This window comes from Panthera leo, chromosome A1 (assembly GCF_018350215.1).
Source record: "Panthera leo isolate Ple1 chromosome A1, P.leo_Ple1_pat1.1, whole genome shotgun sequence".
Taxonomy (NCBI): domain Eukaryota; kingdom Metazoa; phylum Chordata; class Mammalia; order Carnivora; family Felidae; genus Panthera; species Panthera leo.
Window position 1 is genome coordinate 237,576,149 of NC_056679.1, and position 71,679 is coordinate 237,647,827.

Here is a 71,679-nt window from a genome sequence, read left to right on the forward strand (position 1 = left end):
CGCTCAGGGCTTCAGAACCGAGGAAGGGTCACTCGCTCACAGAGAAGTGAGAACAAGGTGGTCGGTGGCTTTTGATTACTTGATGTGTCTGGGAAGGAAAATAGAAAGAAACGTGTTGCAGATTCTTTCGTGGCCTCTTCAAGTTCCGAGGTATAGAGAGAACAGCACGAAAACAATCCCTCCCCCACGATGAGCGCGAGAGGAGGTCTCCGACCCGTTGCTGCTGGAGCTGGGTCACCCCCACCCCGCACCACTGGGGGGAGGGACCACCAGAGCCCGTGTTCTCGTTACTAATTCAAACTGTACCGGAGTTACAATTTTTGGAGGCATAGTTTGCATGCGACAAATGTCCCCGATTTTAGGTGTGACACTTGTGCACCCACTACGTGGCAGGGACACAACCCTCCCCCCACCCCGAACTTCCCTTGAGCCCCTCGCAGCCTGCTCCCCTCCCCCAGCCCAAGGAAGCCGCCACCGATCACGGTCCGCACACAACGCTGCATTTTCTGGACTTGCGTACGTGACCTTCTGTGGCCGGCTTCACTCGACGTAACGATTTTGAGATCAATCCACTCCCCTGCCTGTATCACAGTCCATTCCTAGTTATTGCTAAGTAGCATCTCACTGCACGTCTCCACCGCATTGTGTTTATTTCTCTCCCGAACATCGGACTTGTTTCCGGGTTTTGATTATCACAACTAAAGTTTTTAGGAAGATTCATGCATCAGGCTCTGTGAGCACCTGCGTTTTGGTCGCCTTTAGGGACGTCTGTACGATTGAATTACTACACCATCTGGTGAGAGTACGCTTAGCCACGGACGGAGCCACTAATCCATTCTGACAGCAGTTGGATCACCTCTGGCCACACCAGCGACACGTGGACGGTGGCTGTTCTGGGCCCCCACGGCCATGTGTGTTCCAGGGACTTTCACGTTGGACACTTTAGTGGATGTCCGGTGGCATCTCATTACTGCTTCAATTTACATTCCTCAAAGACTGATGGTCTTATCCTGTGTGCACAGTTGGCCATTCACACATCTTTTGTAAAATGCTCTGGCAAATATGTGTCCATTTTCCCGGGTCCTGTTTTCGTCCTCTTCTTGAGTTGTAAGAATCTCTAGTTGACGTCCATCGTGTCAGAGCACACGTTCTGTGCGGCTTAATCCTCCCGCACTTCCTGAGACCCGTTTCGTGGCCCAGCGTGTGGTCTCTCGTGGCGAACGCCCCGCCACAACACATATCCCACGGGGGCCAGGAGGAAGGTCCCGTGTGTCAGGTGGGTGGGGCCTGCTAATACTCCTATTCGGGTGGTCCACGTCCCTATTGATTTCCTGTCCACGTGGTCCACTAATCGCTGAGAAAAGAACGTCAGAATTCCCACGAGTAAATGTGGGCTTGTCTGTTTCTCCCTCAAGGCCGTCATTTTGGAGCTTCTGTATTGCGGACCTCTGTCCTGGAGTGTGCACACGCTTAGGGCTGTCCTGTCCTCTTAGTGGGCCGACCCCTTTATTACTATGTGGCACCCTCTCCTCGTCCTTACCTTGTTCTGGAGTTTAATTTGTTGCGTTACTATCGCCACATGACCTACCTTAAAATTCATATTTCCAGGGGCACCTGGGGGCTCAGTCTTAAGCGTCATGATCTCGCGGTCTGTGAGTTCGAGCCCCGCGTCCCGCTCCGTGCCGACGGCTCGGAGCCTGGAGCGATTCTGTGTCTCCCTCTCTCTGCCCCTCCCTGCTCGTGCTGTGTCTCACTCTCTCTCAAAAATAAACATTTAAAAAAATTAAATGAAACAAACTTTTTTAAGTTAATGCTTTCATGCTTTGTGTATCTTTTTATGGGTGTGTTCGCAACTTATCAGTGCCTTTATATTTAAAACAATGTGCTTCCAGCAGACACAATAGTTAAATCTTGCTTTGTATCTGGGGCAATAATCTTTCCTGGGAAGGGGCACTGGGGGGGGGGGGGGTCCCCTGCTGGGGGACTGAGTTCAGGAGGGAGGAGCCCCTCCCAGGGGCCAGCCCAGGGTCACGGGAGCCTCACTCTGCAGCCCGTGTCCCCACGCCAGGGTATCAACACAGCCGTCACCAAAGGCAAGGTGCAGAAGCCTCTCTTGTGCTTTTATTTTTTCTTTCCCCTGAATTATTCTGTTGTGCTTTTGTAGGAAGAGGGGGGAAAAAGTCAAAGAAAGTTAAGAAATGAGCCCTCTCTGGACAACCTTTAAAACTCGTCTGGAAAGAGCCAACCTGTGTTCGTCTCCAAAGTCTACCGAACCTGGATGTGTGTGAGGTAACTGGGCTGCCAGACCAAAGAGGGAGAACAGACCTGCTCCCAACAGAAGCCTAGTGGACGCCACGGAGAGAACGCGAGGCCGACGTGTGCAGCCACCTGCGTGCAGAGACCTTCCCCCGCTGCCCCGGCAAGGAGTCCCAGCCTTGGCTGAGCCACGTCATCCAGAGCAGGGCCGGCCAGCAAGGGCCACCACTCCCCCTTTGCCCCTGAGCAGGGCCCTGGAATCTCTTACAGACCTGGCAGTCTAGGCGGTCTCTGGGCTTAGCTGGAGACGGGCCGGGAGTCCGACAATCCTTCTCCGGCCGCCTCGGTGAGGACCCCGCGCTGGGCGGCAGGCGTCGGCCCGTCTCCCCCAGCTGCTTGGCATAAGCAGAAAAATTCATTAAACTGCAAATTCCAGACAGCAGATTTTCCTTTTGAAAAAGGAGAACGCGATGATTAAAAATAACCTGTCTGAGTGGAAAAGATTTCCACCTGGATGAAAACAGAAAGTGGTCCTTAAGTCATGACTATGTTCACAGTTGGCTTTCTCTGCCTGCACACGTCCTCTGGTGCTGATGTTGTCAACTTGCCCGTTAAAACCTTGTCCGGACAGGCAAGACACGTGCTCCGCGGCGCACAAAGCAGGGTCCTGCCCCACGTGCTAGAGAAGACAGACCAAAGACACCGGCGCTGAACGCAGCGGTGGCAGCCATTCGGAGGCCACGCAAGGCTCCCCAGAGGCCGGGTCCGTGTGCGTGCCCCTACCCGGAGTGCCCCAGACGGGACTGGGAAGGATGCCCCCGGCCGAGCGGGCGGGAGCTCACGCCTGCCCAGGGGCCACTCACAGTGCCGCTGCTCCGCTTCCGGATGAGGCCGGTGCGGTACCCACGTCGACGGACGGACAACCAGAGCGGACGGACGGACGCCCCGCTGCCGTTTTCAACGCCAACTTGTTACACTTTGCCAGGCACCAAAACAAAGCTGAGCGGGGGGAACGAAGGGCTGTGAGTGGCATCCAGACGAATCCACATGCATCCTTCCAACTGTTCGACTGCTTCATGTTCAGATTAGAGCTTCCGTCCTGTTGTCACAGACTGAATTATAGTCGAGAGAGATGACTGTAAAGACATTATGGTAGAGAGGTTACAACAGAGAGATCACAGTAGAGACACCACGGTAGAGATTTGCTTCCAAGTCTGACTGGCTTTGATTCCTCCTAGAAGTGGGATCATGCGGTATTTGTTTTTCTGTGTCTGGCTCGTTTCGCTCCACATCGTGTCCTCCAAGTTCATCCATGTTGTCACAAATATTATTAATATTACTAACTTTTTCTTCTTTTTGGTGAGGCAGGCGCAATTGGTTGGTTCCATTGACGGCTCTTCCCTCTGCCTTCCCTGCCCCATTAAAGAGAAAACTTCGAAGACCCGACACTTCTTTGCAGCTACACTTTTCCGTGATCCTAGTTCTAGCTCAGCAATGGCGGAGGAATGCCGCTGGGGCTTTCCAGATGCCCCACTGCTTCTTAGAAAAGGGACAGGCCCCCGCTCCCGGGCCCTTCCCTTCCCCCGGCCTTCCCCTTGAGCATGGAGATGAGTCGGGTGGCTTCGGCCACTGTCTACTGGCCATGAGTCCGCCAGCCTAAGAATGAAACCCAAGGAAGTGTTTGTATAACTTGGGAACCAATCACCTTGAACCCCAGGGGGCACATAATTGCTGTCTCATCTAAGACCCCAAATAAGAACCTTCCAATCTAGCCAGTGACCCACAGAATGTGGGACATAATAACAGTTGACATTTTAGGCAACTAAGTTTTAGGGTGATTTGTCACAAAGTAATGCATGAGAGGAGGAAGCCTTGTCATTTGGGGACCATTTCGTACTTTCTGGAAAACAAGGTGCCCTGGGCTTTCCTGGCCTCTGCCTGGGTCAGTCTGTTCTTCAAGCTCCCTGTTTCTTTTCGGGGCAGAAACATGATCGAAAATGGAGACCTGGCACCCGGTGGCAGGAGCGTTCGTGCCACAGATGGGTCACCACCTTCACACCCTCTGAGCAGACCAAGCCAGGAAACAAACAAGGCGGACACAGGAACAGGTACATCAATACATATCTATCTCCATTTCTCCAACCGTAAAAACAAAATCATGAGTCGACTGACGATGCCTCTAATTCCTGTCTGAAAACATAGGAAACGTTCCAGTGTTTTCCTTCTTGTTAATTGTGGCTCCTTTCCCCAACAGAGAAACACTGGCCTCTGTGATCCTCAAGATGGCTGTTCATTTGCTGGGGCCTGGAATTCTCACAAAAAATAGTTTCAGGTATGTGAACCCATAAAAGTGATAAAAGCAAGGCTGTGCCCAGAGTTCAATATTTGCAGGCTTTCTTTGTTTTTACTTACAATTTACATACAGGGAAATGCACAAACCCTAAGTGTATACCCTGATGGAGTCTGACAGCTGCACGCACCCATGAAGCCATAACAGTATCGACCATTCCCGGCATCTCCGAAAATTCCCTTCTGTGCCCCACAGTCACCCCTCCTCCTCCACAAAGCCAACTCCTCTGATCTTTGTGTAATGGACTTGTGTCTGTGCCCTCGGTGTCTGTCAGCTTCGCCCAAGCCGCCGCTAGAGGAACAGCTTGTCCCCTCGCTGACGATTTGTGATTCTGCGGCACGGATGCACACAATCGGGGTCTGTCCCCCGTTCTCCTTGTGAACATCTGGGTTGTTTCCAGCCGGAGGCTGTGATGAATCGAGCTGCTGCGAACTCTGTGTGAGTCCTTTGCCCAAATAAATGTTTCCTTCTTGTGGGCGCATATACCTAGTGGTTGTTGCTGAATCGCAGGTGGTGGTTCGGTGAGTTTTAGTAGAAATGACCCAGCCTCCTCCAGAAGCTGCAAGTTTGATGCCCCCTCATAAACTGTCATGATGAACATCGCTGCGCGGGGCCGTCGGCCAGCAGATGGTCCTCAAGTGTCATTTCGAGTAGTTGATTTTATTAGGTTGTTTGCTTTCTATTGTCATGCTGTGGAACTTGCTTACATGTTAGATACTGGCCTCTTATCAGATGTACATCCTGCAGGAATTTTCTCCAGGTTCTGCCTTACCGATTGATTCTGTTCACGATGTGTTTTGATGAGCTAGGTTTTTTTTTTATTTTGATGTACTGTAACTTTGCATAATTTCTGACTGTTTATCATTTTGGTGTCTTTTCTATTAAATTTTTGTGTACATTCGTGTCATGAAGATAGTCTCTTAAGATTACTTCTGGAAATTATATAGCTTCTAAGTTTAGATCTATGCTCAATCTCAATTAATATTGAGTACGATGAGAAGTAGAATTCAAGTTTCATTTTTTGTCGTTGTTTGCTTTGAGAGAGAGAGAGAGAGCGCATGTGAGTGGGGGAGGGGCAGAGAGAGAGAGGGAGAGAGAGAATCCCAAGCAGGCTCCGTGCTGTCAGTGCAGAGCCCAAAGTGGAGCTCAGACCCATGAACCGTGAGATCATGACCTGAGCCGAAACCAAGAGTCAGACACTCACCCCACTGAGCCTCCCAGGTGCCCCTCAAGTTTCATGTTTACCCAAGCAGATATCCCTTTAGCTCGACGCCACTGACTTCCTTCAGCATCTTTGTCAAGAAATAAGCCGGCTCTGAATGTGTCTCCTCTGGCCTCACTATTCTGTTGACTGCTTCGTTTTTCCAACCTTGTGCTAAGGCCACGCGTGCCGATGGCTGTGTCCTTGCACACTTAGAATCAAGTAGTAAAAGCCGTGCTGGGGGCAGACGCTGCCGCCTCGTTCCAGCTCAAGAGTGGCAATGCGTCTAGAATCACCTTAATTATGATGTGTGATTATGTTCTAGATGCCCCTCGTCAGACCTAGGAAGTTCCTTCTCTTCTTAGCTTGCTGGCTGTTTTTAATTTTTTTTTAATGTTTATTTATTCGCATGAGAGAAAGACAGAGCACAAGCAGGGGAGGGGCATAGAGAGAGGGAGACACAGAATCCGAAGCAGGCTCCAGGCTCTGAGTTGTCAGCACAGAGCCCGACGCAGGGCTCCAACTCGTGAACTGCGAGATCATGACCTGAGCCAAAGTCGGATGCTTAGCCGACTGAGCCCCCCAGGCTCCCTGCTTGCTGGCTGTTTATAATGGAAACAGGTGCTGAACTTCTGCATCCATCGAGAAGATCATATTTTCCATGCCCTTTATTCTGTTAAGAAGGTGAATTATATGAATTGGTTTTCAACTGAAAACCAACCTCGCGTTATTGGGTTAAACCTCACTGGTCGTGTTACATCATGTTTTCCATAAATTGCTCAAGAGAACTGTCTTCGAAAAATTGAACTGAATAAAAACAAAAACGCAAATGACCAAACTCACAGAAAACACTTGCAGCCGAGAGGGCAATCTGCGGCGATAACGCGTCTACCGGGAGAGGAGAAACGTCTCAGATCAGCACGTGAGCTCTCACTTCAACAGTCTGGGGACAGGAGTGTGGAACAAGCCCAAAGGAAAAAGCAGGAAGGAAGTCACGAACAGTAGAAACCAACGAAAGTGAAAAGAGAAGAACAACAGAGAAAACTCAAGAAGCAACGTATTGAAGGTCACACAGCCTTTCCTTCATGAAGACAGCAGGAACAGAAAGCCAACCTCGTGTACAAAACGATGCTGGTCCACTGTCTCCTGAGCCCCTTTTCTGGATCTGAATTCAGTGTTCATTGACCCCATCATTCTCCTGAGGGTCCCGTATTATAGCACCTGCCCCAAAGATGTCCATGTGCCCGGACTTTGGGTGTTATGCTACATGGCACGTGGGACTGAAGTCCGCAGGTGAATTTAGGTTGCTACTCAGCTCACCTTAAAATCGTGCAAATACCCTGTGCCTTCTGGGTCAGCTTCATCTAACCCCGCCACGTGAGTCTCCAAGAGCAGAGGGGCAGTCAGAGAAGGAGGCTGACAGGGAAGGAGGAAGTCCCGGTAGGAAAGCGTCTAAAGTTGCGGACCAGTGTCCTGAGCCACGGAAGGCGGGCGGGCCTCTGGGGGTTGCAACGGTCCCCATTTGATAGCCAGCAAGGACAGGGGGGACCCAGTCCTGCCCCCGCCCCAGGGACTAGATTCTGCCAATACCTCAAATGAGCAGGAACTCAGATGCCCCCAGAGCCCCAGAGAGGAACACAGGTGGCTTCATAAGCCTTGGTGAAACTGAAACGTGAGCAAACATGCACGGCATCAGAGCCTCGACTTTCCCTAAGGGAAGTGGGCTCTCGCAGGGAGGAGACGGGTGTCAGCAGGACGCCCAAGGAGTGGGGAGCACAGGTGAGGAGCAGTGGACTGTGTCCCGAGGGGTTGAGGGGCAGCAGATTCTGCACAGCACGGCCCTTCCCACGGCGGCACACATCAGGGAGGGTTGTGCCCAGACCGGCACGCTGGGTCCTTCCATCTCGGCTTAAAATAAGGGGGAGACAGAGGAGATTGGGAAAGACAGGAGAAAAACCGGGTGCAGAAGAAACCTTCTCTAATTGATCACCCATGAATGATAAGAGGAAAGAAACGCAGCTATTAAAACGCGAATATTCTCTACTAGGAACTTTAATGTTTTTGATGTTTGTTTATTTTTGAGAGAGGGCATGAGCGGGAGAAGGCCAGAAAGAGGGAGACGAGGATCCGAAGCGGGCTCCACGCAGTGAGTGCAGAGCCCAAAATGGGGCTCAAACCCAGGAACCGTGAGATCACGATCTGAGCTGAAATCAAGAGTCGGCCGATTAACAAACTGAGTCACCCAGGCGCCCCTCTGCTGGGTTTATTTAAAGTAGAATTTCACCAGACACATGTTTGGAAGGATAAACCTTTGTCCTGACCCCACCACGCCCTTTGCTCGTTCATTCATCTTAGGCCTCTGGGCCATTGGCACTTAATTCCCGGGGGACGCACATGCACTAGAAAAGACGACCACTCGGGTCACATTTCTGTCCAACCTCTTTCTTCTAACCTCCTACTGGATGGTGAAGTACCTCGTCCTGGACACCAGAAAAGCTGTTCCACCCCTTCTCCTGCCCACCGCCCCCAATCTGCCGGAACGTGTGGCTGATAAAGTCAGGAGCCCACTGACACTCACGTCCTCCCCAGGGGCCGGCAGCCCAGGGCCCACAGAGCCCACCAAGTGCCACCGAGCCCCGCTGGTCTACTGTCTTCTGCGACGCACGTCCTGCTCCCCGGCATGTGCGTCAGCTCTGTCCTTACAGCGTCCCAAGCTGGGGGACAAATTGCACAGCCCGCGCACGTAAACAGGGCGTCTTTCCTTTCCAAAGACGGCCGAGCACGTAGAACACCATTTGACGGACGGGCCAGCAGGGGAGACGGGGAGGGCGACCCGAAAGCCGTCTCCGTGGAGGCAAATTATTTTGACGTGTGAAATGTTTCGTGAAACCTAAAGCGAATTAGAGGAATTCGTGAAAATGTTTTTCAAACTTAAAACAAACTACATGTGGGTAGAAAGGGAGAAGTCGGTGTCCCCACTGCGGTTCCCTACCCGCCCTCGCCACCAGGAACCGCGGTCACCGTCGGGCCGGGGCTTGCGCGCACGTGTCAGACGCGGCAGAGACAGCGAGCAGGCAGCTGCAGGACCGGCCACGTCCTTCCCAGAGCCACCCCCGTGCATTTGTCACCGCGGCCCGGAAGCAAGTCTCGGCCCCTTGTGCAGGGCTGCGCACAGATACGTCGCCACTGGAGGGTGGCTTCTGTGCAGAGAACATGGGTACACTTACGTGGCTTAAAGGAATATTTAATACCTGAACACGCAACCAGGAAAGTTACAACTTAAGTTCCTGAGTTTCCCTGTGGATTCGGGTCCCCTGCGGCCATCGCTACTCCACGTGTGTGTCTCGTGAAGTCAGAGTCGTCCTGTTGTCCTTCCATAAGCTGATGTCCTTCCATAAGTCGGCCATCTGATTTTCTCAGACTCCAGTGTCACTTATAAAAGAGCTAATGAGTTGAAAACAAACAAACAAAGAAACAAAAACCGTTTCAGGTTTTCAGCACGTCTGAAGAGCCAGGGTGTCTGGGGCTCTTCTACACAAGCTCTGAATCTGGGAGGATTCACCTCCCCGACAAGAAAACGTACCTCGATATTTGGGCAGTCTGCGGCAAAAGCCTTTGAAATCACTTGAAGGCATCATGCCTTCGACTTCTCTTGACATAAAGCTGTTCGAACAACCTGAAAATTTGAGCAGTTTCAGATTACCAGCCCATACTTCTCATTTGGGGTCTATGCTTCGGGCTGTGGGTTGGGATCAGTCGGCTCTGTGGGATTGTAACATCCCTTGTCCAGAGTTCACCATGGGGGTGAGGGGGTCTCCGCTGACCCTGCGGGAGCCGCAGCAGGGGGCGCTGGCGAGCACGGCAGGAACAAGTCATAGCAGGGAGGGCGTGGACGGTCAGGGGCAGTGGTCCAGTCTCCGCACGTGGATATCAACACTAACAGCCACCAGAGCCAGACGCAGGACCAAAAAGCATCCAATAACTAGAGTCTTTTTTTTTTTTTTTTAATGTTTGTTTATTTACTTTGAGAGACAGACAGAGTGTGAGCAGAGGAGGCACAGAGAAAGAGACACAGAATCCGAAGCAGGCTCCAGGCTCTGAGCTGTCAGAGCCCGCTCAAAACCGTGAACCGTGAGATCATGACCTGAGCCGAAGTCGGACGCTTAACCGACTGAGCCACCCGGTGCCCCAAGACGTTGTTTTAAGCTGAGAAGCTCTGTGGTGCTCCCTGAAGAAACCATTGTCATACATCTTAGTTAGCTAGATGTTATAGTAAGGAAATTGTTAGAAATACAAGGAGAGATTTAAGTGTCCATCAAGAGTTATCAGAGGTGAACACATCTCTCAGCCTCAGACAGATCAAGTGGAGGAAAACAACAGGGTCTGTGAAATGTAATAAATAAATCGTAAATTATTAGCTATAGAGCAGACTGCTTCTGGAAGACAAACACTTCCCTGTCGCTCAGAGTAATAATCAAACATTTGTAGAAAATAATCCTATGCAAGTTTTCAAAGGAATCATTAAAGATTTTATTGGCTGATGCATTCATACCACAGTTTAAAGACAATAAAAGAAAATTAAAAACAAATAACAGGGGTTTAAAATAAAACCAATTATGCAATTTGAAGAATAAAATCCTAATCATTATTCAAAGAGAAAATAAAGACTCCAATTAAAGACTGATTTAAAAAGTAAAATGAGCCTGACACAAGAAAACAAACAGGATATGGCAAAAGCTGAATTCAGAGAAAACATAAATATTTAAGTGCTTTTATTATTTAAAAAAAAAAAAGAAATAAAGAATTGTTGTCGGGTTTTCCCTGCTGTATTATTTCAAGCTTTTAAGGAACACAGAATTTCCAGGGCGCCTGGGTGGCTCAGTCGGTTAAGCGTCCGACTCTGGCTCAGGTCATGATCTCACGGTTCGTGACTTCAAGCCCCTGCATCGGGCTCTGTGCTGACAGCTCAGAGCCTGGAGCCTGCTTCAGAGTCTGTGTCTCCCTCTGTCTCTGCCCCTCCTCTGCTCACGCTCTGTCTCTCTCTCTCTCTCTCAAAATAAAGAAATAAAAACATTAAAAAAAAAAAAAAGGAACACAGAATTTCCATGCTTGGCCAAATCGGGGAAGAAGGAAATCTCGAATTATTTCATGACACCTCCATCAATGGCGTTGATGCTGAAATCTTACTGAGATCAGAAGAACACAAGCACTTAATATTTCTTAAGAGCATCTTGGTTTCAGTAAGTTGGTGTTTTCTCAATCTTCTATGATAGGCATGTATTCCTTGCATTAAAAAAAGCAAATGATTCTTCTCAACAGTAACACGATGAAAAGAAAGCCTTTTCCGGGACAGGCTGGGAGTCCCAGACAGGGCCAGGAGGGGGTTCCTTTATTTCCTGGCCCGTTTGCATGTCATCTGCACGAGTCAGAGGTGACTTATGACTAGATGCTCCAAGTTCCCTTCCTGCCATCCCAGTGGTTGGGGAGTGCGAGGTGGCGGCTGATGCAGCCTGCCCTGCCCTCGCCGCCATGGTGGGAAGGGACCAAGGACGGGTCCAGCTCTAGTCCTCCCGGACTCAGCTCTGGGACAGCCTGACCCGTCCTCGACTGTGGGGCCTCGTGTGCACATTACCCACTCTTCAGCGAGTCTAGACGCTGGGGTGGTTCTCAACAGGGCACCTAGTGAGACCTTGTCATCCAAGGTGCCGTGTCTGTTCCAGCCCGCCCGTGGCTGTGCTCAGCTTGCCCTGGGGCGGCCGTGGTCCGGGCAAACGTTCGGGCAATAGCATGGCACTCTCACTCCATTTAGGCTTGCACCAAAGTCTCCGATGTTCAACTGCCACTTCTGGAGCTCCTGTGAAGGGCAGGGCCCAGAGAGGTGTCTTCCAGAATCACCTAATGCCACCCTCACAGCTTTGCTGTGAGCTCAGGCTCCTGGGTGACATTCACAGAGGGACACCCACCCGAGCCGAGTGCCCATCAGCGGTGGGTCTGTCTGGCTTCCAGCTCTGTGGATGTCACAACTCCTGTGCTGCCTCTCCAAAAAATGCATTCTCTGACCTTGTAAAGTATCCAACTTTCTATTCCCCATTTTTATACAAAATGCCATATTGCAGAGGGGGAAAAAATCCTTTGTTCCTGGCATTTACAGTGGTTATACAGCTACTCAGCTACTTGGAACAACACTGCTGAAAGCATAAACTGCTTACGTCTGGTCTGAGTCCCTAACAGCACAATCTGTAAACAAATAATAAAGTTCCAAGCAGCTGCAGTGACATGATGCAAGCAACTTCATCTACGGTCATGGGGACGGGTCAGAAGTCCAATGGCCTTAACTCTGTGACCCCTGATGTCTCATTCGGAAACTGGGGTGGGAGACTAGGGGAACCCAAAGTTATTACCAGCACCTATTCTGTGATGTTCCAAATCAGTGGTGAAAAATGGTTGTTTCCACCCAATTACCTCGGAGGGTGCGCTAACTCCAGTTACAAAGTTATGCAGGTGCTAGCGGGCACCGTCCAGCTCCACTCCACAAAATGAAAAAGCACGTGGCTTTTCTCAATTACCTTTTCTAGTCTCTACTTTTGGATCGATTCATGCCTGTGCCTTTTATTTGCCTATTTCTGCAGTGTGGGAAAAGTGCCTCATTCGTAAAAGCCAAATATAGCACAGGACCTCCTTGTTACAACAGGATCCCAGGAACCGAGTGGCTTAGAAGTTATCAGGAGATGGGCTATAATGAGGCTAATTCTGGTCAGGTTTAATTATGTAAAGTTGGGCTGCGGAAAGGCACGGTCCACACGGCAGGCAGGCTCCAGGATGGGGGGCTTTCAGTGACAGCAGATGGGGCAGGACTTGTCACCAACCACTCCATGAGCCACGTACTCCCCTTTCAGATGCCTTCTTGTCATTGAAAAGCAGGTGTCAGAGGGGAAATGTCATTGTGAAAGAGTTCTGTATTGGGAATTAGTTATCCCGTCATGATGCTGTGCCATTCACTTGTACAGCAGTTATTTTAAGCTCCCTGTCCCTTTACAGAGCCAGTTCTCAATTATCCATCACAAGAGAAGGTCAGTGGCAGGAGGGAACCCGATTGACAGGCAATTAAAAACAATGTACATTTACCTTTAAAATGAGCTGCATAGTGAAAACAGGAAAAAGATACCTTGTAGGTTATTAAATTACCAAATTCTGTGAATTATTATAAAAACAACATTAAAATATGTTGACTTTTAAATCAAATTGTAAAGCAGCAACACATCTCCCTCTGCACAGCTCAACCACGCATCCCCTAAAAAGGTCACTTCTAATTATTTCTATTATTAGTTCCTCTGTCTATTTTTACCTCCATATATCTTAATAACATGTTTATAGCATATTTGTTGCAATATCCATTTTTGGTATTATTTATTGACTTCCCACTCTGGGAGATAGAATTTTAGCTCCTCACCCTGCCTCTCCCTCTCTGCCTCTGACTATATTCAGCTCCCGTGTTAATTACTTTTGTCACATGAGATCACATCATTAGAATTCTACTTCTTGTTCCATTAAATATGGAGAAAATATTTCCTTACCTCGAATACAAGATTGTAACAGCTTCACGTTTCCATGTATCCATCATCCCTCCTTCCCACCTCCAAAATCCTCTTTATATTTTACTTTTATATGGTCAACCTTGATGCCATTGGCATTTTATTCCATAATATCATAATTAAATATTTTCTGATTTCTGTTTGATTGATTCCAAAGCCTGGGAGGTCACTGAACCATGTTTACATTATGGACTTTGTACATTATTAACTGCAAAGTGGAATCATATGTTTTAATTGTATTCCCTTCCTTTTATAGCTTTTTGGTTTCTCTGGAGTTTCTAATTGCCTTGTTTTTCTGAATCAATTGATTTTGCTTTGTCCTTAAAAAATAATTATTTTAAGGGCATATGAAATCAATGAACTCTCCCACCATCATGATTTTTTTTTCTCCCCCAGGGACTTCCCTCCTAGAGACCTCTGTTCTCTGGGGCTTATTTTTTTTTTGGCCTGTCATCCCGGGACTTAAATTTCTCAGTGTCCTGAGTGGTACCCACTGTTCTCCCCAGTCCATGTCTTTTTGATTGTCTTTTTGATTTCCACATTCTTGTTTTGGAGTACCTCCTCGAGTAATATCCTTACAAAAGATTGGTGCGTGGGACATAAGCAATGAATGCTTACACATTTACACTTTATTTATACTATTCTCATAGTTAGTTTGATTTATATCTAAGATTTGGGAGCCTGAGACAAGGCATTAGATGCAAGCACTTTTTGGGGGAAGTACTCCCAGGAAGTTCTGGTAGGAAGGTAGGAAAGTGAGGAAAAGAAGAAAAAACAAACCAGCATCCTCTGCCTTCATGTGTAGGTTACCACTATGAGCAAGTGAGCACCTCTGGGAGACTGTTTGATAGGTATGTCCTCCAAGCTATCTCAATCAGAGTAATTAACAACAACAACAACCATCAGGCACTATAAGAGGGCTTCTCCCAAGAGTGTTAACTGCCTAGAACTTCCAACCTGAAGGTTGGCTTCTTCAACCAGAGAAAGCCCTTTGGCAAAGATTTGCAAGTGTCATACCAGGAAGCATCAATCTGCTCAGGGAAGTTCATGGCAAAGGGGTATATGAGGGCACAAGGGTGTCTGCCTCTGCAGGTATATAATTCTAGATGGAAAACAACATTCTCTTAGAAGTAAGTTCATGCTCACTGTATTCTAGCATAAGTTCCTTGCTTCTTGATTATTTTAAAAATGCAATATCTCCTATCATTTCCTCTGAGACTATTAGAGCTATTGTCAATGTGTTCTTGTGTTCCCTAAGTTGTTCCTCTTCCCCAGAGCCAGGCTGTCCTACTTCCTGGATTATGATGCACACAGGTGGGGCTCACCAACCAACAGACTTCACATTAGGCTGAGTTAGTTGTGAACCAGTCATTACATTAGGAAAGTCCAAAGTGCCAGAGTTAAGATAGCTATTCTACGAGGCACCAACTCCCACACGTTTGAGTTCTGGCTCTAATTATCTTCCTGATACTTGTCTTAATTATTTTTGAAAGAGTGGTTTTGGGGAAGAAATCTACTGAGAGCTGGTCATGTTCCTTGAGATGTTTATAAGAACTCCAAGCAAGAGAAAAAAACAAACAAACAAACAAACCTCCAAGCAAGGGTGCCAAATAGGCAGTTCGTTTGAAACAAGTCTTGTTTCAGAGTGAGGTCCGACCTGGAGGCATGACTGTCTGGGTTGTTGGTCTCTAGATGTTGTTTAAGCCACAAGACCAAATGAGATCTTTGAGAGAGGAAGAATACAGACAAAGAGAAGAGGTCCAGGAATTGAGCCTAGAGGACTGAAGAAGAACCAGTGAAAGCGGGCAGCTGAAAAGGACAGAAATGTATTCCCTCCCAGTCCTGGAGCAGAAGTCTTATGTGGGAACATCTGCAGGGATGGGTCCTTCTGAGGCCATGAGGGAGAGTCCGTTCCAGGTCTCTCCCAGCCTCTGGTTGTCTGCTGACAATCTGTGGCATGTCTGGTGTCCCAGGTGCACCTGGCCCCTCCAACTTTCCACCCTCACAAGGCATTCTACCTGTGTCTCTTCACATTGTCTCTTCTGTGTGTGTGTGTGTGTGTGTGTGTGTGTGTGTGTGTGTCTCCATGTCGAAATGTCCCCTTCTTATAAGAACATCACTCGTATTGGATTATGGCTCACCCTAGTGACTTCATCTTAACTTGAGTACCTCTGTGAAGACCCTATTTTCAAAGAAGGTCACATTCTGAGTCACTAGGGATTAAAACTTCAACATACATTTGGGGAAAACACAATTCAGCCATAATGCCCTCTTGGCTCATTTCCTCATCCCCGGATCTCAGATCCAGCCACACTTCCTCTGCAACCCCACGCAGGACTGTGTCTCAGTTGAAACGCTGTTTGTCATGTACATGTCTGTGTCTGCCACCACGTTCCTTGGACACTTTCCAAAAGGTATATTTAGTTTTTCTAAAATTTGTTCATGCCAATCCTATTTCTATCATAAATATGTAAAGTAATTAACTGCTATGCAATCTGGTGAATGTGAAAAACAATTTAAAATTTTTTTTAATGTTTATTTATTTTTGACAGAGACAGAGAGAGAGAGAGAGACAGAGCATGAGCAGGGGAGGGGCAGAGAGAGAAGGAGACATAGAATCCAAAGAAGGCTCCAGGCTCCAAGCGGTCAGCACAGAGCCCGACGCGGGGCTCGAACTCACAGACCGCGAGATCATGACCTGAGCCGAAGTCGGACGCTCAACCGACTGAGCCACCCAGGCGCCCCTGTGAAAGCCAATTTAAACGCAGGGCAATATTTGCTAGCAAGAAGAGTGACTTCCAACAATTACTATGAAATTAATATTGGATAAAGTAGCCCTAAAAGATTGGAACAATGGCTTAGGAATCCAGAAGGATACTTCACTCAAGTTGTTGTGCAAGTGTCTTTATGTTCTTGACCCAATTGGAGGAAACCCAGCCTCTAAACTGAAATCGTATACTATGCAGATGTATAAAAGAGGGGAGAAAAATCTGCTCCACTCCAGTCAGTAAAGTTGTGCTCAGAGAAAAAGCCTGAACTGCACACTGGAACATTGGCAGGTCAGTGCCAAACATTGGTTTAAAATGGAAATGAAATGTTTAAGGTGTTTGTTATTATAATTCTGCCCCTCAGCTGCATTCCGTTAACTCCAGATACCAGCCCACATGTCTCAGAAGGACGTTCCTACCTTAACATCATGTTTCCCGGTTGAGGCTCAGAGCCATTAAATACCGCATGTCCCTACGTAGCTGAAGCAGGCCTGAGCCTGGGCGGTGCAGTCTCGTTTATTATTTGTTTTAATTTTGATTATTTTTATTTGATTTTTTAATTTTTATTATAATTTTATATTATATTATTATTTTATTTATTTTTACTTTATCATTTTATTTTATTATTATTTTACTTTAATTTTATTTTAATATTTTTTATTTAATTTTTATTTATTTCGAGAGACAGAGAGAGTGCAGAGGAGGGGATGAGAGAAGGAGAGAGAGAGAATCCCAAGCAGGCTCCACACTGCCAGCATGGAACCCGATGCAGGGCTCGAACCCGTGAACCTCGAGATTACGACCAGAGCCAAAGTCAAGAGTCGGACGTTTAACTGACTGAGCTCCCCAGGTGCCCCTGGGCAGTGTCGTTTCAGAGCATGGCTGCTGATCCCTCCGGTGGGAAGCATGTTGACTCATGGAAAGACCCAGAACTGACCCAGGGAAGTCTGATGAGTCACTATCTAGTGAACAAGAGGCATGGTTAAACGTTCACACACACATTTCAATCTTTCTTTCATTGTGTCTCAATTCTCCTTCCAAGCCCCACGCTTGGTTTTCATGTTTCAGTTTCCTGTAGAATCCTGGGGGAAAGCCAGCAGTTGTTGCCCGGGAAGACAGACTCATCCATTCGTGTACTCATATGTGGAGCTTGCAGCAGACAGAAGGGGGTCTCCTCCTGTGCCTGGGATGGTTCCAGACACCTGCAGACTCAGTAAATCCCAGAGCAAGTCAGACAGATCGGACCCCTTCTCTCCCAGGGTCATCGGCAAATGGGAGTCCCTGGTGATAGTCAGACAGGACGTGAACGCTGCCCTCCTGGAGCTTATAGGCCACCAGGGAGACTGGAATGTGAGCCGATGACAACAGACCAGGGCCCAGGGGATGGAGGGAGCGTGGGGTGTGCCCAGGACCTGGAGGAGGGCCCAGGCTCTGGGCTCCATCCTTGTGAACTTTCTCCCGTTCGATCCCCACAGGGCAGCTCAAGGCACAGACGCCATCCCCAAGTCCCAGGTGCAACAGCACAGGCGATGGCGATGTGGATGGGCGTCCGAAAAGACCCAGCTGGGTCAGCCCTCCTGCCGCCACCTTCCCTTCCTTCTCCACAGGCAGAAGCCCCTGAATGGAGACGGACGGATGCGGTCAGGGGTTCCTCAGCCGGGGGGGGGGGGGTGGTGGAAGAAGGACCGTACGTCTCTGGCTGCCGCTTTTCCTTCAGGGCTCAGAAGCCTCTGTGCGCGGTCTGCATTTGCACACCCGTGCAGGAGATCCCCACCAGGCAGACGCACGCCCCCCGACGTGTGTTAAAACAGGGCCGCTCTGGCAAGTCGGCTGAAAACATTCACGCGTCTTCTTCCCTCCAAAGGTGACCCCTCGGCCGACACTTCAACACAGGCGGGCAAGCTGTGGCCGGCCCCCAGCCCCCGCTCCCGCGTCCCCCTCCTGAAGTCGGCACTCTCCGAAATGTTGCAAGGGACGGCGGCTCTCTGATCGATCCGGCCGGTTTCCGGGTGCTCCTGGGCTGGCAGCGGTCCGCTCTGAACCGTGTCAGCTGGCGGGGACCTTCGCGTCACGGCCCGAGTGCGCCCGGGAAAGGTGGCCGTCTGGACAGGAGCCCTTCGGGGGCCGTGGGCGGTGCCGGGAGAGCTGCGTCGGGGAGAAGGGGAAGGCGCGCGCCGCGTAGGACGCTTCATCTGCGGCAAGGACAAACACGCCGTTTGCTACGAACACCGTCGGGGCAGGTGGGCAGTGGGCAGACTGCTCTTCGGTGAGACACGTGGATTATATTTTGTCATCACGAAAGCAAAACGGATCTTGAGCAACTTGGGAACACGTCAAATAATAAACCTCTCTAAACGGACCGTTAAGCCTCCTCACCAAGGTATCCCTACCCCTGCACTTACTGTGTGGTCTTAGTTTCCTCCTCAGCCTTCGAAAACGTGGATAGATGGATTTAACATAGACAAGGAGCACGTAAGTTTACAAAAGCCATATGTAAATGTGGGTTATATGTAAATAAATACACATGTGTGTGTATATATGGTTTTCGTGGATTTTTTCAGTGTCCTGTTCATACAATTTACTATCTTGCTCTTCTCACTTAACATCAAAACAATGGATTATCTCTGCGTCTTTGAACAGCTGCTAAAATGCGGCTTCCGTGCGCCGGGGTGCCCCATCATCTGGCACACTGGCCTGAGCTGATTCAGCATCGCCCGGACCTCACGGGGGTGGGTCTTTTCTAGTATTTCCCCTTGCTTTCTAGGAGGTCCCCTGAGGTTAGACTTACATCAATGTTTTTCTGACTTTCTGGTGTCCTTGGGATTTTTGTTTTTCTTTTTCCATCAGGGGAATCACAAGGTCAAAGCAATGAAACAAAATGGGAGCTCTGGATAAGAGCTCCCAAAAGGCTCTCTGGTGGGGCTCAGCCGACTTCTGCACCCCCCACCCACCCAGCCACGGGACCAGTTTCCCGGCACCGTCACCAACACTGGCCACTAGCACGAAGCTCAGTGTCAACGCAAAGGGTGAAAAATGGTCTTTTTAATTTTTTTTAATTTTATTAATCTGTATGCCTTTTCTCACCATGAGGCTGGACATTTTTCAAAAGTATACTGGGCATTCTGGATTTCTTTTCCCGATTAGACTGTTTCTATCTCTTCCACTTGGTTTTCATGTTTTTCTTACCCACCTCTAGGAAAATAATTGGAATTAATGTTCTGGTCCTTGCATAACATTTTTGAAATGGTCTCAATTGAAGAGGGAAAAGACTGGACTCGGTGCTTTCCCCAGGCCTCGTACGTTGCATTTTCCGGAGACGTTTAAAAGGTCAATGCTACTTCAAAGTCAGACTTCAGCCTGAATGGACCGCCACCAGAAGGCAATACGGTTTTAGATATGTTCCACCGGTTTTGACTTCTTAAAATGTCAAGCTCATAAATTCACCCCCTCAGACAAACCCAGGTGCCAATCACCCCTCACCAGATACTCAGCCATGAGGACATTTGGAGCCTTGAGCCACGGTCCCACAAAAACCACATTCCGTCCTTGTCTGTAAAAAGCCTGGGGTTTAGATGCAGTGATGAAATTCAAATTCCCTGTCTCTACCCTCTTTAAATTCTACTCACTCATTTTTTCTTCTCCAAATCCAGTAATCTGGGATTAAAACATAAAAAACACCTACAGTTTTGGTGCAGACAGAATCAAGGGTAACTTTTTAGTCTCCGAAGGTTTAATAGATGCCCAGAATAGATCTTTCACCCTAAAGTGACGACCTCTGCCTCTGCCTTGGCGTCGGGGGCCGTGAGCCCTGTACTCCCCTCAGAGCGGCCCCCCTCCCGGACCTGGACCCAGACCCCGGTCGGGCTTGGAAGCCAGTGAGATGGGGCGGACGGGGAACCTAGGGTGGCCCTGGGGAGTCACCGCCAGGCGGGTCCACCGGAAATGACGGGAGCTCATTTCTGACTACAGGACGGAACTGAAGCGCCCTGGGTCCCGTGCCCCCAGCATGAGGCTAATGAGGGCTCACCCCTCCCTTCTTCGCCCGGGAGGATATGCGGCCTGCTGATGTGCCCGGGATGTGCCGTGACTGTGCCCACACTGCAGCTCCGCTCAGCTGCAGATAAACCAATGAGTCACTCGCTGGAAGCCTCCATTTCCTCATCAGTGGCGGCAAGAGAAGCATCGATGGTTCCCGCAGGACTGGACGATGCACGTGGCCTGGTAGCTCAGGGCCAGGGCCCGAGGGGACCCTCCGTGAAGGCGGGCTCTGCGTCTCCACCTCCCTCCGGGGGATGACACCTCGGTGGTACCAAGGGACAAATCTGTTCCTGACTGTAAGAGCCAGCAAATGAACCAGGTCTGCATTTAGGTCCTGCTCTGTCACCACGGGACCAGCTACAACCTGCCGGGCGGGGGGTGGGGGGCGTGACTCCGGGGCATCTGAAGGGCCGGAGGACGCCCCTCGCAACGCCAGGCTCTGAGGCCCGGGCAGAGGAGGGGACGCCGAGAACCGCCCTCCGCACAGGACGCGCTGCTAACGGTGATAAAGACGGGGGAGCCGGGCCGACCGCGGGCTGCCTGCTGTGGCGGAAACAAACCTGTCACTCCAGCCGCACGTCTGCCTGGAGGACCCGAGGGAGGCTGTAACCCCTTCACACCTTATTGCCGGGAAGTGACTTTGTGATTTGACACATTAAAAACAGGTTCAAGCGAGGCTCCTCTCCAGTGAGTTGGAACCTCCGAAGTGACAGGCCTGCCTTCCCTCCTGCACACGCTGGCACAGACAGGAGGCTTCCAGAAAGAAGGGCTGGGGAGGGGCAGGTGGGGGCTTTCCTGGAACACTGTGTTCTCGGTGCTCCCTGTACTACCAGCAAGACCGGGCCAGTGGTTGAACTGAGTCCTGGAATAATTAGTAACAAGAACAAGGAGGAGCCTCTAGTTCCGGACCCCTGGTGGGTGGCGGGGCTCCCACGGGGAATTCCTGGGGCACGGCGCCCGCCCAGACCTACAGAGCGACTGTCCAGACCAACACCAGCCGGCGATCGACCCTTCCCACCCGCGGCCTGACCCTGCCCAGCCCCGCACCTGCCCGGCCCCAGCCCCGCTCGGCCCAAGGCAGGGAGCGGCGCCCACGGAGTCCGGCGAGTCCGCGGGTGGCCAGCAGAGGGCGTGCCTCCCGGAGCCGCGCTGGGCCGCCGCGGCCCGCCCCCCCCCCCCCCCGCCCCGTCCCCGGATCCAGCCCCGGACCCCCACCCCGGACTCGGACCCCGACCCGGACCCCTCCAGAGTCAAAGGGAGTGTGCCCGCCCGGCCGGAAGTCCGGGGCGCCGAGGGCCCGGGGTTCCGGACCGGCCGGGCGAGGAGCGGCGCGCGGCGCGAGCCAAATGCGTTTGTGCCACCTGTTGGCGCCGCGCCCGCACTGCACGCGCCGGGCGAGGAGGGGGCTGGCCCGGGGAGCCGGGGGCCGGGTGGGCGCTGGCCCGGGAGGGGGGGCACAAGCTGGCAGGGGCGCAGCTCCAGGGAGGGGGGTGCACCGGGCGGGCGGGGCCGGGGCCGCGCTGCTCTGGGAGCGGAACGCGGGGTACGTCCCCTGTTTTTAATATCGCAACTCTTCTAAACTTAGTCTCTCTGTCATTTAATGTTTCGATTAGATTCGCTGGTGTTCTCTTCACGTTCAGGTTGACCAGCGTGCGTTATCGTCACGGGGAGGAAAGAACTTACAAATGGCGACCCGTGTGTCTCCGTCTTCCCTGTGCACGTGGATTTTCAATCTTTTTAACGAATGTATCTTTTTGCAAACGTGCCAGCTGCGACGTGCTTGTGTAAACTACTCAGGTCGGTCACGGAGACCACGAACTGCTTGGAGTTCGGACTGACAAACAACGGTGTTTGTAACCAATTTTGTCAGCTGTAACCCTTTCTTCGGGTACTGGGTTTGTGTCCCACAAGACACCCGTTTGAAGGCACGGGGCATTTGGTCTCCCCTGTGTCTCCTGGTCTTAGCCTGGCATCCTGAACACCTCGAAGGGTGACGCGAGGCGTGGCTCTGCTCCCAGGTCAGCGCCCCCCACCCCGCCCGTTCCTGTTAAGAGGAGAGGGGGACCCACCCAAAGCTCGGAGCAACGTGGGTGTTTGCCGTCTCCACCTCAGGCCGGGGGCGTGGAGGCAAGGTGGGGTTTCCCAGCGCCCAGTTGTGCCCAGTTCGTATTTTATCATGAAACGTGTGCACCACAAAAGCATGAAAGGAGCCCCCAGTTCCAGCTAGTGACATCCTATCAATAGAAGTAGAAGGTGGACGTTTTAAATGTACACATCGGGAATGCCAAGGTACACCTTTCAGTCTGAGGGCAAATGCTGGGTCCTTCTCACTTCCCCTTGCCCTCGTGTGACACGTGTCTTTCCCTTCCTGTCACTGAATAGAGCAGGGATCTTATCGCTCACCGTGGTCAGCAAATCTTCTCCAGCGGTTCATGTTTATTGGTATATTTTTGGTGTATACAACTTTGTGTGCATGAGCTAAAGACATCTAGCTCTTTAATGTGAAAATGCACCTCATTTATGACTCAAAAATGTATCCGGAGATACCTTGGCTGTATAAATGTGAAGAGTGCAGAAAAGCCGGAGAAATTCCACTGTTGTCAGTATATATATTATATATATAATACTATATTAGTATAATATTAATTATGTTAATATATAATTTCACGTATAATTTTATATATGCTACTTATAGATACATAGGTTAAAAAAACTAGGGATTGTCTCTATTCCAGATTATATATACAATAAGTAGGGCTGTTAGCAGAATATTTATATTCTATATTGTATGTAAATAAAAGCATAATATATAATATACATTATATGTCAACTATTAGGATACAAAATTAGGTTATGAGAAAGCTAGCCTAAGTTCAGGGCTGGAATGCGGTAGGGTAGGGTAGGGAAGAGGGAGCGTTATTTCTTACTAATAGAACCTCCATATGGGGTCCAAGTTCAGTGACTTAACTGGGACCTACAGGTGACAGCAGGTTTTAAGTGTCACCAATAATTAATGTGCATCGTAGCATTCTTAACAGCACCTCCCCCACCCTCCAAACAAGTGAAGGGGACAGCGCTGTCCTGCCCTTCTGACCAAGCAATGGGTCAAAATCTGGCAACGGAAGACGTGGCACAAGTCTCTGTGAAACAGCCCAGCAGCAGGTGACATTGAAATTGCGTGTTTCCTAGGACAGGGTGGGGAGAACGGACACAAATTTCAGTCGATAGCCCAAGGTCTTTAATATGAGGAGTAAAGAAATCTCTACGGGTTAGTGGGAACCTTAGTAAAAGTGACTATGCAAAGATAACATTCTTGTGCCAAGAAAAAGAAGTCACTCCAGCAAGAGAAGTAATCACAATAGAGTCTTTTAAGAGACTGCTAACTGAGATTCAATAATGGGAGTTCAAAGTGGAAATTTTCAAACGCTGGGACCCTCAGTGCAGCAACATGGTGCCGTACCCAGTAAGCAGATACAGAAATGGACACAGACTAGGAGCCCCTGGGTGGCTCAGTCAGTTGAGCGTCCAACTTCGGCTCAGGTCATGATCTCATGGTTTGTGAGTTCAAACCCCACACGGGACTCACTGCTGTTAGAGCAAAGCCCGCTTGGGATCCTCTGTCCCCCCCCTTCTGCCCCTCCCCTATTTGTGCCCTCTCAAAAATAAATAAACATTTTAAAAAACGTAGACAGTAGAACAACAGGTCTACTCCGGACTCTGTCTGTGGACACGTGTGTTAGGCACATGACAGGTGAGTAGGGAGCAGGCTGCACACGAATAGTGGACTCTTTGGACACCGTGACTTGGGGCCTTTGAACCCCCGGAAAAGATGAGTGAAGATTTTAATTTACCCCAAGGCAAAGAGGGAAACCAAGCACAAGTAGTAGGAAGAAAGACCACTGTTTTTTAGAGAATGTTCTACAAATTAAACCGTGTACGGAGGTATAACATTATGCAGCCACTTTTTAAAGTATCTGTCCAGCCAGCGTCTGTTGAAGGTTTTAGGCACAGCGCTGGGCACCAGAAGGGCAGAGATGGCTGAGACGTGGGTCAGCGATCACTCAAAACAGAAAGTGATTACAGAGACAGGGGTCAAGAATAGTGGGACGGAAGGAACGTTTTCAGACTTTTCCTACATATTTCCAAGCATATCTATCCATTCTTCAACAAATGCTTCTTGCATGTCTAACGTTTGCTGAGCACCATGCTGGGAGCTGAGGCCACAAATGTTAGGGGAAAGTGAAGGTTGTGGCCCTCAAGAAGTTGGTCTAGTGGGAACACGGACGGAGTCGTCAATCACACAAATGCATGTAAAGTTAGACCTGTGCTCATCCGTGGCTCAGGAGTGCACAGGGCTCTGGGACATCACGGTAGATTCCACCTTCCCGGGGAGGTCAGACACAGCTTGCCAAGGAAGGGACAGCGGAGCTGAGCCGTGCTAGGACAGATGGATTAAGGATGGCCATAAACTCTGTCAAGAGCCCCGATCTCCTCCTTCTCCTCTCCACGTAGGGCTGGCCCCAGGCTCTCACCACGACAAGGAGTAACTGCAGAGGTAACGGCCACGTGACCCCCAGGGCCAGGTGAGGAGAGGCTGCGGCTGTGGCCGCGGTGTCTAGACTCACTCACTCGTTCCTGCCTCCGCTCTTGGAACTCAGCCGCCGTGCTGAGAGCAGCCCAAGCCACATGCAGCAGCCGTCACCGAGGGCCCCCGGACAGCAGGCGGTATCGCCGGCCACCTTGGAGACCCAGCCCGGCTGAGCTTTCAGACGCCTGCAGCCCAGCCTGCACCTGCCCACAGCACGTGAGCAGCCCGGAGCAAGAATCACCAAGATGAGCCCTTCCAGAACTCCTGGCCCAACCAGACCCTGTGGCCATAACGACCGGTTGTCGCTCTGTATGCACTAAATGTTGGCGTTTTGCTGCACAGTATTAGAGACCCGGGACAGAATGTGGCCCTAGGAGGTGAGATGAGAACAAAACCTGAGAACATGGCATTGGTTTTGAGACGAGGTGCAGACAGAAGTTGAACGGCCCTGATGAGACTGTCGGAAGGCCTCGAGGACAGAGAGGAGGGTGGGGCCAGAAGCCAGAGAAAAGGAGCCCCTGTTATGTGGGGCACAGGCTTGTAGAAAACGTACCTGACAGTCACTAAAGACATCTTGAGGGCCAATACTGGAAGTACCTCCCACCTCCTTGCTGCCTGTGAAGACGGGGCTGGAGGAGAGATGGAGTGGAGACAGTGGACTTAGCTTTTTAGCAGAATGAGCATGAAACGTAAAGGGACCAGGATAGTCTTTGCAGCCAGCAAATGGCTCACAATGCAGAGCTGGCCTCGGGGCAAAGGTCAAAGTGCCAGGAAAATAGAGCCTCAGGGAATTCAAGGCATAGCTCTGAGACCCTTCAAACGTGTATCAGAATGATTCAAGGTAAGATATCACACACCCTCTCCATCAAACAAACAAAAATAGCCCTACGGACAGTAATGCTTCAAAGACCCGGCAGGACATTACTCTGTGCCACCTCACAGGCAGCCAAGGCAGAAGAGGGTTTATCTTGAATAGATTAGTGAATGTGCCTTGGTCTAATGGAATGGATTATAAATTGATACATAAAACCCCATGGAGTTTTTAAATGAATTAACACACTTGACTGACAAGGGCCTGGGCGGGACTGGGAACTCACGGCAGAAGTGACGACAAGTGCCTGGAAGGATTCAGAAAAAGTGTCTCCAGTGGCTCCCTGTACCTCCTTCTCCCCTTTCAGAGCGGGGGGGGGGGGGGGGGGGGGAGGGGTCCATCACGGCATCCCTCACTCAGTATCACTGCTCTGTGCTGGGTGTGTGGCAGGAAATCTGTTTAAATTAGAGGACTTGGGAGCAAGAGAAAGTGCACTTGAAACATAGGGTTTGAGCTGTGGGTTTTGTGGAAAAAGAGGAAACCAATCACAAAATAAATTTTCACAGAGGGATAGAACAAGAGGGACATTCTGGAAAACAAGATTGTAAACATGCTAAGAAGCGCCATTAAAACAAAGTCAGCACCTGGAAGAATTCACTCCCGAGGAAATAGAAATCATAAAACACTCTAAAGAGAACTTTAGCATTAGTATGTTTAACATTTAAAAAAAAAAAAAAAAAAAGAGCAAACAGGAAATGTATAAAGGGCCACCATAAATCAAGGACAACTGAATGTTAAGAACTAATTTAAAATGCTAAAAGTGAAAAACATGTAGCTCGTTGGAGAAGTAAATGTGAAATAAGTACATGGAAGGACGCGCATGCTTATCTTTTAGAAATTGTCTGTGAAAGCGAGGGCGACGGGATAGGAAAACAGTGTGGTCCAAGGAGGGGCCCTCAACACCACCACCATGGGAAAAGCCTGAGCATAATTGCAAAGATACCAAGGATGGTGACAGGAGGCATGTTCGAGAGCCAAAGGGTATAATCCACAGGGCAAGTCTCATGAATTAGAGAGAGTGGGACCTGAAACCAGGTGGAAAGAATACTTCTGTGGGGAAACGTACAGCTTCTCTACAGGAACAAAAACCAAATGGAGGGTGGCACTTGATCTCTGGCGGTCTCTGTTATCTCCAACATCGGGAGATGAGACCAAAGCTGGGCGCTGTTGGGAGGAGGCTCTGAGAACAGGAGGTTGGGAGTAGCAGAGTCGAGGGTGGGGGACAAGCGGTCATGAGCACAGAGGGGGACGCTGGGGATGAGGAGGCCTATTTGCAGCCAGGGCTCCTTGGATGTGTGAGCAGGCCCAGCCATCCTGCCGTGGGACTCTTCCCAAGCACCGGCTTCTGACCTAGATCCCTTTTCTAGGGGGCTTAGCTTAAAGGAGCAGCGCCATGACTAAATGCTCACTGAGCATCTCCAATGTCACTACCAGCCTGGAGAGACACCGGGGTAAGCCTCTGGCACTGGGAGAACACCTCCAGGTACAGTGTTTCTCCTGTTGAACTCTTGAAGTTATTCTAATTATGCCAGTCTCAACTCATTCCATTGCCAATAGAACTCATTATCTCCTATTTCCTATATTACCTCCTTGAATCCTTTTTTTTTTTTCAGAGCACTTTACAATCTGCTTTTTCTCAGTGCGCACCATAACTTTTGGAACCTTCCTCCGGAAGTGCTGATCTCAGCGGGCTGTATGAGAAGGACAGCACTAAGTGGTCAGTGATCAAAGAAATTCCAATTCCAAATTAAAAAAAAAAAAAAAGTAGTAGGGTCTGGCCAGTGCCAGGCTTTGTCAGGGTTGGGATGAAAACGAACCACGTGTGGGAACGTGACACCGGACCAGGACGTTGCTGGCCCCTGGAACATGGAGTCTCAGCCGGATAAGAAACAGGGAAGCGGGTAGGGGAATGGGCGTGTCCACCAAGATCAAGGGCCGTCTTCGAGTCGTGAGACAGTAACTCTCGGATGTACAGTTCGGCGAGGCCAGGCCATGTGGATGCTGACCTGGTCCAGGACAGAGGACGGTGCGGTGGAGGAGAGCCCTGAGCCAGATGCCAATGATGGTCACCCGAGGGAAAGATGTGGCAGAGCCACTGTGGGAGCCCTGAGGGAGGGATGGCTTGCTTTTGGAGCATGTGAGTGAAGACCCCGACATCTACGAGGAGCAGAAGCAACCAACCTGCAGCCAAGGGGGAGGGGAGCACGACGTCCCACACCAAACCCAGTCCAGCTCGCGCTAGTGATGGACTCGGGCAGAACCCTTGCAAAGCCCCCACCGCCCCTGTGCAAAACGGAGATGACAATTCGGGACCGCGGGAGGACTAGACGGTCTGCTGGTCTCCCAGAGTGGGCCTACACGTCTGGCACGGTAAAGACCACGATAATGTGTGCCACTGCAGCTCGCAGCCATAAGAGAACAGCAGGGTCTCACCACGTGCCACACGCTGTGCTGGAAGCTGGGAACAAGAAGCTAACGGAGTCACGAGTGTGCAAGGGAGGCAGGACGGCAGGCCGACGGGAGGGATGACCCTGTGCGGAAAACCGGAAGGTCCCAGGCACGTTGGGAGAAAAGGCCCCCAGGAAACCGCACGTTCATAGGCACGTGTGGCCCGGCCATTGTTTGGGAGACAAACAGTTTCGACAGAGTAAAAGCCATTTCCGATGACGTGATGCAAGCCAAGTGGGAGAGAGACTAAGGAGGGTACCGCACACTTCTGCTGTGTAAGCGCGTGCGTTCTTCCTAGCACTTGCAGGGACTGAAAACCTCCCACGGCCTCCCTAAACATCATTGTTACATCTCCTTTCCCCTCCCAGAGGTAAGAAAGTGAGCCTGGGATTGTCTGTCGAGACACGCAGACAACCCTCAGCCGTCGGCAGATGGGAGGAGAAACAAGCTGTATCTTAGCAACAGGACAAACATTTCCTGCTTATTTTTTATTAACATCTTAGGCTCTGATTCAAGAATCCTGTAGGAGTTAGTTTCTGTCACCACACAACTTCTAAGTAGTATCTTTGGAAAATCCTCATGGCGGATAAAATCCAAGATGTTTGCTAAGGGACAGGGCAAAACTTTTTTTTCCGTTTGAGCGAACAGTGACAACCCAGTTAGATCTTCGGTGGTCACTTAACATCGGCGCCTGGTAACTCCTGAGGACAAATCATAGCACGGCCATTCGCTATTACCTGGACGAACATCGGGGATGAGGTAGAGTCCACAGCCGGTTTGCCAAGAGTCATTCCTAGAGATCGGTAATTCCATTTCCCTTGTTGTCGCGTGGCAAAGAGTGTCGATCCCCAAAGCTAGAGCTGGGGAGGAGACACGACTCCCACGAGGACGGCCGGCCACAGGGAAGCAGCAGAAAACGCACACACGAGTTGTCAACGTGTTTGCTCATTTGGAAAGCTGTAAAATCACCAGCGAACGTGGCCTGTGTCCAAGAGTCTGGGTCCACGTGAGAATGAGGACGGAACGTAGGGCTCAAGGAGCACGGTGCCTGACGGACACCTGCCTCTTCTGGAAAAGGGGATGAGCCTCAGAGAGGCGAGGCGGCTCCCCTGGGGCCACCCGGCAGCCACCTGCCCAGCAAGGCCGCTGTCCCACGCCATGACTCCGGGTCTGCACGTGTCACACACTGCACCCTGTCACACCACTCGCCAGTCCTCCCCAGGCTGTGCAGTGAGAGCTGAACGTCCCCGGCACTCGAGGCCCTGGGCAGGGAGATTCCGAAGCAGCCAGCCTCCGAAGAGAGGCCAGCGGGATGGTCGTACGGCACACAGACCCTGGAAACCAGACGGAGCGTGTGTGCTCAGTCTCCCGTCCGCCTACCCCCGACGTCGTATATAACAACAGTTTTCTGAACATACGTCTATGACCTTTTCCTAAAACTTGCCCTAAGCTTCCGACCTGTTGGCGAAACTTTATTTCATCCTTCATGACACAAGACATGGTCCGTACGTATGCTCTGGGATGCTGGCTGGGTTTCCAGAGCGGCAAAGGGAGGTGATGTAAAAACTAAGGAAATCTGAATGAAATATGGACTGTAGTTAATAATAATGTGTCAGTGTTAGTTCACCACACGCAACAGAATAAACATTCTAATAGAAAACGTTGGTAATAGGAGAAGCTGAGTGCAAGATACATGGGGGCTGTCTGTGCCAACTTCACAATTTTCCCGTGAATCCGAAATGTTTTTGAGAAGTAGAGTTTATTTTAAAGCTAGAGAGTTAACCATAACCACACTGCTACAAACTAACAGATAGCAGATGGGGGGCAGCCTCTCAAGAAGGCAACAGACAACGCCCATCGGAATCATCGATTTTACTGTCTTTCCACCCAGAAGCTCCCCACTTCGGGTGTCGAGTCTCAAACATGTTCAAAAGTCCCAAAAAGTGTTATGGACCAAAGTGTTATTGAGATAGAACAGACAGTAAACGAAACAGACAAGCAAGAGGAGATTGTGATGGAGTCTTAGGAGAGAACATAACGTTGTAAATCAAGTTCCAGACAAATCGGAATGACAGAAGAAATGCTTTGACCGCCACGTCATAGTGCCTTACAGAAAGTCACTGACGCATTCCCAGGAAGTACCTCTGGGAGTGATGCTAGCGTTGATTTTAAGTTTCGTCTTTGCTCATTTATAATTTCAGAATTTTCTATACTGAGGAAATGTTTCTGGAATAAGGAAAACATAAAAATAGAGTAAAAGGATTAAATTGAAATGAAAACATTAGCACTTGTTTTCTATTTCTAAGTATTAAACTATGTATAAACTCTGTAAGTATAAACTATCCATTGCTGAGTATTAATCATGCCAAAGTTGATTTTCCACAATCTTTGAATTCAGACGTAAAATCAGCAAGGGGAATCACACTTTATAAAGCTTCTGTTTTAAAATTTTTTTAATATTGGGGCCCCTGGGTGACTCAGTCGGTTGAGCGTCCGACTTCAGCTCAGGTCATGATCAAAAATGTTTAATGTTTATTTATTTTTTGAGAGAGAGAGAGAGAGAGGGAGAGAGCATGCACATGAGTGGGGGAGGGGCAGAGAGAGAGGGAGACACAGAATCCAAAGCAGGCTCCAGGCTGTGAGCTGTCAACACAGAGCCCCATGCGGGGCTCGAACTCGGGAACAGTGAGATCATGACCCGAGCCAAAGTCAGACACTTAACCGACAGAGCCACCCAGGTGCCCCGACAAAGCTCCTGTTTTAAAATAGCTTTTTCTGGGCGTCTGGATGGCTCAGCCAGTCACACATCTGACTCTTGATTTTGGCTCAGGTCATGATCCCAGGTTCCTAAGATGGACCCCCACATCTTGCCCCTCTCTGAACATGGAACCTGCTTGAGATTCTCTTTCTCTCCCTCTGCCCTCTCCCCTGCTTGCACTCTCTCTCCCTCTCTAAAATGAAATTTAAAAATAAATAAATTAATTAATTAAATTAAATCGCTTTTTCTCACAACTCTCTGTGTCAGTGGACAGAGGGCCAGGGCCTGACTGCTGAGTAAGCTGAGCTGGAAGGTTCTCCTGAGAAATCTAAGGACTTCAGCTCGTACCTTGATGAAATAAACAATCGATTCAGCTCTTTCCACCCTCCACCTGTAGGTCTGAAGAATGCATTTGTACCTAACTTTGAACGTGGCAATGAATTCTGCATCAGCATGCGGATGATTAAATGACACAAGTGTATTACCTGTGGGCAAACGCAGCTGTCACATAACACACGGGAGCAGCTCTTCTAGCTGGGAACAGCCTGGGCAACACTGAGGTCATCCCGATTTGAAATAACGCCGTGGAATTCTTAGCACACGTCTTGAGAATGCTGAAGATAGGTGATAGGAACTTCTGCCTGATGTCTTGTTTCCAGGGCAACACTTCTAATAATGCCACCTTCTGCAAGAAACAACGGTGACACCTGAGGACTTCCGAACTGTGCCTCTTCTACGTCCTGGTACTTTAAAACATGACACTGCATTTCCAGAATTAGTCTTGGATAAAACTGGAATTCTTAGAGAAATAATATCGAGAAGTCATAAGATGGCTCGGAACAAGCAATAATGCAATATTTCTCCCCAGTGCTCTGCTGTGGTGCTGATATCAACCAGGAAATACTAACACATATTTTTTATCTTAAATTTTATCCTAGATGGATAAGGAGTGGAGTGAGACACTACTCAAATCTCCCCCAAAAGCAATGACACAGTGGACAATGTTGTCCAGGGCAATATTCTCTGGGACTCTAGAAATCAAATAAAAGCATACCGGAAATGAGAAACATGTATTCAAGAAACAGTGCTGAACATCAAATGCCACTGGGGTGTATGGTGTTTGTCTAGGGCTTCCTCAACCCCGCATACCCCCAGTTTCCAGGGGCTGGTGGCTCACGGTTTTCCCCACGCTGGGTGGGCCGTGGAAACCAGCACCTCGGCCGTGGAGGAGCTGGCTTCATTTGGAGTGATGTGCAGTGTTGAACAGAAAAGCCATCTCTGCAGCAAAACCAAGCAAGCCACCCAAACAACAACAACAACAACAACAACAGAAGACGAACATTGTAGCAAGTCCTCTAATTGCCCAGCGTTGAAATGCACAACCCAACCCACACACAGATTCACCGGGGAAGGATGGAAACTTCATTAGCTCAAGGTATTTGGGAACAACTTCTTATCAATCCTTGTCTGACTGCGAGGCTACCGCAGCCAGAAGTGACCCCTGTGAAACCGGGCTTAAATACAAAAACAAGAGCTTTTAAAAACGGAACAAAGATATAAGAAGTAACAAACTTCAGGGATAACATAACTTGCAGAATTAGTCTAAGTCACTAAACAAACAGAACCAGCAAAAACAACAAACCCCAGAGAGGGGGAATCATAACCCAGAGTTGCCACAATATGTCACCTAAAATAATCAAGTTTTACTACCCACTACAAGACATGGAAGAAAACTGGAGCATGTGATCCACACATGGGGTGAGAGGGAACTCTCTGAGAGGACCCAAACCTTGAAACTGGCAGACAAAGACCTCGAAGCAGCTATTGTAAATATGCTCAAAGAATTGAGGAAATCATACTGAAAGAATTAAAAACAAATATAATGATAATGAGTCACCAACAAAGAGAGATTCTTGGGGCGCCTGGGTGGCTCAGTCGGTTAAGCGGCCGACTTCGGCTCAGGTCACGATCTCGCGGTCCGTGAGTTCGAGCCCCGCGTCAGGCTCTGTGCTGACCGCTCAGAGCCTGGAGCCTGTTTCGGATTCTGTGTCTCCCTCTCTCTCTGACCCTCCCCTGTTCATGCTCTGTCTCTCTCTGTCTCAAAAATAAATAAACATTTAAAAAAAAATTAAAAAAAAAAAAAAAGAAAGGGAAAATATGAATAAACATATTACAAATAAAGATATTGATTAGGAATTTAATAGTAATTTTCTCTTAAGCCTTAAAATAGTCGGCACAATATTGACGGAGAAAAACAAAGCTGGAGGACGGCACTATCCTTACTGTGAGGACTCACTATAAATCTATAGCAGTCGAGACAATACAGTATTGATGAAAGGAGACAAGCAGATCCCTGGGACAGCACAGAGAGACCCAAACAGACCCACTCAAATAGAGTCGACTGATCCTTGACAAAGAGCAAAGACAATGCAGTGGAGCAAAACTCGTGTTTTCAACACGCGCTGGAAAACCGGGATGTCCACAAGCAAAAAACCGAACGTAGACATTGACATAACTCAACATGGATCATAAACCTTGGAAGTGGAGATGACTCTTTAGATGAAACACCAAAGATACGATCCACGAAAGAAAGAACGGATAAGCTGGACCTCACTGAAATAAAAACCTTCCGCTCTCTGAAAGATAATGGCAGAGAGTAATAGAAGTCAGCCTGGGAGAAAATGTTTGCAAAAGACACATTGGATAAAGGACCGTCATCCAAAACATACAAAGAACTCGTAAAACTCAACAACAAGAAAACAAACAACTTGATTCAGAAATGGGCTGAAGACACTAAGAGACACCTAAGCAAGGAAGATATATACAGGTGGCTAATTAGCATACGAAAAGTCGCTCCACATTTAATATCATCTGGGAAACATGACTTAAAGCAATTAAGATGCCATACACACCCATTAAATGATCAAAATCTGAAACTCTGACAACACCAATGGCGGTGAGGATGTGGAACGACAGAAACTCTTTCACGGCTGGTGGGACTGCAACTCTGAAAGTGTGGCAGTTTCTCACAAAACTAAACATATTCCTACCATAGGATCCAACAACCACATGGACAAACCTTAGATGCATATTACTCAGTGAAAGAAATCAACCCGAAAACATTGCCTACTATATGATTCCAAGTTGAAGAGGCAAAACTCTGGACAGAAAAAAAAAAAAAACCTAGTGGTTGCCAGGGGATGGGAAGTGGATGAATGTGTAGCCCACAGAGGATGTTTAGGGCAGTGAATACGTATGGTGTATGGGAGAGTATGGCACTGTTGTGGTGAAAACATGTCATTATGCATTCATTCAAACATCATCAAGGTTAAGGTACAGCATCACGGTTGAAGGTAAACTATGGACTTGGGATGCCAGCGATGTGTCTACGCAGGCTCATTGACTGTAACAAATCAACCACTCTGGATGGGGACGTGGATAGTGGAGGAGGCTGTGTGTGAGTGGGGTCAGAGGGTACGTGAGACATCTCTAACTTTTTCTTAATTTTGCTATAAACCTAAAACTGCTCTTAAAAGATAATCTTAAAAGTCTTCACATAAAGGAAGTCCCCCACTTAGATGGCTTACTCAGTAATCGTCTCCAACCACTAATGAAGAAATAATACCAATCTTTACAAATCCTTCCAGAGAATAGAAGATGGGGGAAAAACTCTCAGCCCATCCTATGAGACAGGCATCATCCTACAACCAAAGCCAGATAAAGACATTACAAGGAAAGAAAGCTACAGACCAGTATCTCCCAAGAATATAGACTCAGCGATTCCCAATAAAATATTAGCACACTGAACTCATCAATATAGAAAGGATTACACACTAGGAGCAAGTGGAATTTACCCAGAAATACCAAGTGGTTTCATATTCAAAGTAAATTAATTTAACAAACTCTATTAACAGCATGAAGAAGGGGAGAATGTATCATCACCTTAATAGATGCAGAAACACATTTCACAAAATTCAACACCTATTCACGATAAAAGTAATCAACATATTAGACATGAAAGGAAATTCACTCAACCTAAAAAAGGACTCCCGCAAAAAATTTATGGGCCACTAACCTGAATTCGATGGCGAAAGACTGAATACTTTTCTCTGTATGATGGGAAGCAACCCAAGGATGTCCACTCCCACCATTTCCATTCAGTATTGTATCAGACGTCCTAGCCAATGAAATCAGGCAAGAAAAGGAAATAAAGACATTCATACAGGAAAGGAAAAAGAAAACATGCCTTTATTCACAGATGACATAATGCCATTTGTGTGAAATTCTCAGAGGTTCACCGAAAAGTTCTGCTAGAACTAATAAATAGGATCAGAATGGCGGCAGGATCCTCAATCAAGATAGAAAATCAATAGTATTTCCATACGCCCATCATGAACCCACCAACAATAAATGTAAGAAAATAGCTCCTTTCGTGAGCCCGTCAAAAAGAATAAATACTCAGGAGAAATTCAACAAAAGGAGTGGCAGGTTTGCATAGAGAAAATAACAAAATATTGCTGAGAGAATCTGACGAGCTTTAAAACGTGGGGAAGCACTCCATGGCCGTGGATTAGACAACTCAGCCCTGCTAGGAAGGCATTTCTCCCCACACCGACCTGGAGGTCTGCAGTTCCCATAAAACCCCAGCTGACTGTTTACGCAGAAATGGACACGCTGATCCTGAATTTTATATGGAAATGCAAAGGATCCAGAATGGCCAAAGCCAAGTCAGAAGACTTCTATGCCTCAATTTCAAAACTTACTGTAAATCGAAAGTCATCAAAATACTGTGGGACTTGCATAGAGGTGACTGTGCAGATCAGTGGACTAGAAGCAGGAGTCCAGAAGCAAACCCTTACGTTCACGGTTAATTTATTGTCACCGATGGCGCTGAGACAATCAATGGAGTGGAAGCAGTCTTAACAGATGGTTCGAGACTGCGGGTCGTCCACACGCAACAAGACGAACTTAAACCCCTACCTCGTACACATATAAGAATTGACTCCCAACAGGTCATAGACCTACATACAAGACGTGAAACTGTGAAACGTTTGGGAGGAAACATAGGGTATTAGGCGGAGTTCTTAGATCTGACACCAGAATCATGATCCATAAAAGAAAATATCGATAAGCCGGACTCAGGGAAATGAAACCCAGTGAAAGATGCTATCGGGGGAATGAAAAGTCATCCCACGGCTGAGGGGAGCCGTGTGTCCAATGAGGGACTTGGATCAGGGTATACGGAGAACCGTTACGATGGAATAACAAGACAAAAAGTCAATCAAATAGAGATTTCACCAAAGCAAAGATATATGAATGGTTCGTGAAGCTCACAGAGAAGGTGAGCAGCACCACTAGTCACCAGGGAAACGCAAGTCAACACCACGGTGAGACACCACCTCGCACTCCGTAGAACGGCTACAACCAGGAGGGTGGACGGTGACGAGCATCTCCAGCGGCACGGGAAAATGGGACACCCGCACCGCCAGCTTCTTTAAAAGTGGAGGGTCAAATTGACCAGGGGACCCGGCGACTCCACCGCTGGGTATTTACTCAAGGGACGTGAGGACAAATGACCACACGAGGCCGCTGCTCCGAAGGTCTGGAACACCGTTCCCAAAAACCAAAGGGTGGAAACAAGCCACGTGCCCATCACTGGTGAGCGGACCAAGTGAGAGCCTCTGCCTTGAATGCACAGATGTCACGGTTGCCCTTTCCTGTTGCTCAGGTTGGTGCTCAGCATTCTCTTTTAGGGGCACCTGGGGGCTCGGTCGGTTAAGTGTCCGACTTCGGCTCAGGTCACAGGTTCGAGCCCCCGCGTCGGGCTCTGTGCCGACAGCTCGGAGCCTGGAACCGGCCTCGGATTCTGTGTCTCCCTCCCTCTCTGCCCCTCCCCTGCTCACGCTCTGTCTCTCTCTGTCTCTCAAAAATAAATCAAAACATTTAGATTTTTTTTTTAAAAAAAGACTTCTCTTTTGCTCCATTTCAGCTTTGCCTCTGCTAAACCCTTTGTATTTGACCCGCTCTGGGATTTGGTGCATTCAAAGAGGTTCACCATACTTGAAATTCTGCTCCCAACGCTTATTCAATGCTTCTCTTTTTATACAGAATTTTCAGTTTGCTATCATTTTCTGAAGTGATTTGGAAAGTAAAGAGAGTGATTTTATTAACTTAGCGGTGGCGGCGGATTATAGAATGATGGCATCACTTACCCGTATGTAAGTCAAGGTGACAACCACTCTGACAGGAAACTTTCAAACGGCCAGGAATCTGGTATGACAGACGCTTCCTTCCACTCACCTACGGAGCAGTTCGGGGCTGCAGAATGGAGGCCCGGGCCACATACACCCCAGACTGGCAGGGGCTCTGCCAGGGTGCCTGGGCCTCAGCCCCGGGTCCCGGGGAAGGGAGGAGGGGGAGCCACGGGGGCAGCACACGGAGCCTGGAGGTGGCCTGTGGGGCCTGCTCCCGGCTCCCCTGTGTGGAATCTGTCGTGTGGGCCCACGTGAGTGCAGACGGTCCTGCGGCCCCTGACTGGCAGCTTCCATAGGATTTTGCAGGCCATCAAAAGAACTTTGTTCATAAGTGTCCATTCGTTCGACAAATAATTGGCCCAGAGAGAATGCTAGGCGGTTGGGAACATCCAGGCAGAAGTGAGCCTGTCCCCACGGCCCCCTGCAGTTCCTGTGTGGAGCTCAGCAGCGTCTGACGCCCCCGGAGTCCAGGAGTGTGTCCCAGAGAGGCGTCCAACGGCTACGGAAGTGCCGACAGGCACCCGGCCCGCGAGTGTGGTCGCCAGGACTCGATTTCCCCTGGCCCCACCTGACGAGCGCCCTTGCTGGGAAACGAGCCCTCGGCAGCAGGCGCAGGGCGCTTCTGGGAAGGATGCAGAGTCCAGGGCCTGCGTGAGAAGCATCGTTTCCGGGTGAAGGGGAGGGAGGGCAGGCAGGCGCCGCAGGTAGGGACCAGCAGTCTGCAGGCCGGGCAGCAGGACACAGCCCAGGCCGGACGGGGCTCCCGGCCCCGGGCTGCACTGGTAAGGCGTTCTGCCACCTTTCGTGCAGCTTGTGGTCTGTTTGCTCCATTTTCTCTCTATTTACAGGCTGAGTGTCCTCCGTGACCCAGGTCCCAGGACAACGGCCCCCCCTCCCCATTCCCCGGCTTCCTCCTTCCTCCGGCAGGCTGCTGTGGGGTCTCCCTGCGTACCCTCCCCGTCCCTGCTCTCACTGCCCAACCCGATGCCCCCGGGGGAATTCCGGCCCAGTGGTCGGCTTGCAGCCCAATGACCCTGCCTCGCCCCAGATGCAATCCCGCCCGGACGTCCTCTTACGCTGCGGGGGCAGTCGGTCTGACAGGCTCAGGGGCCCCTTCTGCTGTGGGCAGGCAGTTTCTTGCGGAGGTGGGAACACTGGTGGGGGTCCCCACGACCCCGTGTCCCCTCTCAGGGCAAAGCAGGAGCTGCCTGGGCCTGGCCCACCCCGTCCCGGCTCTGTGGGCTCTGCTTGGCGGGCGGGAGCCTGTCCACCCTGCGGCCCGGGAATGGGGGCAGCTCCCCGCCCCCTGGGGAAAGCTCCCCACCCCCCACCAGTTGGCCCTGCGGGGCTCCACACACTTCACGCTCAACATGGGACCACAGGACCCTTGCTGCCCTGGGAGGACGGCCTGCCGAGCGCCCCCGAGCGTTCCCAGGCGCCCTCCCTGCAGAGCAACCGAGCCTCCGAGATGAGCCAGTCCAAATCAGGGACGGGAACAAGGCCTGTTGGGGGAGTGTCATCGGGGACGCTGTGAACACGTGCTTGTTCTCGACATAAAGGAAAACCCCCCAAAGTGCGCGCCTCCAACACTGTTACAGGCTCCGTTTTCCACTCAATCAAACCATCTCTGGGAAAAGGGCTTCTCTGCACTTCTCGCTGCACTTGGCAGAGGCCCGTACGAGGGTTATATGTGTAACAATCTTCTGATTATCCGCAAGCTGAAGGCGACCATCTTCTGATTATCCGCAAGCTGAAGGCGACCATCTTCTGATTATCCGCAAGCTGAAGGCGACCATCTTCTGATTATCCGCAAGCTGAAGGCGACCATCTTCTGATTATCCGCAAGCTGAAGGCGACCATCTTCTGATTATCCGCAAGCTGAAGGCGACCATCTTCTGATTATCCGCAAGCTGAAGGCGACCATCTTCTGATTATCCGCAAGCTGAAGGCGACCATCTTCTGATTATCCGCAAGCTGAAGGCGACCATCTTCTGATTATCCGCAAGCTGAAGGCGACCATCTTCTGATTATCCGCAAGCTGAAGGCGACCATCTTCTGATTATCCGCAAGCTGAAGGCGACCATCTTCTGATTATCCGCAAGCTGAAGGCGACCATCTTCTGATTATCCGCAAGCTGAAGGCGACCATCTTCTGATTATCCGCAAGCTGAAGGAGACCATCTTCTGATTACCCGCAAGCTAAAGGCGACCATCTTCTGATTATCCGCAAGCTGAAGGAGACCATCTTCTGATTATCCGCAAGCTGAAGGCGACCATCTTCTGATTATCCGCAAGCTGAAGGCGACCATCTTCTGATTATCCGCAAGCTGAAGGCGACCATCTTCTGATTATCCGCAAGCTGAAGGAGACCATCTTCTGATTATCCGCAAGCTGAAGGCGACCATCTTCTGATTATCCGCAAGCTGAAGGAGACCATCTTCTGATTATCCGCAAGCTAAAGGCGACCATCTTCTGATTATCCGCAAGCTGAAGGAGACCATCTTCTGATTATCCGCAAGCTGAAGGCGACCATCTTCTGATTATCCGCAAGCTGAAGGCGACCATCTTCTGATTATCCGCAAGCTAAAGGCGACCATCTTCTGATTATCCGCAAGCTGAAGGAGACCATCTTCTGATTATCCGCAAGCTGAAGGCGACCATCTTCTGATTATCCGCAAGCTGAAGGCAAACATCTTCTGATTATCCGCAAGCTGAAGGAGACCATCTTCTGATTACCCGCAAGCTAAAGGCGACCATCTTCTGATTATCCGCAAGCTGAAGGAGACCATCTTCTGATTATCCGCAAGCTGAAGGCGACCATCTTCTGATTATCCGCAAGCTGAAGGCGACCATCTTCTGATTATCCGCAAGCTGAAGGCGACCATCTTCTGATTATCCGCAAGCTGAAGGAGACCATCTTCTGATTATCCGCAAGCTGAAGGCGACCATCTTCTGATTATCCGCAAGCTGAAGGAGACCATCTTCTGATTATCCGCAAGCTAAAGGCGACCATCTTCTGATTATCCGCAAGCTGAAGGAGACCATCTTCTGATTATCCGCAAGCTAAAGGCGACCATCTTCTGATTATCCGCAAGCTAAAGGCGACCATCTTCTGATTATCCGCAAGCTGAAGGCAAACATCTTCTGATTATCCGCAAGCTGAAGGCAACGGACCTGTAACACAAGGGAAGGAAAGAAAGCAAAACAAAACACGAAGCTGCACAACTTATAACTCCACTCAGACTGAATCAATCCGAAGGAGACAGACTGTCTTGGTGACAGAAAAAGAACCGTTGAGCTGAATTGCTTTCAGGAGGAAATGGTTCCGGCTCCCCTGACACGTGGACTGGGGGACGGTTGAGGCCAGGCCTCCCGCTGACCGGGCCTCGAGCAGCACAGAAGGAGCCACAGCCCACAGACGTGACCCACACGCACGGGGGCAGGAGGGCTTTGCCACATCTTTCAGGGATTACTGGTTTTCAGATGGCGTGTGAACGGCAGCCAGGCCTGGGCCCCATGTGCCGTCAGAAGCTGGGGTCATGGCTGGGCCAGCCTCCGGAGGGGCCAGCGTCCCTGTGAGGGCTTGTCCCGGGGCGACAGAAACCCTGCGACGGCTCCGGGGTCGGGGACCCACGCGCTTCTGGACAGAGAATCCCACACCGGCTTCCTATGTGGAGGCTGCCAGCAGAAAGCAAGCAAAACGATCTACTAGGAAAGGGTCCTAGAAAGTCGGCACCAGAAGCTCCCCCCCACCAAACGCTCTTCTCGCTGTGCTCTCCGTGGCCCGTGGGGGCCCCTGTGAGACTGTCCACGTGCACTCTCGGCGGACCCAGTGGGGTGCTCCTCAAGCACTCTGTGGACCCCCGTGGGACTCTCCGCGTATCCTCTGGGGGCCCCCCGAATGTGGCGCTCCGCGTGCGCTCTGGGGCCCTGACCTTGCCGGCCCCGCGCCCTGCCCCTGCGCCCCAGCCAGCGCCAGCCACGCTGCCCTCTTCCTCTGGCACCGATTTATCAAGTTCAGCCGGATTCCGCTGCCACCTGTCTTAAACGCCAATAGCTCACCGCGTGTCCAACCCCGAGAAAGCGATTACACGATCGATTTCCGATGCGGCCGTGGGCTCCAGGGCACCTCTGCCGACAGACGTGTTATTAATGCAAGGTCCAACTTGGAGTCGGTTTTTAAAACTCTTATTTTTTATGAAAAGCGCCTATAAAGAAGTATGTGGGGGTTGAACTGACTCAGGAATGTCGTGTTTTAAACATACATATTTCACGAGTACGATGTCATCTGTCCTGAGTAATTCTGTTTCTGAACAGTTTCAGGGTCAGAAGTGCCCTCTGAGCAGTTGAGGGCAGAGCGTTGGAAACCTTTCCGTAATAAAAATCACTGTGGAAAGTATAAAAATACGCTCTGAAAGCTACTGTATTTGCTTCCTTTGAGGTGGATAATCACACCCAAAATTAGTGTATTTTATCTTCATGTTTCAGTGTAATTACACAGAGGAAAAAACAAAATCAAGATTAAAAGCCCCAGAGCGTGTAACTCTACAACCATTAATCCAACCCCACTTTTAATTTCCATATGCTTGCAAGAGTTTTTTATGAAATTACTAGGATTCTCCATTGAGGTCTATTTTTATGTAGATTTAAGCAGTTCCTCTACACAATGGCCTTAAAATAATTAATAATTTCCCCGTCTTCTATTGCACTGTTTGCAAAGTAAACTTCTAAGTTTTCTCACTTTATAAAACAGGCACATTTTATAAAATACGAGCATTTGCGGCCCTCCATCACACGATTAGCGTGCTCTAGTGGGCTCTCATAAAAACGGCTCAAAAAGAGGAAAACACTCCATAAATGTGAAGCACGAATACGACAGTTACCATGAACAATGGCGTGTAGCACGCTACCATTCAATTGCCTTGTTAGAAAGAAAATTCCAGGGGTCATGCTGTCCGGGGGAGGTGGACAACCGTGCTTTCTGCTGGCTCTGCAATCCCAGGCTGTTTGGGTTTCCTCTGGGAAGTGGGCGGCTCTCGTCCGTCCCAGCCAGACCGCGGTGGCGGGTCCTTACCTGAAGACCGGGGAGGCTGACCGCTCACTGCGCAGTCGAGCCCCGTCCTTTCTGTGCGTTAGAGTCTGCAAGCTCCTCAGGAAGACATTTCAGTCCTTTTGTTTTGTTAATTTCAATTCTCCTTAGTTGACCTACTGGGCGGTATGTTTCAGGAGTAGGTTTCAGTGATTCATCCCTTGCCTTCGACACCCAGTGCCCATCCCCCGTCGAGCCCACCCCCCACCCACCTCCCTCCAGCGACCCTCAGTCTGTTCTCCCTTCCAGTCAAAGTTTAGTCCGTTTTAGAAACGCACACAAGTTGCTTTCCATTAGCCAGGAATGTTTCTTTTCTGTAGCCAACGTTTACGTCCCGCCCCTGGGGGACAATTTCCTGCCCTGGACGTGTTCAGATGAGTCTGAGAACTTCCAGGCAGGGAGAGAAAGTGCTGAACACGGTAGGAAGTCCAGCCATGTGTTTTGCAGCGGGAGCGCCAGCTGGTCTGGAAGTTGAGGGCCAAGCACACCTGCTCTCCGGACGGAAGTGCACCGGCAAGGGCAGCAAGGAGCCCGCAGCAGGCCCCCCAGCGATGGGGCCGGCGCCCCCCAGCATCCTCACAACCGCTGATGCTGGGGCAACACTGGGCGGGGGCCCGGGACGCGCGGGCCCCCCACCCCGAGGCGAGCCCACTCAGACCTTCTGTTCCGGCAGGTGGAAACCCAGCTGGAGCTCACACGGACGTAACTGGTGCCCAAAGGGGTGCCTTCGCTCCCACACCAACGCGGGGGCGGAGCGGCGCCCAGGCCCCCCCTCTGCCCGGCGGCCGCCGCCCCTGGCCGAGCCCTCTTCTCCCTCTCGGGCCCAGTCACGGGCCCCCTGTGTGCCTCGGTCCCCTGAGCCAGCACCAGGGAGCTTTCTCCGCATAGCGGACAACAGGCCGCTCTTGTCCGGACTTACGCCGTCTCACCGTGTAACCCAGAAGGGCCACTTAAGTAGGCAAGAGAAAAATGTGCGGACCTCGCGTCACCGTGGAAAAACCCAAGTAAAAGACAACCTGATCGACCGGCTGGGCGCGTGACCCTGAGGCCAACCCACCAGGTTCCTAGGGACGAAACACAAGGGCCAGTGGGCGTAGCCCTCCTATCGCCGAGAGGGGAGATTCTCCAAGGAAGCGAGTCAGCTTTGGCCAGGAGATGGGAGGCGATGGCGGACTAAGAAGTCACGGCAAATATGCCAAGTGCCGCTTAGAGGCGTGTCCCCACCACGGGCGCCGGGCTCGGGCGGGACTGGGTGTCGCCCCAGGACGGCACGTACAACACCCGAAACACAACTCAGCCGCCTGTGCACAGGGACACCCTTGGGTGACAATTTGTTGTCGTCACCCGTATTGGTGACGTCTGAACGGCAAGAGACTCGGATTAGGAGAAACAACTGTGTAGACACAGTGCAGACAAACTGTGTAGACAAACCAGCGCTTAGAATTATGCCTTCAAAAACCTGATGTCTTTCAAGGAGGTCTCTGGGGACATGTGTTCTCTGCAGCTGCCAACGACCGCAGGAAGACGGGAAGCACCGAGCGGGAGGGGAAAGGAAGACGCTAGCCTGGCGGGTGCAGGCACGTGTCACCAACAACTCAGGTGTGTCCCCAGGAACTGAATGCAGTAACGTATTAGCAAAAGGCTTTCTGGGGGGAGGGGGGTGAACCCAAGAGTACCTCAGCCATGCAGACGTTCTGGTAGGTTCTTTCATAACTGCTTGAACTGGAGAGAGCCTGCCCCGAGTACCTGCCCGCCCAGTCAGGGTGTGGGAACCAGGGAGGAACTGTCCTTTTCTCTTCTTCTTCACGGAGCACACACGTAGGAGCCCTTCAGCCTACGTGCCCAGTGCCAGCGTCGGTTTGGGTCGCACTTTGTGATACAAACCGACAGCCTACACACAACCAAGCTCTTCGGATGGGAGATGCAGAAAATTCCAGGATTAACCAAACAATGTCTCCCACACGTTGCTGGCCGAGCTGTGTCTGCTCTTGGCATGGCTGGTTGCCTCTGCAAAGCTTGAGCGGCACGGCTCAGCCTCCCTGCCCTCACCCCCGAGGCGGCTTTGGCCAGACTGACCGCGGCCCTGAGTCAAGTGGGGGCTCCCCGCGAGTGCCCAGCGTGCACCCCGGGGGAGAGGGTCCTGTCTGGGGTGGGCCCAGGAGAGGGAGCCTCCTGCTGACCCCCAAAGTGGCCAGAGGCACCGAGCTCCAGGCTCCCTGGGCTCCCTTAAGTACCCGGAGCCTCCTCAACAGTGAGTGCGAAGCCCGTGCACAGGGGCCTGGGCTGGTCCCTAATCGCCCCACAGTGGGCTGCAGGAGTGTGGGAGGAGCCAGTGCGGGAGGGAGAGTGGGGCTGGCCCGGTTCCGGAGTCACGGAGGAGGCCGACTGGGTCCGTGTCAGAGAAGTGAAGACCAGAGGGTGTGAGTCTGAGAACATAACATGCAAGAGTCGAGTCCACGCCACCCAAGGGTCCCCATTCTCCGATGCCAGCCCGGCCACATCCTCCGAGAGCCAGACCCCCGGAAGGGCCGGTCGCGGGGCCCCAGAACCCCTCTCCCGTCCTCCACTAACCTCTGGAGGCCCGGGTCCCGGCCAGAGACGGACAGACCGAGTGACCGGTGTTCCGCAACTCGGCAGTGCGATGCCACCGCCCGTGACTTCAGTAACCAACTGTCGGGCCAGTTATAGCGACAAGTGCACCACTTACCTCCTCCCGTCTCCGTCCCACATTTGGCCATCAGTTTCCACGAGAGTCCTGACCTTCAGCCTCCGTCACCCGGCAAACTGGCCACAGATGCGCTCTCCGTGGCTCCTGCCTCAAAAAGCAGACTCTATTCGTGTCTCCAGACAGAAGGCAGACTCGTGCCTGCACTGATGGAGGGGCACCTCGGGTCGGTCTGTCATCCGCCCTCTGTGCCCTCCCGGGAGGCATCCCGACACACGGGCCGGCTCAGTGCAGAGAGGCTGTGCGCCCGCAGGGTCCCTCCACTGGGAAGACTAGCGCTCGGCTCTAAAGCGGAGGGAAGGGAGCGGCCACAGATGTGCAGCAGGTGTCCACGGTCCGGGTGGCCCAGATCCAGCTCCTTCCCTGCACAGGGATATCCAGGCAACAGTCAGAAGGCAGAACGTTCACTAAGAGAATTACGTCTTGATGTTTCATAACCGTTTCTAGAGATGGTTCTTTCCAAATGCCGGTGCTCGTGGGGGGGCCCCCTGGTTTGCCCCCGGTTCTGCGGATGTGGGACCGTGTTTCCAAGATTCCTCCGGAAAGGCTTCCTTTGAGGCTTACAAAAGCAGAAGAACCTCATGGCCCCTGGCTGGCACTCAAGATGCATTCGGACAAATCGGCCTCTCGTGAAAAAGCCGATTAAGTTGACTGGCACGAAACAGCCTGCCATACTCTGCTCGGTACCTGCCCTGTAAGGCCAAAGTCCTGAATTCAGACGTTATCCTGGCTCGTGGGGGCCCAGCGACAGGGCTGGGACTGAGGCCATTAATACCCCCGTTACACAGGAGGGAAAACGGAGGCACTCAAAATGTGGGAGCAAATAGGTCCGTCTCAGCAGCCAGCAGAATTGGAACTGAGATTTAAAGCTGTAAAGCCGTAGCGTTCACGACGCCCGGCCGGTGACATCTCTCCTGATCCGCTGGGGCACGCCCGCTGGCCGTCCGCACAGGAGTGCGGGCAGCTCATCCCCGCCAGGGGAGGCGGCTGTGAAACGCATTTTTAAATGACTCAAATACAGGCGCGTGTGAGAAGGCTTCCGGTCTGTTCACAAATCAGCCAGCCCTGGGGAATGCCATCGACTGGGTGCCGAGCCATTGATTTGTTTTTGGGGGCGTTTAAGGGAGCTGAAAAAAACACAGAGGAAGATTGACTCTTAATAAGATTATTTTTTAAAGGAATTCCTTTGTTTACAGACTTCACCTCTAACCTTACCTCCATGCTTCCGGCTGTTGGATGAAAGACTGTTCGTTCCTCTACCGTTTCACTGTAGTGTTTTACTACTAACAGGGGTCTTCTGGGATCACTGTATATACCGGTTGCCATTTCATGTGTCTGACGAGTTTCTGCTATCCGTTTTCATTTCCTACATTTTGTTGGGTTTTTCATGCTATTTGACAAACATGACATCGAAGCAAACATCGCGTGGACATTGCGATTTGCGCGGACCTTCCTTTAGAAGGTTGGATGTCATAGGTTGGATGGTTTTTTTTCCATTTCCACAAAACGAAAAACCTGTAAGCTCATTAACATTTTGGAAGACAGAAGCAAAAATGACCTCGCAGTCTTGCAATGGTAAATTTTGTGTGTCAACCTGACCGGGTCACGAGGCGCCCAGACACCCAGCTGAATAGTACTATGGGCGTGCCCAGGTGAGATTAGGACTCGAACCCCGGGGCTCAGGGAGTACGCATCTCCCCATCCTCGAGGGCCGGGACAGAGTAAAGGAGGAATCCCCCCGTCACTTCTGCCTGCGAGTTGGGCCGGGGGGCCCCTGTCCTCAGACTCGACCTGGACCCACACAGTGGGCTCCCTGGGCTTCCGGCCCTCGGAGAGCAGATTGTGGGGACTTCAGCCTCCTTAGTTATGCGAGCGGAGTCCTCAAAATAAATCTCTTTATACTGATTGATCCTCCTGGAGAACCCCAACCAGCACACTTACTCCAACAGGAGCACTGGCAAATTTGACGTGTTTCCACCCAGACTTCTTTTCCTTCTCCTTTTGTGTTTGGTAAACCCTTGTGTGGGCATCCCCTCCTCACAGCCCCCGAGAAGTAGGCTGCTGTCAGCCCCACGTTACAGAGAGGGAGACCGAGGCACCGTCCACGTCCGCTCTGGGACCCGCACCCCCAGACCACGGCTGCCCAAGTCCCTTTAGGACAAAGGACGTTTAGCCATCACGTAATACCTACTGTTAGCTGGGGGGCAACGCTCCCACTTACCCACATCAAGCCTGTCTCAGGTTACGTCTGTTCAAAATGGCCCCCACTCCTTGCAACCGGTTGCACGGAGACTTGCCAAGTCCTGGATGGAATGTTCGGGGGCTGCGGGTTTGGCCCGTGGCAGCCATCTTCTCGAAATACCATTCGTGTCTAGAATCACTTTCTCAGGAAAGACCGGCAGGAGTGGCTGGCAGATCAATGGAACCTCACTCAGAGCTCCAGCACACATGTCCCCGAAAGGCCATCCCGAGAACCTTCACGGCCCATGCCCCCCCTTGCCGTGGACCGAGTGGGGTGTCCCCCCAAACTCCCACCTGGGAATCCCAACCCCCAATCGGATGGCATTAGGGGGTGGGGCTTTGCTAGGCACTTAGGTCCTGGAGGTGGAGCCCCCAGGGGTCAGTGCCCTGGCGAAGAGACAAGCAGGATCCGGCTTCCTCCTTCTGTGTTCCCGCCACGTGAGGGTCCGCTGAGGGCGCAGTGTCCGCAACCCAGAGCAGCGGCGTCTGGATCCCCACGTGCAGCCTCCAGAACGATGGGGAGCAAGCGTCTGTGCTCCCGCCGGGGTCCATCACGCTCTGAGCCTTATTGCTTCCCTTACACTTTCCTGGGAGGAAATTGTTTCACTTCCACCCTCGTACTGGGGACGCACTGCGCGTTTTGCGGTGTGTGCCCTTTCTCTCTCTCTTGCGGGCGCAAGGCCGGCTTTTCGGCAGAAGGCCGCGTCCCCGAGTCGATTCATGCACTTTAGGGACAGTAAACCTTCATCTTCCACGAGCGTTGCACATAGCTTTGTGCTTGTCATTTGCACACAAGAAATGTGGCGTTACTATCAAGATGATGCATGGACAATGTGAATGTTCTAGAAAGTAAAGCAAAGACAAAAGAAAGATCAACCCCAGTCTTATCATGAGCAAGAACATCGCAGTTAACATTGGAGTATGTTTCCCAAACTTTCTTTTTCTGTGAACAGAATTATGCATTTTGTTTTTCAAAAATAAGATCGTATAGCATCTGCTGTTTGCACTCTGATTTATTTTTTTAATTTTCTGTGGCGCAAGCGTTTTTCTGTCATCAAGTGTTTCTCTCAGGGCGTTACGTTTTCAGGGATGACTATAGTAGGTGCTGAAAGTGTCCCGACTCCTGCCTGGTCCCGGGGCTGACGTGGGACCGCATGGCACACTGGGCGGCTTAGGACACAGAAATTGATTCTCTCACGTTCTGGAGGCCGGGAGCCTGGTCCACCGGCCACAGGACTGTGCTCCCCTGAGACTCTGGGCGTCCCAGGGCTGCAGGGCTGCGGACAATGGTCCCACTGTCCCACCTGGCTGCCTTGCGCCCTCCTCGGTGCCTGTGTCTCTGTGCCTCTGGTCCTTCCCTTACACAGTCACCATTATCTCAGATCAAAGCCTCAACGAATTATGTCTGCAATGACCTTGTTTTCAGGTGAGGTCATGTGCCGAGGTCCTGGGGGTTAGGATTCAACATGCCTTTTGGGAGACCGTTCAACCCGTAACAATTTCTGGAAACTACCTGCTCTTGTCTCACATTAAAAGTGTGCCTGGTCCTTTTGGGATGAGCACCGGGTGTTGTATGGAAACCAATTTGACAATAAATTTCATATATTGAAAAAAAAAAAAAACTGTGCCTGGTTTGTCCTGTCCTGTTTCAATCAGGGTTCCAGGGGCGCATCATCTGGGCACGTCTGTGGCAGGTCAGTGGCAGCATGGGGCGGCTCTGGTGCGGGTCCCACCCTCTGTCCTTGCCGGCCGGCGCACGGGGCACCACGCTGGGCACTGTTGACAGGCTTCCCCTTCAGCCGCAGCCCCGTCGCCGGCCCGGCTTGCAAAGCCCCGTGGGAAGAAGCCTGATCAGGCTGTGCTGATGCAGAAGCCAGTGAACACAACGCAAATCTCGAGCGTTCCGGAGCAGAGCCAGAGAGACCGGCATCAATCTGGTTTCTTCTCGACTCTCCTCCTCGCGGCCACAGGGCTTGCAGGGCTGAGACGCGTCAGGAGTCACCTCCTCTGAGTGGGTCAGCATGGCCGATGGCACTGCCAGCTCCTGTGCCCTCCCAGAGCCCCAGGGCACTTGCTGAGGGCACCCGGCCCAGCTCGAGCCTGAAGAAGACGGGACGGCAGGCCCGGGGGGAGGCTGCGCGGTGCTGCTGAGTTTCCCCACCACCCAGCTCGGCCTCCCACGGCCACCTACAACACAGATGACATGGTATCTGCCTTTCTCTGTCTGACTTAGGTCACTTAGCGTAATGCTCGAGGTCCGTCCATGTTGTCACAAATGGCAGGCTTTCATTCTTATTTATGGCTGAGATATGTATAATATCCCAAATTTTAATCCATTTGTCCATCAAGAGACACTGAAGTTGTTTCCATTTCTTGGCTATAATAAACAATGCTGCAATAAACATAAGGGTGCATATATCTCTTAGAATTAGTGTTTTTGGGGAGGGAAAATGCCCTTTAATAATAATCGTCGAATCATAGGGTAGGTCTATTTTTCACCTTTTGAGGACCCTCCATACTATTTTCCAGAGTGGCCGCACCAGTTTGCATTCCCAGCAACAGTGCAAGAGGGCTCCCCTTTCTCCCCATCCTCACCAACATCTGTTGTTTCCTGAGTTGTTAATTTTAGCCATTCTGACAGGTGAGAGGTGGTATCTCATCGTGGCTTTGATTTGCATTTCCCTGATGATGAGTGATGTTGAGCATGTTTTCATGTGTCTACTGTCCATCTGGATGTCTTCTTTGGAGAAATGTCTGTTCATGTCTCCTGCCCAGTTTTAATTGGATTTTTTTTTTTTTTGCTATTAAGTTGTATCTGTTCTTTATGTATTTTAGATACTAGTCCTGAACAGATATGATTTGCAATTACTTTCTCCCGTTTAGTAAGCTGTATTTTCATTTTGTTGGTGGTTTCCTTCGCTGCGCAGGAACTCTGTAGTCCCGATAGTTTATTTTTGCTTGTGTTTCTTTCACTTTTGGTGTCAGATTGTTGAAAACCAGCATCAAGACCTATGTCAGGGAGCTTACCACCTGTGTTTTCTTCTAGGACTTGTATGGATCAAGGTCTCACACTCAACCCTTTTATCTACTTTGAGTTGGTTTTGTGTGCGGTGTGAGACAGTGGCCCAGGTTCATTCTTTTGCATGTGGCTGTCTGGTTTTTCCAGCAGCATTCATGGGAGGGACCATCCTTTCTCCATTGCGTATTCTTGGCTCCTTGGTGGTAAATGAACTGATTTGCGAAAATATGTGGATTTATTTCTGGGCTCTCTATTCTGTTCCCAGAACAATGTTTGACCAAAGCTGGGCCCATGGCCCAGCCAAGTGCACATAAAATGAATCATTGATGGATGATGTCATTGTCACCAGGACCTGGTCCCAGAGCCCATCGTTCCCACCCCTCCCCTCCGGAGATGCTAAAGCAGACCCTGAACAGGAGTCCCAGTGGCAACAGCAGTGGGAACCTGCAGACTGGACAATCAGAGTGCAGAATGACCATTGACACGATGGCTGAGACACACGGCCGCCCGTGAGCGTGCGCGCCCAGCCTCACTGAGGTGTGCACATGCTCCTTGCAGCCTCTTCCTGATGACCTGCCGCCATCTTCCTCCAGGCAGACTGTTAGTTCTGGAAGCATGAGGATCTCCGCATCCCCAGCACCTGGCCAAGAAGCTGCTCAGAGCAGGCACTTGACAACACTCTGTCGAGCTGGATAAGGCTGCCTGTCCCAACCACCCCCCCTGCACCAGGTCCACCACCCAAGTCACCAGATCCAATGTCGAGAATTTGTCTTAGGAACTGGAGATAACGTTGAACGTCCTGGAGCTGACCATCGTTAAGCAGTACCAGGATGGCCTCAAGAAGTGAAAACATCACTTTCTGTTGCAATTTTAACATTAGAAATATAACTCATCCTGGTTTTCTTGAAATAATCTATGCACACAAAAAGGGCCCTAAATAAACTCTTCGACGAGAGGGGCACCTTCCAGGTATTAATGTATTCATACACTCCTACGCCCATAGAGCTGGAGGAGGTTTTCAAAGGAATTACAGAATATTGGGGCACTTGGGTGGCCCAGTCAGTTGAGTGCCCAACTTTGGCTCAGGCCACCAGCTCACAGTTTGTGAACTCAAGCCCCACACTGGGCTCACTGCTGTCAGCACAGAGCCTGCTTCAGATCCTCTGCCCCCCTCTCTCCCTGCCCCTCCCCAACTCACGCTCTCTCTCTCAGAAATAAAACATTTAAAAAATAAAATAAAATTACAGAATATGTACACAATGTAAGGCTTACTGGCTTTCATTTTTTCCTATGACAACAGCCTGAGTCACAAACCAAACTGAAGACGAAACTCGCATCCTTCCAAAGAAGCCTGGAGCTGGCAGGTGAGCTAGTGGCCAAGCCATTAGTCTAAGCTGATGCCACCTTTATGTAAATTAGCTTCCATGGGAACAAGGAAGATGGTTATTGAACCACAGAAAGGGCCCTTGGCAAGTGCATCTGTCTTACAAGCCATGCTCGCAGCAGCCCCAGGCACCCCCGGTGGGGGGGGGGGGTCGTTTCCTTCGCTGCACCCTGTGGCTGCTGAAGACAGAACAAAGCATTTCCCTCCCACCCACACGCAAACTTCCGCCATCATTCCCTGCCAATCAGTAACACAGCTTTAAGACCATGCATTTTCCCAGGGCACCCGCATGGCTCAGTCGGTTAAACGTCCGACTTCGGCTCAGGTCATGACCTGGCATCACAGTTCATGAGTTCAAGCCCCGCGTCAGGCTCTGTGCTGACCGCTCAGAGCCTGGAGCCTGCTGCAGATTCTGTCTCCCTCTCTCTCTTTTTATGTCCCTCCCCCACTCATGCTCTGTCTCTCTCTCTCAAAAATAAATAAACATTGAAAAAAATTTTAAAAACATGCATTTCCCAAATAATAAACATTCTGCACCAGAAAGTTCTCTCAAGAGGTTCATAAGGCCCATCAGGCTTGGGTTTTCATCATTTGCCTGATGCTTGGAAGGTGGTCAATACGCCCCCTGCCCAGGGCAGTGGAGGCGGGGGGGGTCTCCTGGGTCCCTGAGGGCTGCTGGAAGCAGGCAAAAAGCAGAGCCAAGTGCAGGATCTCACGAAAGCAGGTCAACGGGGCAGGCAGTCGCATGCAAAGGAGACGGGCCCTCAGGACTGACGGTGGCTGCGGTCCTCAGTCCATTGTGCGCCCAACTCCCTCTGCCCTCCAAAAAAAGAGAAATTCAGGAAGACACAGCGGTGGCCTATTGGGCAAGTTCTCTGCTTGCTGTGGAGGAAGATAATTTGCTACATAAATAATGAATTAGATGCGTGTTAACGTGGAATTCGTTCTCGGAACGGTTTGTAGAGCATTCGTGGGACTCCGGGTCACCACGGGCTGTCGACTCCCAAGGAGGCAGGGACGCATGAGTTTGAGGGCCTAGGACTGCCCGCCCTCGCTGGCATTTCTCCACAGGGGTCTCCTAATTCTGTGCTGGCGTGGCTGGCAGTCAAGAAGCAGTCAGGACGTGAAAATACACTTTTTAAACGGTAAAGGAAGGGGCGCCTGGGTGGCTCTGTCGGTTGAGCGTCCGACTTCGGCTCAGGTCATGATCTCGCGGTCCGTGAGTTCGAGCCCCGCGTCAGGCTCTGTGCTGACCACTCAGAGCCTGGAGCTGTTTCAGATTCTGTGTCTCCCTCTCTCTGACCCTCCCCCGTTCATGCTCTGTCTCTCTGTCTCAAAAATAAATAAAAATTTAAAAAATTAAAAAAAAATAATAAACGGTAAAGGAATACCGAAGGTCTAGGCCATGCTTTGTCTCTGGTGGCTCTACAGAGTTTTGTGTGACTTTTTCCACGGGACTTTTCCATCCATGCGGAGAAGATCCCATGCTCCTCCTTCTCCTTCCCGGAAGCCCGCATTCTGTGACTGTGTGTGCTCCTCACGCAGCCGGGAGACGCCAGCCTGAGACGCAGACCCCGGGGCGGGACAGAGCCCGGCCGTTCGTGGTGACGCGGAGTCCAGAGGGCAGCCCATCCACGCGGGGAGATGGGAAATCATGACACTCTCTCGTCCTCACCCAACTCACAGTCCAGCAGTGACAGCTGTCCGGAAGCCGAGGGGCCGAGCGGGGGCTGTGCGGCCCGTCCCCGGTCCTGGCCCTGAGACATCCCAGGCCTGGCTCCAGGAGAGGGGCTGTCCTCGCGGGAAGCCGTCACTGGATGGCTGGAGGCGTATGGAAAGAATCCTAACTTACCGTCACGCTCCAATTTTAGATTTCTCTCCCGTGTCTGGGAAAACTGCTCTGCGAGTGTCTCCCACTCCGCCCGCCGCACCCCCGCCTGCCTCCTCTGAAGCCTGTAGGCCATCCGTCCCCTGCCGCCCGGCCCCGGGGTACCCGAGGTGCCCACACTTCTCGGCTCCTTGGAGGGCGATCCTACAGCTGGAAGGATCTCCTGCGCTCCAGGCACCCGGTGCTTCGGCAACGGAGTCTGCGAGAGTCACTGAGGTTCTGGGAAACAGGTCCCTCCCAGAACCAAAGGCACCTGCTCTGCCGAAACCAGACCGGGGCCGGGCCGGCTCCCCTGGAGTCCCTGTGCCACCTCCCACCGGCACCCCCTCGGAACGGGCACAGACCCTTCCAGCCCTCCAGGCGCCAGGCTCCTGGTGGAGAGGACACGCTCGGTCATCACGCCAGGAGGAGAGCTTGGGGCAAATCCAGCCGATTCTGAACCTGCCTCTGGTCCATATGCATATATTTTACTGGGGTGAAAATGCTTCCCAGAGACCGAGCATCTGAACAGACTCTAAGGGCACGAGCAGTGTCGCTAAGTACAGACACAGCCTTGAATGGCCGGTGTCTCGAACGGAATCTCCTTGAGTAACAGGAACGCAGGCCCCAACTGGCAGCCGCCCCCCCCCCCACTCACCCCTGCCCTGCCCTGCAAATCAGCGCTCTGTGGCTTTGGCCATTTTAGGAACCTCGTGTAGGTGGGCACGTGTCTGTCCTTCCGTGACTGTCCCGGGTCAGGATCCCGAAGAGCGATGCGCACCAATTATTTCAAAGCCCACACGCTCCACCCCGGGTGCCCCTCCCCCACTTCCTCCCGGCTGGTGCCTGTTCCCGGGGGACGCCCTCATGACCTTGGAGCGTGGCTCCAGTCCACACGGCTCTCTGGGGCCACACTGGTCTCCACTGAGTGGGAGTAATTATGACCTCGTCCTGTGTGCCCCACGTCAGCCCAGCCCACGTGGCGGGCTTGTTCTGTCATCTGCCCACGTTGTTCTGTGGCCTCCCCACCCCGGCTCACCCAGGACCCTGTGACTCCTTCTTTCCTCCCAGAGCCTTGCCTCCCCTCCAGAGCCCCTGGTAGGGCCCCCAGGACCCAGGGTGCTCAGGACACCCATGCCCTCGGTCCTCGCCCCCAATCCATACAGAAACACACACACACACACACTTGCACGGGCACACACTCACACACATGCCTGCATGTGCACTCACACACAAGCACACACCTGCGTGCACACACTCACACACACACTGACAGAGGCTAACGGTCGCGGTGGGCGGTGTTTGTCACCAGCATCGGCCCTATCCGGCGTCCTGGCCTCTGTCACCTCTTCCCGTGGCGGATGATCCCTGGGACCGAGCGAGGCCCGCCTGTCTGTTCTCCCCTGTGAGGACGGGCGTCTGGAATTTGGGAAAAGCCCTCTTTCCTCGTGGTAACCCCTGTTTCCTGAGATGTTTGTCTTGCCGTAGAATCCAACGTGCTATTACTATCTTGGAAGTAAAAAGCTGAAAATTGACTTTTCCTTGCATTATTGCCTTAAAGATTTTTGCAACAATAACAAATACCTGGGACTAAAACGGAGAAAGGTCAAATTAAAGAAAATGGGGGAAAGAACAAGTCAATAACATCTCTCAAAACGGAAGTTCCACGAACCAAACCGCAGTGACGACCCAGGGCTGGAGGCCCGGGGCAGGGGTGCAGCTGGCTGGGTAGGGGTTCAAGGCACCTTTGGGGGGACAGACCCCTTCCCCATCTTGACTGGTGGTGGTTCTGCGGGGAGTGCAGCACCCAATTATAGCCCCAAACAGGGGTATTTACTGCATGTGAATTCTACCTCAGTAATGTGTCCCCATTAGATTTCCTCCGACTGATGTGTGAGCCGTCACAGAGACGGGTGTCCTGAGGCTCCCACGCATGCGTAGGACGGTGGGAGGCGCGACCATTCCTGGCGGGGTCCTCCCTCTGCCTCCCCTTCGGGTACGGTGACCCCGGGGGCAGAAGGGGCTGGGAGGGGCTGGAGCACCAGGCAGAAAACGGTTGTCTCAGGCTAAAGCCCCCACCGCCTCACCACCCGGGGCCCCTGCACCACGTGGTCCCATTTTCACATTGCGTGGACCGCCCCCTGGAAGGGACCGCTGGGCTGGGGCAGAAGGTGGGTTAGAGTAGCTGCAAACTGGCCACTGGTGTCCACGTGCTGGGCTATGTGACTTCACAGCTCCCGCCTCGCTGAAAGGTGCGTTTTGTCCCCCCCACTTTCGAGCCCCGCTGGCCCTGTGACCTGCGTTGGCCATCAGAAAGGAGCAAGTCACAGGCTCCCCACCCCGTGAGCAAGTCCAGGAGAGCGGGCGGGAGGGTGGGACACACCTCGGGGCAGAGGACCAGCCCCCAGTCGGCCGCCCGGGGCTCCCCAAATCCAACCGCGGAGGCGGGAAGTGCGCACCAGACGGCGAGCCGGGGCGGCCGATTCGCAGCAGCAGCTAACGCGCGCAGAGGCTGGATGGCCCTGGACGGGGCGCACCCCCGGGCCTCCCCTGAGGCGGCCCCTCCTCCCACAGGGGCCCACGGTGGCCCTGCCCCCCGCCGTGCTCGCCCAGGGCTGCGCTGCAATGGAGACAGCGGCCCAGCTCTGCCTCCAGGCGCCTCTGGGCCTCAGGCAGCCGTACTTGAGGTGCCACCGTGGTGATGGTCCTCACAGGGAAGGCAGCTCAGGGCCGACGGCTCGGGGGCGGGGAGCCCCGAGGTGCGACCGCAAAATACTTGGCCTTCTTCAGCGTCCCCAGCGGCCTCCACCCCCGCTCCCGCCCCCGCCCCGCCTGCCTGTCCTCCTAGAGGGGCCAGGTTCCCTCGTGGTTGCGGACATACAGGAGGACAGAGGACATACCCGTGTAGGACGGGCCTCCACCCAGCTGCCCGACGTGGCGACATGGAGACCAGAGCTCAGCGCCATGACAGGCCTGCACGGCGGGACGTGTGAGGCCGCACTGGCCGCCCGCACACGCGCTAACGGTGAGCCCAGTGTGCCCCGCGTGCATCTGAGTGTGCACCCCGTGCTCTGGACGCAGGCTGGCACCGCCCTGCTCACGTTGGCTTTCCTGTGCCTCTGGGGTCCCGGTGCCTGTTCCCTGCTCCGCCACGGCTCGTGGCCTCATCTCTCCGTGGCGTCTCCCTCGTGGGCAACCACCCCAGGCACCACCAGCCCCACGTGTCCTTCGAGCTCATCCAGCTTCCCGGGCCCACCTCACACCTCTCTTGGCCCAACCCCAGCTGTCTTCTCTGAACCCTCTTTAAGTTTTTTCTAAATTTTGTATTTCCTCCCGAAAAATAATCTCGTCAAGTTTGAGTCTTGTCCTGCTGTCCCTTCTCCATGGAGAAGCTGGCCCATCCCGTTCCCTAATCCACACTCTGTCCCAAGAATGAGGGCTCATACGGCACAGGGGTCACAGGCAGCAGCACCCACACGGCCTCGCCACAGCCTTCAGACCATGGGAGGGCTGAGACTCACAGCCCCGCTGTCCTGGTGCTCCCTGGAGTGACCCTGCGGGTGAAGCCTGGGCAGGCTGGGCTCTTGGGGCACAGGGGACATCAGGCATCTAGTGATTGTCGGTGTGGAGGGGTGATTGCTGCATGACTGGTGGCCGAGCCCGTGGCCTCCAGAAGTGTGGCACCAGTGGGGTGTGGCCGGCCTGGGGAGGCTGGTGCCAGGACAGCGTCCGCACGTGTCCTGTGGGTTTAGATCCCGGTGTGGGGCTGGCCGGCGGGGACATCCACCCGGGGCACTGAACGGACAGCTGGACCTGCCCCAGGCTCCCGGGCCCTCTGTGACCGGTCATCTGCCATTACTGCGTGTGCTCCTTTCTTTCTACCCAAAGTCCCCGAGGACAGCCAGCACCGGTGAGCTGCCCCGCCCCAGCCGGGTCACAGCAGGTCAAGGCTCAGGGACGTGAAAACACCCGCTGGGCCGCGGGCCGCGAGGTCAATGGTGAAGCCTGGATCCCGCCTGGACACCATCTTCAAAGTAAAACAACTCCCTGAGTAAATCGCAGAATTCGCAAATACTGCTTTGGAGAAATGCGTGTCCCGCTGTTTACCTGTTAGTATGATCTCTGCTCCTCCGGATGGAGCCTCTTAGGCTCCCGGCCTCCCGGCACGTGTCTCATTTCTGGTCCAGCAACTTTCACCTTCCGATTCACGCACACCCTGTGTCATCGTCCCCTCGGAGCTCCCGCCTGCCCGCGTGGCGTTGTCCCTCAGGCTGCCGGGAGGGACGCACAGATCGAGTAAGTTTGGGAAACCACAGAGGATGCACTTTTGTTGCACCCTCTGATTCAATCCCTCGCCAAAATATCTCAAACTATTGAAATATAAGCCTATGGTTTTCCTGACGCGGCTCCTGAAGGGCAGGGGGTGGCTGTCCTGCTCCGAGGGTCTTCCGGGAGGGGCCCCGGGTATGTTCCCCTGAGGCTGGTGACTCACGACCCCTGGCTGCCAGGTCTCAGGCTTACAAGGAAATCACAGGATCAGGCTCGCGTGTTAAGCATTTACGTTCAGCGTCCTGACTTTATTTTCACGGTTCCTAGAGAGCTGGGCACCAGATGAGCCTTGAAACTTGCGCTTCTCCTGTGGAGAGGGAGGCCGCCCCCGCAGTCAACCCCCTGCCCCGTCCCGCCCCCGCGGGCCGCCCCCTGGATCCCGTCCCCGCGGAATCCCGCCCCCCTTCCCGTCCCTGTGGCCCCCCCATCCCGTCCCTGCGGAACCCCCCCCCCACCCCGTCCGGTCCCCGCGGCCCCCCCAACCCCTCCCTGCAGACCCCCCCCCAACCCCGTCCTGTCCCGCCCCCGCGGGCCGCCCCCTGGATCCCGTCCCCGCGGAATCCCGCCCCCCTTCCCGTCCCTGTGGCCCCCCCATCCCGTCCCTGCGGAACCCCCCCCCACCCCGTCCGGTCCCCGCGGCCCCCCCAACCCCTCCCTGCAGACCCCCCCCCAACCCCGTCCTGTCCCGCCCCCGCGGGCCGCCCCCTGGATCCCGTCCCCGCGGAATCCCGCCCCCCGTCCTGTCCCTGTGGCCCCCCCATCCCGTCCCCGCGGAACCCCCCCCCCACCCCGTCCGGTCCCCGCGGCCCCCCCAACCCCTCCCTGCAGACCCCCCCCAACCCCGTCCCGTCCCCTCACCCTCCCCCTGTCCCGTCCCCGCGGCCCCCCCATCCCGTCCCTGCAGAACCCCCCCCCCCAACCCCGTCCCGTCCCGCCCCCGCGGGCCGCCCCCTGGATCCCGTCCCCGCGGAATCCCGCCCCCCCCCCGTCCCGTCCCTGTGGTCCCCCATCCCGTCCCCGCGGAACTCCCCCCACCCTGTCCCGTCCCCTCGCCCTCCCCCTGTCCCGTCCCCGCGGCCCCCCCAACCCGTCCCTGCAGACCCCCCCCAACCCCGTCCCGTCCCGCCCCCGCGGGCCGCCCTCTGGATCCCGTCTCCGCGGAATCCTGCCCTCCTGTCCCGTCCCTGTGGCCCCCATCCCGTCCCCGCAGAACTCCCCCCACCCCGTCCCGTCCCTGTGGCCCCCCATCCCATCCCCGAGGAACTCCCCCCAACCCCGTCCCATCCTGTCCCTGCGGGCCCCTCCCACTGGCCCTGCTGCACCTGGTCAGGCTCTCCCTGACACACGTGGGGGTTTATTTACCTTCCATTTCCCGGAACTTCCTGCCAGAAAGCAGCCCCAGGTCTGTGTCCCTGAACTTCTTCACTGAAACCACGAAGTTTCGAATCTACGTGCAGGTTTTCATCTGGATGTAACTCACTGACCCTTGAACTGCCCTCTGCTCCTGGTGCCGGCGGGTCCCTCCTGCCCCGTCTTGACTGAACTCCGCCCCCTTCAAGCCCCTTGGCTCACCGAGTCCTCCCTCAGAGCTCCCTCTGAGATGTTTGCACGACTGAGCCACTGCTGGGCGTCCATGAACACAGCGACCATCACCCACAATCACTGCCCTTGACAGCGGCCTCTGACCTTGGCCCACGACCTTCACCGTGACCTCTCGTGACCATCGCCCGTGGCCGCTGACCAGGACTGCAGAACTGCCCACCGTGGATTGGAACTTCCTCCCCTTGCGTGTTTAGGGCTCAGTCTGGGACACGGGACAGACGCGTGTGTCATGTGGGGTCCAGGATGACATCATTCTTGGGGAGAAAGCCGATGCGGTGTCACGGGCGCTCTGCACGGCCCCCTCCTCTCTGCTCGTGCCTGGCAGCTCTCGGATGCCCCCGAGAACCTGGCGGAGAGGCTGTGCCGGCACCAGCACAGTGGCTCTCTCCACTTGTGCGCCCACCCCCCACCCTCCGGAGCCCCAGGCCAGTGGAGACAGGAGCCCGGACGCAACGACCCACCTGGGGAGCAGCGTTTTGGGAGATTTGCTGCAGTTCACCGTGAAATCCGGAACCCGTTTGGCGTTTCCCTTAAGCAAATCAGGGTCAATTCACAACATGTGGGTTTCCAGACAAGTGCCATTTATTGATCCGTGCGCCACACCCGACCCAGGACGTGAGAAAATGACACCTACCTTGTCCAGCACAACAACGGACCACGGTCGGGACGAATATTTGTCCGCATTTTGTCCTTTCTTAAAAATAGGGGCTCAGTCTCTGTCCACGGAGCCCCACACAAATCTTAGCAGTTTGGAAATGTGGATCTTGCGTTTAGATTTCAACAGCCCTCTCCCGAGGCGAGCCATACGTGCCTCGTCCTCCTAAGGGCCTGGCCTCGCGTCTTAAATCTCATTTTGCCTCACGTGTCTGATTTTCGACCCTTAAAACGCAGCGCTTTCCTCCCGTGCCCCACACGGCGGGCGGGCCACTGCGGAGACACTCGTGTGGCGTCTCCCACGTTTCCTGACTCTGCGGGCTTACCTCCCGCCTCTGCAGTGTGATTGCTTCTTAGTCAATTGATCGTCTCTGCTTTAACTTAACCTGCTCTTTCTCCCCACTCTTCCGAAAGGTAGCTGATAAGATACAAACGGAGAAATACCCTAAGACATACGCACTGCCTCACGTGTTAATAAATATTTTAGTGTGTGTGCAAGCATACCCAGGTATGTACATAATGTGTTTGTGTGTGTGTGTGTGTGTGTGTGTTTGATACATTCTGTTGTGTGTCCAGACCGTCCCTGGGTGTAAAAACTTTACCTAAGTAGGAAAAAATAAGTCAAAATCGCTTGGGTGTTGGGTTTCACGTAAGAAACTATCCTTTTGTGAGTTTTCTCCATCACAAAGCAGTGTAGACACACACACAAGTGTTAAAGATTCGAGCCCTGACCTTTAAGCAGAGGCCAGGCCGCCGGGTGCTTCTCACTTCCACGGGGCTGGACCAGCAGCGCCTTGTTTTAATCGACATCACGCATTCAAGGGGGAGGAGCGTCGAGTCACGACTCAGCCGGGAGCCGCGGGGCACAATATGCTGTGTGGGTCACAGGCACACGTCCTAAAGGAGTCAGCAAGCTACAACAGCATCTTTGTTATTAATCCGGAAATTGCATTTTTAGAACTGATATTGTGGCTACATAAGTCCCTGTTTTCCCTGTGGAACTCCTTCCCCTGAAAATCAAACCACCTTCCCTTTGTTCCCTCGCAGGTGCACAGCCAACCCCGGAGGTGCTCCCACCTTGGTCGGCACGTCCTTCTGCTGCCGGCGTGTCGTCCCCCCGTGTGATGACCCACACAGATGGCCTCTCCAGGAAGGCCAGGCGGCGGGCCCAGCTACGCCTCCAGAAGTCAGATTGTCAGGCCAAGGCCTGACGGAGCAGTCGTGGGGCGTTTGAGGACCGCTGCTCCAGAGGCCGGGAGGACAGTCCTGAACAACAGGACAAGGTGGGAACAGCGTACCCACAGGACACGCACCCGCCGTGCGTTACTTGGGCCTCCTTTGTCTTGAGAGAAAGCCGTGCGTGCCCAGGGATGGGCGTTCCTGGAACAGTGTCCCACCCTCGCCACGAAGCAGGGTTTTCCCACGAACCTGTGCGCTCAGAGAAAGCCGGAGGCCTCGAGGGGCCACCCACTTCTGAGTGTCTCCACCGCCAGGCCCCTCTCAGAGGGTCATGCAGGGGGCGCATCGTGGGGCAGACCACAAGGGAAGACCTCATACTTGAGGGAACCACAGGCCGCTCGCTGGGCTCCAGGGATGGGCTCCTGGTCTCAGCTCAGCCACTCGTGGGCCAGCCCAGCGACGACCATGCACCAGGCTCACTTCCAGGCTCCGGTGAAGAGGCCCACGAGCCACGGTGAGACGCCCACCGTGCGCTAACAGAGCGCATCCACAATTGTAAAGCACCGTCTTCCCACTGGCCACTCCGGGATGCCGCTCCCCGGGCTGGGTGAGCGGGGCTAGCCCCGAGAAGCTGCGCAGTGGTTTTAGGTCACGGCTTCGGAAAACACAAATGCCACGCCAACGAGACGGGTGAACGGAGAAGCAAGGGTCCCGTGTGTGCCTGTGTGCGGTCCCCGCAACGATCACCCAGGTGTGCGGGGCCGGACCACCTGCCACCCTCGCTGTGTCCCGGCATCCGGTGCCTGGTGAGTGGGACAGATGCCTGGGCACCACCGAGGACAGCAGCTTCTGTGGGCAGATTCATTAGAAAAGAGCGAGGAAAGGGCTCAGATATCCTGCCGCCGCCATACAAACCCTTTCAGGAAGAGTGGGCATCGGAGGCCGTCGGCCTGACAGCGGGATTTGTAATTGCATGAATGCGTTTCAATTAATACTGCCTTAAACGCTGCCCATTTATTTACAGTGCAGTCGTTAACCCATTTGGTGTGCCGAGTATCAAAAGATAATGCGGACAATTAACATAATGTAATACGTTCTGAGCGTTCCTTCAGGCTCCTGCTTACGGTCGCTCTACAGCAATAAAATAGTTTCCTGTCATTACTTAAATGATGAGAACCGATGTTCAAAACACACAAAGCATTTCTTTATTGTTGGGAAATTACTCACTTGTCCAAGACCTTGAACCTCTGCCGAGAAGATATTTAAATTTCCTCTGCTGGAAACCCAAAAAGTTTGCTCAAGTTCTAGACGTTCTAATGGATTTTAAAATGGATTTTTTTTAACGTTTATTTATTTTTGAGACAGAGAGAGACAGAGCATGAATGGGGGAGGGTCAGAGAGAGGGAGACACAGAATCTGAAACAGGCTCCAGGCTCCGAGCTGTCAGCACAGAGCCCGACGCGGGGCTTAAACCCACGGACCGTGAGATCATGACCTGAGCCGAAGTCGGCCACTTAACCGACTGAGCCACCCAGGCGCCCCTAAAATGGATTTTTAAAAAGTCATGCAGTCATTAAGTAACACTCTGGTTTGTCAGAACATCAGTCTTCCCTAATTTTCCCCCACGCCCCGGTCCTCAGCCGCATATTTCAAGTGGACCAAAAGTTACCTGCTTTACAATTAAAAAAAAAAAAAAAAAAAAAGGGGCACCTGGGTGGCTCAGTCCATTAAGCATCTGACTTTGGCTCAGGTCATGATCTCACGGTTCGTGAGTTCTAGCCCTGCATCGGGCTCTGGGCTGACAGCTCAGCACCTGGAGCCTGCTTCGGATTTTGTGTCTCCCTCTCTCTCTTCCTCTTCCCCACTGGTGTTCTGTCTGTCTCTCTCTCGAAAATAAATAAAAACATTTTTAAAAAAACAGCTGTGCTGCTGGACTCCCCAAGTCTCTGCTGAGTTGCCGGGAAGCCAGAATCTGGCACTGCTGAGGGACCAACGCCCGCTGCTGCCCAGAGCCCCACATCATGTGCTCAGGAACAAGGGGCGGTAACCCGACCTCCACCTCCAAGTGACCCAGCTCCCAGCCTTCCCTCAGAGGACATGCGGTGCCCCAGCAGGACGGCCTGATTTAATTCCAAAAATTAAAAGACAAAATAAAAAATGTAAAATAAAGATACGGGAAAAATCAACAAGGCCCATGCAGATAAGAAGAGGGGCCTCTGTGACTATCGGGGGGAGTTGAAGTACGATAGACACAGACAACGGGAAAAGATGGGTATTCTATAAAGGGAAAGGTCTCACCAGCCTTGAATTTGTACTCCTGCAAGAACAGAGATATATACCAAGAAATATTGCAAAGGCTGTTATAAATACAAGGAGAAATGGACAGACCCACAGTATCTAGGGGAACCTTTTACACAACTTTAGGCATCAGCAGACAAGTATCTAAAACAAGGAGGATTTTAATATAAATCTGGCAAGCTTGGCCCGGTAGATAAAAAACAGTCGCCCAACAGAGCATAGAAATTAGTTTTAACCATTGCCAGATGCTGACAAAATAGAACATCTACGGGCCGCAGGAAGGAGCTGAACTCACTGAGCCCGGGGCCGTGGCACCAACTCGATCAAACAGACACACCGCGTTCACCCTCAGTACACGTGCAGACACGCACACGCTCACGGGAAGCCTAGAGAGGACACGGCGAGGAGTGACGACGCGGCCAGTGCGCGTTGTCCGTACCGTCAGACCCCACGCCGCCACCCCTCCACGAGTCCACGAAGGCTGGGACCCAGCCACGGCAATAAGGCAGGCACCGAGGGGGAGCTATAGACGGTGTCGTGTTAGTGAGTTCAAGCGTGGAGGCTCGCGGATCACCTCGGGCAGGGGGAACCCACGGGGGAGTCGGAGCCTGCAAACCGAGAGAACCCACCGGGGAGGGGGGAAGGGGCAGAGTCCAGGGTTTGCATTCTCAGCCCCAGAGTGAGGGCCGCCAGGGACGCGGTGGGGCTGTGGCGGCATCCAGCTCCCCGCGGACTCTGTCCTGCGTATACCTCCCTGTGGAGATACAGACGGACACCGTGTTACCGAGTGGAGATGTGACGGACACGGGCAGACCCGGGCCAAACGCCTGGGGAGGCTCTTGATAGGCTTGCCCTCTGCTCAGAATTCTGACCCGGCCGCAAACTGAGGAAGAAACAGGGAGGGAGTCAGAGGGAAACTTGCCATAAAGGCAGAGTGCCAGCTCTCATTTCGAGATTTGACCGTTCGCGAGGAAATCCACGACACCCAAGTGAAAACTGCGAGAGCCACCTGGGGGTGTAGACACCGAGGGGCCACACGGCGTGCCCCGGACCCTCTGCAGCCGGAGGGGGCGGTCCTAGGTGTGCCATCGGGGATCAGGACGATTCTGCTCCTTTCCGGTCTGGACGTCTTCCGTGGTTTCCTTGAGCAGTGTCTTCTCCCGCTTGGAGCCTCCAGCACAGGGCTGAGTGGAAACGCTCAGAAAGGACATCCTCCCCAGCCTCACGGGGACGGACTCGGGCTCGGAGTGTGACGCTGGCCACAGCGGCCGCTTCTCTGAGTGTTCGGTAGCAGGGACGCCCTCTGGGCCTGCAGCCTTTGTGGGAAGGTTTTTACTGCAGGTTCAGTGTATTTAATGTGTATAAGGCTATTCAGGAGATCTATTTCTTCTTGAGTGAGTTCTGGTCTTGCCGTCTTTCAGGGAGTATGTCCATTTTAGCCGCATCTTTAAATTTATTGGCAGGGGTGCCCGGATGGCTCCCTCCATTAAGTGTCCAGCTCTGGATTTCGGCTCAGGTCATGATCTCACGGTTTGTGAGTTCAAGCCCCGCATCAGGCTCTGCACTGTCAGTGCAGAATTCCCTCTCTCCTCCCTCTCTGCTCCCCACTCACTCGCCTGCTCTCTCTTAATAAATAACAAATAAATAAATAATAAACAAATAAATAATTTTTTAGCACTTTAAAAAGATCACTACATTTATTGGCGTAAAATTTATTCAAACTATTTCCTTGTTATAATTTGAATATCACTAAAACCTGCCGTGATGCTATTTCTATCATTTCTGATATCGGTGCTTGTATTTTCTCTCTCTCCCTCCTTCCCCCGAGTGGACTTAAGGTTAATCAGTCTTACTGATCTTCTCAAAGAATCAGCTTTGAGTTTCATGGCTTTCTCTAACATTTTCTGCCTTCTCCAATGTGTTGATTTCCGCCCTGATGCTTGTTACAGGCACACCCCGCTTAATTGCGTTTCGCGTATGGCACTTCACACAGACCGTGTTTTTTACAAACTGAAGGTTTGCAGCAACCCCCCATCAGCCAAGTCCATCAGCATCATTTCCGACAGTATTTGCTCACTTTCTGTCTCCGTGTCACGTTTTCGTAATTCTCTCGATATTTCAAACTTTTTATTTCTCTATTTGTCCTGGTGATCTGTGATCACTGATTACAACTCGCTGAAAGATCGGATGATGGTTAGCATTTTTTAGCAATAAAGTATTTTTTATTTAGGGTGTGTACATTTTCTAGACATGATGCTATTACACACTTAATAGATTCAAGGTAGTGTGAACACAACTTTTATGTGCACTAGAAAACAAAAAAACTCACCTGACTCGCCTTATTGTGGTGCTCTGGAAAGAAACGGCAGTATCTTGGGGGTGTGTCTCTTTCTTTTCTTCTCTTGCTTTGGGTTTCATTTGCTCTTGTTTTCTAAAGCGGAACCTGGCATCACTGATTTGGAACTTTTCTTCTTTTCTAACAATTTAGGAATTTAGTGCTACAAAATTTCCTGTAAGCACAGCTGTAGATGCACCTTGGAAATGGTGCCAAGCTGTGTTTTTGTTTTTGTTAACTTCTAATTCCTTCTAATTTCTAATTGGTTTCTTTTCTGACCCATGGATTATCTAGGAGTTTTGTTATCTAATTTCCAAATACTTGGAGATATTCTAGACATTCTTTTGTTGCTGAGTTCTAGGTAAATTTCACTGTGGTCAGAACATATACTTTTAATTATGTGTTTTGTTATGTTAATGGGGTGGCTTTGGGACCCCATGTCAGGATGTGGGCTGGTCCCCAGGAGAGCCAGCCATGGGACTACAGGGCTGAACTTTCAGGCCCCACCCCCACCTCTGTGGGGGTAGACAGGGGCTGGAGGCTGAGTCAATGTCCAGTGACTTAAATGTTCATAGAAAACATCACTGTGTTATAACAGCATAAGTCATGCAATTGAGCTAATAGCAGCCTACATATATATGACCATGTAAGTCACTGCAGTGACCGTCACACCCACACCGACAACGACTCGCCGACTCCATGCTGAGCAAGTGCCATCCTCGTCAGAAACCTTCCACAGAAGGAGCAACATCTCTTTTTTTCATGGTGAGGGACACGCTTCAATCCGTAACCACAATGCTGTGTTAGAATAGTTTAAATTAATGTACATATTTTATAAAAACAAAACTAAAATGGAGTCCCTTATGTCAGCGACAAAATGGAGACAGTCAACACAGGTGCAGGAAGGAAGTAACCTCACCTTACAGGAAGTCACAGCTGCTCTCACACATCGGCAGAGGGCACCAGCTAGTCCCCAAGTGCCATCTCTGGGCTTCATGCTCCCGTGACTCAGCTACTGCAATCCAAGGAGGAGAGAAGACCAGTAGGCAACCAATCAGCTGGAAAAATAACTTCCCCATGTGTCCCCTAAAAGCTCCTTAGTCTGTGAGCAACTCAGAGCTCGTGGCTCCCATAGCCCTGGGTTTCCAGGCCGGTAGAGCAAAGGTTTCTAATCAACTCATCTTTCTGCCTTGTTTTATTCAATGTGCACCGTTTGGTTTTTGACAATTTCAATAAAACTGTTATTTTATTAAAATATTCATTATCTTATCAAAGCATTCATCATTTTATTAAAACATCGACCACTCTCTCTAATCGTACAAATTGGCCGGGTTGTTTTCTATAAAAACACCTCTTTATAGAAGGACTTTTCTCTACCGACAGCTGGAAAACACCCAAGGGTTTGGTGCAAAAGAGAGAGTCCAGAACCGACCGTGGCAGGTGACCAGCCACCAGCAGGGCGGGAGCAGCTGAGAGCCAGGTGCCATACGTTCAGGGGAAGACACCGGAGTCGCCCAAGGACACGGGTAAGGACGTCGCAAACGTGCCCACTGCCTCGCTGCTGGGTGTCACTAACACAGCCCACAACATTCCTAGTTCGTGGCTGCGGAGGAAAACTCAGAGCATCGAGGAAAACTAATGGCGTCAATGGGGTGTGGGGGTGTCTGTGTGGAACGACTGGGCTGCCACGCGGAGCAGCAGATAAAGCACCATCCTCAGACTTCCGCTGCCCCTCGGCATAGGCCGCGCGTCTGCCCCGTGGCCCGTCCAGCCACGTGCACCGCCTCGCTGGCGGCAAAGACCTGTGACCGTTGCACATCAGAACCCTAAGCATGGCTCACGACACGGTCCACGCCAAGTCCGTGTACGCTCACATTGGGGAGGTGAAAGGGAAAGGAAAAAGTACGTGGTGCCCGCCTCGGCCAGCCGCTCCCATTTGCGACGGCGGCTGGGTGCCGGCTGCCATCAGCAAGGCGGTCCCGACACACCGGGATCATAATAGGAACATTTTTATACGGAGCCGCTTGGTAAGTTCGGCTCTTGGGTGGCAGTTAGCCACACGAGGGGTAACCAGGTAGCCACGCGCCCGGGTCCGCCCAAGGTAGGGGCGCAGCTGGAGCCCCACCCAGACGGCCGATGTGCCCAGGGTCCGATCACGGATACTAGCCCTTCTTTTCACTCCCTCTTCGTTTTTATATGGCAACAAGGACGAAAACGTACTCACCCAGATGACTTCATCACCTCAGCTGTACGAGCGTCCCCCACCAACAAGGTCCTGAGCAGACTGCAGTCACACCAACGGACAACTTGGTTTTTGTGTGTCGGTCCCTATAGAAAAATCCAGGCTTGGGGCGCCTGGCAGGTGCAGTCGGTTAAGCGTCCAACTCTTGGTTTGGGCTCACGTCATGATCTCATAGTTGGTGAGTTCAAGCCCCGAATTGGGCTCTGTGCTGACAGCATGAAGCCTGCTTGGGATTCTCTCTCTCCCTCTCCCTCTGCCTCTCCTCCAAAAGCACCTTCTCTCTCTCTCAAAATAAATAAATAAACATTAAAAACAGTCCAGATCTTACTCGCAATATATATTCTAGGATTTTAACCTATAATGATCAGAATTCAAGTTATCTGTAGGTTGGCTATATGAAAATTGAGTTGCCTACGGCTTTTTTCCTCTCAAACAATATCATCTAGGAAGATTTGTAAAAATATCCCCCACCCACGTCATCAAATTGTTACTGTCCTGACCCTGTGGGTTCCTGCCCAGATGGTTTCTCATCTGGAAGGTCACCAGCAACTGCTTAAAACAAATTACTGAATATTTACAAAAACCATCATATATGTATGTTTGCCGTTTTGGCACAAAATTTTTTAGTGACTTTTAGCATAGGAATATCATTAATAATGAACTTTTCCCAGAAATCTTGTTACCATCTCACAGGGCCATAAGAGACCACAGACCCGTGTGGCACCTGCCCCCGGGCTAAGTGGCAGAGAAGGTCCTGCTTCATGAAGGTGGCCTCAGGGGACAAGGCAAAAGAAGGCTCTGGTGACAGATTCTATTCAGGAGTGACCGAGGGCAGGAAGCACAGTGCCTTGTCCACTCATGCCGGAGATGATGACAATGACAAAGACGGGAGGGTCGGGGTTCCCCACAGAGTGAAGCAGAAGCTGACTCCATCACCCAAGACTCAGAAGGACGCAGAGTGGGAAAGAAAACACGATGCCGGCGACCGCGGGGTGGTTCGTTGATCACAACTGCCCCGGTGGCGTGCAGTGAGCCACACGGAGGAGGCGTGCGTCGTGGAAGTTCAAATTAAACTGAGCGCCGAGGACCATGGACGGGAGGTGAAAGTTGTGCTCTCCGCTCACAGGCGAGGGGACCTCTGCAGGTGTTAGGGAGCGTGTCCGCGGCATTCCCGCAGGAGCCGGGGGTCAGGCTCGGCCCCTTGGTCATCACCGCGTCCGAATCGCACACTGTGCACGGACTTTCCCGCCCAGACTGTCGCGGACTCTGCAAGAAGTGTCGGGAAAGCCCTTCGCAGCCAAAACTTACTAGGAAAGGTTCCGTGTGGCTACATCTATATGCAGGGAGTCTAATGTTTTCCACGTCTCCCCCTATTTATTTTCTAAACTGAGAGATTTCTATTTCTGTTTCATCGCATTAAAAACATTAATTACAGAAAACCCAACAACTTCCTGTTTATATCACATGGATTTTTTATAATATTCTGAAATACTGGTAGAGCTGAAGCTCAGCACAGAATTTGATATCTCAAATTTTATATTGAAATTGCACTCGTTAATTTTTAACTGTTGCTAGAACAGTTTTCTTTAACTTACCAAAATCACATCAACAGATACAACAAATCACCTGTACGTTTTATGTAATGCAGTAAAAATGGATCTGAGGGCTGTAAGGGGTCTAACGACTTAAACGTAACAAAGATTTTCATTTTCCCTGGAATGTGTTTAAAAAAATTTTTTTAATGTTTATTTATTTTTGAGAGAGAGGCAGAATATGAGCGGGGGAGGGGCAGAGAGAGAGGGAGACATGGAATCCGAAGCAGGCTCCGAACCATCAGCACAGAGCCCGACGCGGGGCTCGGGCTCGCAAACCGAGGGATCATGACCTGAGCCGAAATCGGACGCTCAACCGACTGAGCCACCCAGGCACCCCTCCCTGGAATGTGTTTAATTGGTTTGTCTTCCTTAACACCAGCAGAGCTCTCTTCCACTCATGTCCCTGTCTCTACATGGCACATTCTGTAACCCAATAGTTACCCCAGCACTGGCGATGAGCCTGGGGCTCCCGCACATGAGAAGACACCTCTGAGGGCTGGCATGATGTCCCCCTGGAGTCACTCTGGGACATCAAGCTGGTGCCTTCTAGAGGGACCGCGACCACCAGAGTTTGGGCTTGGTTGACAATCCCTCCTGCTGCAGCGGAAAGCCACGGTCAGGGACAAGAAATAAAAGGTGTGGCTATGCAGAGGGCTCACTCTTCACGCACCTTGGTGGCACAGAGTCTGCGTGGCACATACTTCGCTCCGGAACCTCGTCTGCTTCCCGGGGGGTCCCTCGCAGCTGCCGTTGGCTCTAATCTGCAACATGCAACCAGGGCTCCTCTTCCTCGTTTCAGCGATGATCACCTTAAATGACTGTACAGTGAACTTCCACAAAACTTACATACTCAACGGAACAAGGCTTCACAGAGAAGTCCTCAGGTGGCACCTTATTAAAATGAGGATTGACAGAATTTTGGCCAAGGATAAAGTCCGATTGTCCTGAACTGGAAACAAAATCCGTGAATATAATTCCATTTTCTTTAATGTACTTATCTGAACAAATGTTCTGTACGTTAGTGCTGAAATTCGAATGAAACACCTGTTTTAAAGGATCCGGTTCTCGGTACGTGCTGTCGCTCTTATTACACCACAGGGTCCTGAGGGAAATATTCACATTTTACTTTGCTTTTCTTCCCAACATTGTTTAACATATGGTTGATGATAAATAAATATTTTTATGAATAAGCAAAATAATGAATGAATAAAGACATTGGTCTCTTTAAAACATCATATTTATTAATATTAGTAAGCGTAGACATTTTAAGATAAATCTAAATAAATAAGTTCCTTTTCCTCATTTAAACAGTCAATAAAATGAAATATTTGTAAGTCTGCCATAACTACTAGCCCCACAAAGAAAGCACAGGCCATGTGGCACTCGACAACAATTCAAAATGTGTGCTGCTGAATGTTTCGATACAGTGCTTTATCTCTTGGTATCGTTTGTTCTGTTATCTCAGATTCAAGTTTTCTGATGGCACAAGTGAATGTTAAATCAGTGTTTGCTAAGTGAGTGGTGACACCTTCTCTATCACAAAAAAAGGAAATTGAAATAAACATTTAAAATCACCCATAACCACAGGGAACTAATCTCATTTTTTCCTTTTCAGTCTTACCTGACATATATAGTATTTTCAAGGGTGCTATTACAGAATATATGCAACTCTGTACTGTTTCTTTCTTCTGAACGTAATTATCACATTTTGCTGCATGTCCCTAATAATCTTTAAAATGTCTACACAGTGCTCACAGAGTACAGTTCTGTAGTGTTCGAACCATGTGTCATTATTGGGTATTTAGGTTGTTTCTAGTCGTTCACTCTTCAAAATAACATTCCAGCTAATATTTCTGTACATGTGGGGATTGCTATATCAGTCTTTTACAAAATTCATGTGACGTTAAATTTACCACATTAACCATTTTAAAGCGTATAATTCAGTGGCTTTTCGTACATTCGTGACACACTGCAACCATCACACCATCCAAGTCCAG

At 51.7% G+C, this 71,679-nt stretch overlaps 1 long non-coding RNA gene across 2 annotated transcripts; it reads right to left on the reverse strand.

The window, feature by feature from the left end:
* Positions 1-9,035: 9,035 nt before the first annotated feature.
* LOC122202207 lies at positions 9,036-31,549 on the reverse strand. 2 transcript variants are annotated; one of them, XR_006194522.1, is made up of 3 exons: positions 31,356-31,549; positions 9,391-9,483; positions 9,036-9,251 (listed from the first exon to the last, which is right to left on the reverse strand). It is a non-coding gene; the product is annotated as an uncharacterized LOC122202207 (long non-coding RNA). The 2 variants fall into 2 exon arrangements; XR_006194526.1 differs by lacking the exons at positions 9,036-9,251; positions 9,391-9,483 and adding an exon at positions 29,853-30,338.
* Positions 31,550-71,679: the final 40,130 nt, after the last annotated feature.